This window comes from Trichomycterus rosablanca, chromosome 9, assembly GCF_030014385.1.
Source record: "Trichomycterus rosablanca isolate fTriRos1 chromosome 9, fTriRos1.hap1, whole genome shotgun sequence".
Taxonomy (NCBI): Eukaryota; Metazoa; Chordata; class Actinopteri; order Siluriformes; family Trichomycteridae; genus Trichomycterus; species Trichomycterus rosablanca.
Window position 1 is genome coordinate 21,215,608 of NC_085996.1, and position 72,089 is coordinate 21,287,696.

At 40.4% G+C, this 72,089-nt stretch overlaps 2 protein-coding genes across 4 annotated transcripts; one reads left to right on the forward strand and one right to left on the reverse strand.

Annotated features, from left to right (window-relative positions):
* Positions 1-6,018: 6,018 nt before the first annotated feature.
* Positions 6,019-22,493, forward strand: znf395b (zinc finger protein 395b). 3 transcript variants are annotated; one of them, XM_063002054.1, is made up of 9 exons: positions 6,019-6,135; positions 6,307-6,476; positions 7,988-8,100; positions 10,335-10,543; positions 10,643-10,743; positions 14,833-15,055; positions 18,539-18,625; positions 19,826-19,944; positions 21,402-22,493. In XM_063002054.1, the coding sequence occupies exons 1-9, from the start codon at positions 6,064-6,066 to the stop codon at positions 21,511-21,513; spliced, it is 1,206 nt and encodes a 401-aa protein (XP_062858124.1). In that variant the 5' UTR covers positions 6,019-6,063; the 3' UTR covers positions 21,514-22,493. The 3 variants fall into 3 exon arrangements, with proteins under 3 accessions (XP_062858124.1, XP_062858125.1, XP_062858126.1); XM_063002055.1 differs by having other exon boundaries at positions 14,836-15,055; XM_063002056.1 differs by having other exon boundaries at positions 7,994-8,100.
* Positions 22,494-25,843: 3,350 nt separating this feature from the next.
* pnocb (prepronociceptin b) lies at positions 25,844-52,645 on the reverse strand. Its single transcript, XM_063001250.1, has 3 exons — positions 52,562-52,645; positions 30,299-30,489; positions 25,844-26,696 (listed from the first exon to the last, which is right to left on the reverse strand). Exons 2-3 carry the CDS (start codon positions 30,419-30,421, stop codon positions 26,082-26,084), a joined length of 738 nt encoding a protein of 245 aa, XP_062857320.1. The 5' UTR covers positions 30,422-30,489; positions 52,562-52,645; the 3' UTR covers positions 25,844-26,081.
* Positions 52,646-72,089: the final 19,444 nt, after the last annotated feature.

Consider the following 72,089-nt stretch of genomic DNA (forward strand, 5'->3'; position numbering starts at 1 on the left):
TTGCATAACAGACCATTGAGCCACACAAGTGCCATCCAGATTGTTTATAATTGCACTTTTACAAAATGTCCCAACTTTTGTAACGTATGTCCCAAAATGGGTTTGTAAAAATATTATTTTGTACCTCAGGTGGCACAACGGTAAAACACATGCTAGCACACCAGAGCTGACATCTTGAACTCGTCGGTGCTATCCGGCAGGCTGGATGCCTACACAAACAACGACTGGCTGTTGTGCCAAAAGGTGATTTCTCATAACTGATGCAATTACGACCTCTGCTGGCTGATTGATGTTTGTTTGTTTATTGGGATTTTAACGTCATGTTTTACACTTTGGTTACATTCATGACAGAAACGGTAGTTACTCATTACACAAGGATCTTCAGTTCTTCAGGACATGAAGAGAACATGCAAACTCCACACAGAAAGGACCCAGACCGCCCCACCTGGGGATCGAACCCAGGACCTTCTTGCTGTGAGGTGACAGTGCTACCTACCGAGCCACCGTGCCGCCCGGCTAATAATGGATAATGAGAATCAGGGTGTGTCTCTCCGTACACAAAGCTGACATGCTTTGTTCTGTATTTTTATCAATGGGAGAGAAATGCTGCAGATTAGATTGAGACAGGGTGATATGTATGAAACAGAAGGAAACTGCTGCTACCGTGGGAATTAGAAAGCGTTTGGTTATTATTTTAAGTAGTGTTCACTTTTAGTCTCAGTAATGCCGTGTGTGCGCAGGCTTATTAGCGTAACAACCTGTTTATTACTCCACTGTTTGAGTAGCACAGTGGGCGGAGCGCATCGCGCATATTTTTCCGCCCTAGGCTAGAATCCGGCTTAGGGCTAAACTAAAGTAACACAAGTGGGGCCGGTGCTATGGGGGCACTGGGGTGGGCATTGCCCCCCTCCAGATTTTCTCACTGCCCCCCTAAGCAACGCAGTCCAGAACCGGGGCTGCATGTCAGTGTAAAAATGGATTATGTAAAAATGTTGTTTGCACTGTTGAAAAAAAATGTTACATGATTCTTTATGCATGTTGTTTTGCTTAAAATATGGTTCTGATTTATTATTATAAATGATTAAAATAATATATATTAAACAGCCTAAATAAAACATTCTGATAATGTTCCTATGACGGTGTAAGACCCGTTATATTTTTTATAGGTGCAACCCTAGCATGTGTCAGTCTCGGCTCTCCTCAGTCAGGGTGGAGATCAACATCAGTAAAAGAGGAAGCGCAATGAAATCGGGTAATTGGATACGACTAGATTGGGAGGAAAACTGGGGGGAAATAAAAAAAATTAGGCATTGACTATTATGAAATTCTTTGCTGCTTGAAACTATGATTTTAATCTCTGCTGAACAGCTGATATTATAAAATGCCTGTATTTGTGCTGTAGTGCAATAACTTATTTATATAAGGCACTGGGAGCTCCAAAAATGAACTATTAACAAGTTTAGGAATTGTATTAGCACAATTTACTTTATGGCCCTTTTATGAGGGTCACCAAATTAGGTTTGGGTTTGACACCACTGACGCAGTACTTTTATTGCTTGACTTAAAAGAAGTTCCAAAAACATAAAAATGAAGTTATTTAACCCTTTAAGTAGCTAAAAGTGATCCAGACATTTGGTATAAACGATAAAGACAAGGCTTCTTTTGTGTTAGCATCACATACAGGACCAGGAGCGGCTCGTTCCTTAGGGCGATCGGGCGACGCACCACCAAAGGACGAAAGGGATACAGCTGTGACTGTTCTGGACAGTCTGTCTTGCCTTTAAATATCGTAGTCCAATCAGCATCGAGTTGTGTTGTGTTGTGTTCCGTACAGTACCGCCCCTTTTGGGGTGATTTCAGTCTGACTGAAAATCGCCCCGGATTACTCTCATAGACTCTCATGTTAAGGCTCTTTTTGTCGAACTGCAGGCGCTGCAATACATTCTTAATGAGTTCCAGGAGGGCTCGCACTTACGTGCTTGCGTCAGACGTAACCTGGTGTCGCGATCTCGTCACCATTCCCTTAATGACTCCATCGTGTCATTAAGGGAAATGCCATTCAGTCGTTGTAGTAATCAGGATAAATTAGCAACTTAAGAATTAGGGCCACCCAGACCAAATTTAAACATCAAGCATCTACAAAGGGGGGAAATCATATAAGTTACAAGTAAATTACAAGTAAGTAATGTCATTTTTAAATAGTGAATTGTGATTGCACTTATTGTATCTCCCCAATTGTTTAATTGTACTTCTTTATTCATTGCACATCAGCCCCAATGCCAATCTTTATTCTGGATCTGCTGCACCTAAAATAAAATGCTATCTGATGAAGACTGGATTAAATTGTTAGTGTGAAGGCATTACTTAATTTTATGATTAATGGTAAAGCTGGTCTCTCTCCATGTTTAAAGTTATTTGTGAGGGCAAACTGACAGATGACTTGTTAATTATTTAAGCTTTAATTTACCCATTGAATGGGTCACCTTAGCCATCATCGCAACAATTGCCCCCCCCCCCCCCTCCCCTCCTGTGAGATTTGGCATGGGCCGTCACTGTACACGACCCTCACTCCCAGCTGTCATAGTGGAGATGCATGCGCGCGCAACCTCCTCCGCTCCGAGCTCAGACCACTATCACTGGGTCCTGCACTGACTGGGAAGCGCATTCCAGGTAAATCCGCTGTTTTGTTTGCATATTTTATATATATTTTACATTGTGTTGAAGCTATTATTTTTATTACATTGCGACGTTTTTGTTGAGTTTATCTAGTCGTCAATATGCAGTGTCCTCGAGTTGTTGTGTTTGTGTAAATTGGTCAGATTTAATCCCACAGCGATTCTGAAATGGGTGCAAATATTCGCTCCTGAAATATTAATACTTAATAATTTAAACACATTTTATAGTGATTAATAATGCTCAGTGCTGGTACGCGTGTTTATTTTACTTCACAGCACACGTTTTGTCGTAGCTGATTTTTGCCGGTCATACACATAACAACACAGCGGGGTCAAAAACTCGTGTCCGTACACGTTGATCAGCGGAGGCGTGTCCGCGCGGAGAGCAGATAAGCCAATCAGCGCTCGGGATCCGCCCATAATGGGCGTGATGTTTAGAGCTCAGCGTAAACTCCCGTTAAAAAGCTGCTCGCTTTAAGAGGTACGGAGGCGGGTCCTCCAATGCTGGGCATTTTGGAGTCATATTAATTGAATCAGCTTACAAAAAGAATCGACTCCTTGGCTGTCAAACGGTTTGGTCGACATAGCATTGTTTTATGTGTACATGTGAAAATTAGTTTTTGTCAGTTAAGTGATTGAAATGTATGTTTATTACATCATGTGCTTAATTTAAATGAGTGCATTACTGATCATGGGTGGCACGGTGGCCTCACAGCAAGAAGGTCCTGGGTTCGATTCCCAGACGGGGCAGTCCGGGTCCTTTCTGTCCGGAGTTTGCATGTTGTCTGCATGGGTTTCCTCCGGGAGCTCCGGTTTCCTCCCACAGTCCAAAAACATACATTCAGGTTCATTGGAGACACTGAATTGCCCTATAGGTGAATGAGTGTGTGTGTGTGTATGTATGTGTGTCTGCCCTGCGATGAACTGGTGCCCCGTTCAGGGTAGGGTGGCCAGCCGTCCGGCTTTAGGTCGGACAGTCCGGTTTTTCAGCTGCCAGTCCTCCGCCCATGCAACGCTAGGACGGACACTTAAAAATCCTCCTTTTGGAGTGAACTGGTTACATTTTTGATCAATATTATCTGTCATTGGCTCAGGTACATGTCAAAACAAATGCTCGCCCACCACTGGCCAATCGCAGAAGGTCCGCCCTCTAAATGCTAGTCTGTGATTGGGTGGTTGAATTTCGCCCGCTCTCTCTCTTCTGCACACACCTCTACTTGAGTCAATTAGTAAACTTTTGGAGGCAGCGAGGAACAGACTTAAATATCAAAAGTAGACACAACATGGTGAGTAAAACAGTAATTTGTTGTAGAATTCTTGCTTAAATTGGTCAAAAACTCTCCTGTCCCCCTGTTCCTGGTATGACGTCCTCTTTTTGGGGTGTAATGTCCTCCTTTTTGTGACTATGAATGTGGCCACCCTAGTCCAGGGTGTTACTGTGTGCCTTGCGCCCATTGAAAAGCTGGGATAAGCTCCAGCACCCCCCTGCGACCCTAATTAAATAAGCGGTTAAGAAAGTGAGTGATTACTAATCATTTGGTTTGTTTGTGAAAGGTTTTACATGTTTTCACCATATACATGTTGGTTACCATTGGTATTTCAGTTACCAGTGGTTAAACTGACCCCTAGGTATGAGTAATAAGTGTGAGGCAGTTGTAGCCTAGTGGTTAAGGTACTGGACTAGTAATCAGAAGGTTGCCAGCTCAAGCCTCACCTCTGCCAGGTTGCAGCTGTTGGGCCCTTGAGCAAGGCCCTTAACCCTCAATTGCTCAGGTTGTATACTGTCACAACTGTAAGTCGCTTAAAGGCGTCTGCTAAATGCCGAAAATGTAAATGTTGTCTTTCGATGGACAAGCACACTGTTTATAAAGTGTATTCTCACTTTGCACCCAGTGATTTCGCTCTGGCCACCGCAACCCTAATCAGCGTGATGTAGAAGATCAATACATTCTTAAACAAATAATGCAAACATTAATCCACAGACTCATTTTGTCTTAAATATAAATATATATTTGTCTGTGAGAAGTTTTGCATGTGTTCCTCATGTCCTTGCAAATTTTATTTGCATACATTGATCTTCTCTCAACTCTCAATATGCTGAAGATGGATTGGCTGCTCAAATTTACCCCAGATGTGAGGCCATAGAAAATAAATGAATTAATACATTTGATTTGTAGAAGGGCACTCAGGTAGCGCAGCAGTATATGACACTAGACCATTATTATTGTGATCCAGGGTTTGAATCCCCAGCGGTGTGGTATTTGACAGTCAGGCATATGATTGACTTTGTCCAGGCGCCCAGGATGTGTTAATGCATTGTGCCAGTTGTTCTGAGGACACCGGCCTCACTGCGACCCTGACCAGGATAAGGCGTTGGTAACAAAACATGAAATTGAATATAAACAAAAATGATTTACATGCTGCTCATCTCTCTTTGTAAATGTCAATGTGTGAACCATGGTGGCAAAGGAGGTAGTGTAAGTGGTGCACCTCCAGGGTTTTGGGCCCTGGGTTTGGTCCTGGCTTCTGGTCACGGTCAGTTAGAAGTTTTGCATGTTCTCCTCATGTCTGTGTGACTTTTCCTCTCAGGATTTTGATTTCTGGTAGGTGGACTGGCTATATAAATTCCCCCTATGTGTGAGTGACTAAATGGTTGAGTGTGTGATGTTCTTCAGTAGACAGTAGAATTCTGTCAAAGGTGTATTCTCGTCTTGCATCTAGTGAGTCTGGACCCACCACAACCCTGAGCAGAATGAAGCACGTACAAAGGATAAATGAAGTAATTATGTATACACAAATCCACAGACTGACTCATTCAGCTGTTTATTAAACAATAGGTTTATTAAGGGGTGCAGCTGTTAAAGGAGGTCCTAAGAACCTGGGTTCAATCCTTGCCTCTGGTCACTCACTGTAAGAGGTTCTTTATAGGTTCCCTCAGGTTAATCTTACATTTCCCAGACTTATGTGAGTAGTTTATGTTTAGATTAATTGTTTTTTAAGTAAATGGATGAATAGATTATGCTCTTTAATAGACGTACCCAGCTCACTATGACCATTACTTTACGAGTTTTCGGGGGTTGCCCATTGGGCATGTTTGAGACTATTTACTTCTTTATTATAAGCAGGTTTGGACATATTTTATATTAGTTCATCTGCATCATAGCCCACTATCAGTACTATGTTAAACTATCAGTATATGTACAACATATTTCAGTAGTGTCTCTTAAGGTGGGGGGTGGATATATTTTTGGATAGATTTTTTTCTGTAGTTCTGCTTGCGATTAATCATTTAAAAATCAGCCAGTTTGTTAATGGGACTCTTTTTTTGTTTGTTTCAGTTTATTGGAGAGCCTGAGCCAACTGTTTGGGCTGCATCACTGGTCACACCATGGCAGCTGTAAAGTCACTGGCAGGACCAGGGACATCACAGTCAGCTAGAGAGCGAGATAAAGGACGCCTGGTATGTTTTAGAATTCCAACATAATACCAACAGCATTGTATGCTTAATGGCATGGTATGCTCCTGAACTGGATTAAAAAACGGCACTGAGAAAAAAGGGTTGGGCAATAGCCCACCAATGCCGAGACACAGCTGAGGTCCAAGTGTAACTATTTTGTTTCATTTTCTTTAGATATCCATGCAGCATAATGTTCCCGGTGATGTGAAAATACAGAAGCAGTACCTGAACTCTGAAGTGAGGTCAACGGAAGGTTGTGAGGAGGTGTGGACTAATAGTTTGCCCAGAGATCGTTCAAACACCATTCCCTTTTCACAGTCATTCAGCATAGACCAATCTGTTAGGTGAGTAATGCTTCCACACAGCCATGTTCATTCTATTATTCATTGTGCGCCAGTCTGTCACAGGGCAGACACACATACACTATATTGCCAAAAGTATTCGCTCGTCTGCCTTCACACACATATGAACTTGAGTGACATCCCATTCTTAATCCATAGGGTTTAATATGATGTCGGCCCACCCTTTGTAGCTATAACAGCTTCAACTCTTCTAAGAAGGCTTTCCACAAGGTTTAGGAGTGTGTTTATGGGAATTTTTGACCATTCAAGGGTTGAGGTCAGGACTCTGTGCAGGCCAGTCAAGTTCTTCCACACCAAACTCGATCATCCATGCCTTTATGGACCTTGCTTTGTGCACTGGTGCGCAGTCATGTTGGAACAGGAAGGGGCCATCCCCAAACTGTTCCCACAAAGTTGGGAGCATGAAATTGTCCAAAATCTCTTGGTATGCTGAAGCATTAAGAGTTCCTTTCACTGGAACTAACTCCTGAAAAACAACCCCACACCATAATCCCCCCCTCCACCAAACTTTACACTTGGCACAATGCAGTCAGATAAGTACCGTTCTCCTGGCAACAGCCAAACCCAGACTCGTCCATCAGATTGCCAGACGGAGAAGCGTGATTCGTTACTCCAGAAAACACGTCTCCACTGCTCTAGAGTCCAGCATGGCATGGCAGTGGAAAGCGTATAAACGCAGACCCCTCGAGCGTGTAGCACTAACCCAGGCAATGGATGAGGCATGTGATGACATCAATGCAGATGAATGCCAGGGATGAATCCGCCATGCCAAGTGTATTTTCCCCTGCTGCTTGACCAGGAAGAACATCACAGCCAATGTGAAAATAGCACACATATTGTTTTTTTTTAATGATATAGTGATTTATTCAAGTGGCAATAAGGAATTAAAAGCAAGTTCAACACTAGTATGAAATATGACTCAGAGGGCAGTATGGGGTGCAAACTAATTCATAATTTAAAATGAGCTGAGCATGGTCCTCTAGAATAGAATGAACAAACTAAATCCCCCAAATGTTTTGGCAAAACTTATTTTGGATTTGGGAATGAGAATGTTATTAATGCTTTGAGTCATTTAGAGTCTCAGTGCGTTTGAGTGGGAAATGGGTGTTTAGTTTGGGCTGTCCGGGCAACAAAAGCTCATACAACTACCATATCTGTGTGTTTATTGCCCTGAAGTAAAAAAAACTGCAAAACTATTGCTCATGTATTGGTTGTTGTCCACCCTCCAAAACATAGCCATTCATGTCTGTATAGGTGCTGGACTGGCTGACAGCACCACTGATATTTGAACCCTGAACCCTTTATTTAGCAGTAGGGGGCTGCCAATTGCAAGACAGTCACTTTAGTTGTCCTGTTGCCTTTATGCAATCTCGTTAATGATTACTCGATATGATGTTTATGTTATTAATGTTTGTTTATGTTTAAGCAAGAAACTCCAGCTTTAGCTTGAAAAAATTTGATTTAATTGATATTATATTTGTGCTTTTTCTCAGTTACAGAAGTCCCGAATCAGTGGAAATGGATGAAATCATGGCTGCAATGGTCCTTACCAACCTGTCCTGCAGCTCAGTGATTCAGAGTCCTCCACAGAGAGATCCCCTGCCATGTAAGCCATCCTTTCAGGAAGTCTGAGCCAATCAGACAGACATTTGTTCATGCAATATTGAGACAAAGTCACTTGTACAAAGTCCAAAGTCACTGTTTGTGTGATGAATTAATTTGTTAGCTTATTTGTTAGCTTAACTGCTCCGAATTCTAACAAATGAAAGAAAAAAGTTTCAAGTGCTGTCTGGAAGCTTAGCTTGGCAGATATACCTACATTTGAAATATGCACTATATTGCCGAAAGTATTTGCTCGTCTGCCTTCACACGCATATGAACTTGAGTGATATCCCATTCTTAATCCACAGGGTTTAATATGATGTCGGCCCACTTTTTGCAGCTATAACAGCTTCAACTCTTCTGGGAAGGCTTTCCACAAGGTTTAGGAGTGTGTTTATGGGAATTTTTGACCATTCTTCCAGAAGCGCATTTGTGAGGTCAGACACTGATGTTGGACGAGAAGGCCTGGCTCACAGTCTCCGCTCTAATTCATCCCAAAGGTGTTCTATCGGGTTGAGGTCAGGACTCTTTATAGACCTTGCTTTGTGCACTGGTGCGCAGTCATGTTGGAACAGGAAGGGGCCATCCCCAAACTGTTCCCACAAAGTCCCCAAAAATCTCTTGGTATGCTGAAGCATTAAGAGTTCCTTTCACTGGAACTAAGGGGCCGAGCCCAACTCCTGAAAAACAACCCCACACCATAATCCCCCCTCCACCAAACTTTACACCTGGCACAATGCAGTCAGACAAGTACCGTTCTCCTGGCAACCACCAAACCCAGACTCGTCCATCGGATTGCCAGACAGAGAAGCGTGATTCGTCACTCCAGAGAACACGTCTCCACTGCTCTAGAGTCCAGTGGCAGCGTGCTTTACACCACTGCATACGACACTTTGTATTGCACTTTTTTTTTTTACATTTTCATCATTTAGCAGACGCTTTTATCCAAAGCGACTTACACAGTGAGCGGAATACGATGAGCAATTGAGGGTTAAGGGCCTTGCTCAGGGACCCAACAGTGGCAACTTGGTGGTGGCAGGGCTTGAACCGGCAACCTTCTGTTTACTAGTCCAGTTCCTTAACCACCGAGCTTTGTATTGCACTTGGTGATGTAAGGCCTGTATGCAGCTGCTCGGCCATGGAAACCCATTTCTCTACACACTGTTCTTGAGCTGATCTGAAGGCCACATGAAGTTTGGAGGTCTGTAGCAATTGACTCTGCAGAAAGTTGGAGACCTCTGCACACTATGCGCCTCAGCATCCGCTGTCCCCACTCTGTCATTTTACGTGGCCTACCACTTAGTGGCTGAGTTGCTGTCGTTCCCAATCGCTTCCACTTTGTTATAATACCACTGACAGTCGACTGTGGAATATTTAGTAGCAAGGAAATTTCACGACTGGACTTGTTGCGCAGGTGGCATCCTATGACGGTACCTGAGAGCGACCCATTCTTTCACAAATGTTTGTAGAAGCAGTCTGCATGCCTAGGTGCTTGGTTTCATACACCTGTGACCATGGAAGTGATTGGAACACCTGAATCCAATGATTTGGATGGGTGAGTGTATACTTTTGGCAATATAGTGTATTTATATCAAACGATAATGATTAAAATCAGAATGGTATGACTGAAAATTTGCATTCTATTGTTTTATTTACATTTTCATTTTAGCAGACGCTTTTATCCAAATTGACTTACAATACTGTGACAGTATACAGTCTAGGCAATTGAAGTTTAAGGACCTTGCTCTAGGGCACAACAGTGACAAGCTGGCAATGGTGGGGCTTAAACCAGTGACCTTTTAATTACTAGCCCAGTACCTTAACCACTAGGCTACAACTGTGTTATGTTTTGCTGGGATTGCTGGAGGATATTGTATTGTAAAACCTTTGTTGAACCCTTGAGTTTCTGATTTTAAAAAGTATCCTCCATCCAAGCGCTCAGGTGACTCAGCAGTTTTATGCGTCAACCCACCGCTGCGATCATGAGCTTCTGACCTGACAGGGTGTTGAGGTGCCTGCACTAGTCATAGCAGGTCTCCATATGTGGTGCGGTTCTCCGCCAGTCGCAGGTAAAAAAAAAAAAAAAGGCTGATGACAAAGCTTGATAGTTTCAGCTCTCCTTGGGCCAAATGCCAGAGTAATAAGGGAATTTGCATTGATTAGATTATGAGCAATATAGGAAAAAAAACTACCCACATTCATCCACCTTCTCTCACTTTGTTTGCATGTAATGTCCAGCTGGCTTTGTTGATATGGAATGTGGTGGGGGCGAGCTGTCGGATAGTGGCAGCAGCGGCTACTGGAGCTGGGAGCATGGCAGTGTGAGTCCTGCCCCCTCACTATCCGTCACTGAGACAGACAGCAGTGTGGACCAAATGGTGGATAAGGGGCTGCATATGGAGTTGGAGCCTGGGGCATATGATGAGCTGGACACCAGGAGGTGTAAGGTGAGAGTGATGATGGGTGACTGGGTGAATTATGTTGCAGCAGATTCTCAGAAAAAGAATAGCATCTGACTCAACGTTCCTCCTCTGTTGCTCTCACAGATTTTGAGCAGGGGAGCGTATAGGTGTTTGTGGCCCGCCTGTGGCAAAGTGCTAACATCACGGGTTGGGATGAAACATCACATTCGCATCCTTCATCTAGGGTGAGTCATGTATATATTGGCGAATTACACGAAATGTTATGTTGCAGTGGATGTGTTATTTCATGTCAATGGTTTATGTCACAGTATAAAAAAGCTTCCATAGTCTTTATTGGAAAGTGATATAAAATGTTGCTGTTGCTTATATTTTTTCTGCTGGTCTCTGATTTTAATAACAGATAACCATATTTATACAGCAGATCTGGTTTGGCTATTAATAAAACCCTAATCATCTTTAGTTAATGTTCTATTCCTTCCTCATCTGAACTCTTTCATCACTTCTGTACAGATGATTTAATCTTGTGATGTAAGTGCTAGGGCCAAATAACTATTAATACACCATCTGTTGGATGGTGTACATCCTCATAATAAAAGCCCCGGGAGCATGTGTGCTTCTTTTAAATTTTAAATCAGTGGTGCGTACAGTCTATGCCCATGGTTTCTAATTGGTAGATGTTATTGTTGCTAAATTTACCCCAGGTTTTCTTTTTTTAGATTATCCACATACACGCATGCAAAATCCAAACTGACTAAATGAAATAATATTGTACAACGATCACATAATTAACCTACAAGGATTTAAACCCCTTTTCCTAAAAAAGTTGGGATGTTTTGTAAAATGTCAAATGCAATAAAAATTCAATAAAAGATATATATATATATATATATATATATATATATATATATATATATATATAGATAGATAGATAGATAGATAGATAGATAGATAGACAGACAGACAGACAGACAGACAGACAGACAGACAGATAGTCAATTATTACAGCAGCTCAAGGTACATTGAAGTAAATAGTATTAAAATACACAAGTTTTATTGTATATCACTATGTAGGTAAACAAATAGAATAAAGAAACGTATGTAAGATAATAAACTATTAAAAAGTGTAATTTGCAGTAAATATTAACAGGAGTGTCAGATCACGCTCCATAAATCTATCCTGATAGTGGCTTAGTGTTCTATGATGTCCCAACACAGTGAAGTGTTGCACAGTGTGATCGCTGTTGGTACAAACAATCTCCTGTACCGTTCCTTGTTACGGCAGAGTTGTATGAGTCTGTTGCTGAAAGTGATCCGCTGTCTGACCAGCAGGTCATGGAGGGGGTGTGATGAGTTGTTAAGTATGGTTATGAGTTTGTTTAGGGACCTCCTTCCAACTCAAAATTGTGTGCAGCGAACATATAAAAATAAAAATGCATCAAATTCTAAATGTGTTTGCACTAGACAATAGGGTGGACACTTTTATAACCCCAAAAAGGAGGACATCAGATCCCAAAATAGAGGGCATGACAGTGGGTAGTCAGGACAGTGTCTACAGCACACAAAATGAAAGTCTTAATTAATATTATTAGAAAATTGCTATATTAATGATTGTTTTTATAACCACATTCAGAGTCTGCTTGGGATACTTTAGTGCAAAAAAGCATGTAATTCATCTTTCCTAGTCTTCGAAATAAATGGGTGGTGAGCCGACCACTCCGAGCTGTTTTTTGTTTTTCATTTTGGCATATTGACAGCATGAACAGTTATTAAAACTTAAAAAATTAACTAGCATTTCAGGGCTGGATATTCCACAATAAAGTGGTGAATGTCCTGAAGGACAGTGGTGGCTTTAAACCAATGACATACAAGTCATTTCTTTTGACATGGGAGACATGGGAGGGCAATGGGAGTCAAATTAGTTGTGACCGTTACAAGCATCTGGTTAGTTTCCAAAGGAGGACAAACGTGTGTCCATCCAGGCATTGTGCCTAACTGCTGGCAGGCAGATGAAAAGCTGGTCCTGTTCGCCTTGTCCACTGTCCCTGTACCACTGTCCACATGGGAGAGTGGTGGCCTAGTGGGTAGAGCTTTGGGCTATCAACTGAAAGGTTGAGAATTCGAATCCCGGCTCTGCCATGCAGTCCCCTAACCCTCTGTTCTCCAGGGGTGCTGTACAGTGGCTGACCCTGCATTTTTTTCCCTTTTTTTTCTCAGTTAAATAAAGATTCAAAAGAATGACAGATTCTTCTTTTTAACTGCACGTCCTAACTTTTCTTGAAATGGGGTTTAAAAACAAGGGCTTACCTTCAGTGTAATGGGTTTACACTGTTGATTTAATCTGTCACTTTGACCTGTACTGTTCTCTTGGTGTATGCCACACATTCACACATTTTGGGCCAGTTTGCCACTCATCGGGTCCTATTACATCCTTCTATCTTATTACATCTCTGTAGACTAGTTCTATGGCTTTTCTGGTATTGTTTTAAGCATTTATACATGCCAAAGAGCTTTGCAGTACGCCTTTCCAGAAGCTTCTGCACTAGGTTTTTTTTCAACCTGTGCTGCATATACAGTGTCTTGCAAAAGTATTCAGCCCCCTTGAACTTTTCAACCTTTTGCCACATTTCAGGCTTTAAACATAAAGATATGAAATTGTAATTTTTTGTGAAGAATCAATAACAAGTGCGACACAATTGTGAAGTGGAACGAAATTTATTGGATATTTTAAACTTTTTTTAGAAATAAAAACCTGAAAAGTGGGGCGTGCAATATTATTCAGCCCCTTTACTTTCAGTGCAGCAAACTCACTCCAGAAGTTCAGTGAGGATCTCTGAATGATCCAATGTTGACCTAAATGACTGATGGTGATAAATAGAATCCACCTGTGTGTAATCAAGTCTCCGTATAAATGCACCTGCTCTGTGATAGTCTCAGAGTTCTGTTTAAAGCGCAGAGAGCATCATGAAGACCAAGAAACACACCAGGCAGGTCCGAGATACTGTTGTGGAGAAGTTTAAAGCCGAATTTGGATACAAAAAGATTTCCCAAGCTTTAAACATCTCAAGGAGCACTGTGCAAGCGATCATATTGAAATGGAAGGAGTATCAGACCACTGCAAATCTACCAAGACCCGGCCGTCCCTCTAAACTTTCAGCTCAAACAAGGAGAAGACTGATCAGAGATGCAGCCAAGAGGCCCATGATCACTCTGAATGAACTGCAGAGATCTACAGCTGAAGTGGGAGACTCTGTCCATAGGACAACAATCAGTCGTACACTGCACAAATCTGGCCTTTATGGAAGAGTGGCAAGAAGAAAGCCATTTCTCAAAGATATCTATAAAAAGTCACCTGGGAGACACACCAAGCATGTGGAAGAAGGTGCTCTGGTCAGATGAAACCAAAATCGAACTTTTTGGCCACAACGCAAAACGTTATGTTTGGCATAAAAGCAACACAGCTCATCACCCTGAACACACCATCCCCACTGTCAAACATGGTGGTGGCAGCATCATGGTTTGGGCCTGCTTTTCTTCAGCAGGGACAGGGAAGATGGTTAAAATTGATGGGAAGATGGATGGAGCCAAATACAGGACCATTCTGGAAGAAAACCTGTTGCAGTCTGCAAAAGACCTGAGACTGGGACGGAGATTTATCTTCCAACAAGACAATGAACCAAAACATAAAGCAAAATCTACAATGGAATGGTTCACAAATAAACTTATCCAGGTGTTAAAATGGCCAAGTCAAAGTCCAGACCTGAATCCCATCGAGAATCTGTGGAAAGAGCTGAAAACTGCTGTTCACAAACGCTCTCCATCCAACCTCACTGAGCTCGAACTGTTTTGCAAGGAAGAATGGGCAAAAATTTCTGTCTCTCGATGTGCAAAACTAATAGAGACATACCCCAAGCGACTTGCAGCTGTAATCGCAGCAAAAGGTGGCGCTAGAAAGTATTAACGCAAGGGGGCTGAATAATATTGCACGCCCCACTTTTCAGTTTTTTATTTCTAAAAAAAGTTTAAAATATCCAATAAATTTCGTTCCACTTCACGATTGTGTCCCACTTGTTGTTGATTCTTCACAAAAAATTACAATTTCATATCTTTATGTTTAAAGCCTGAAATGTGGCAAAAGGTTGAAAAGTTCAAGGGGGCTGAATACTTTTGCAAGGCACTGTATAAAGGCATGTTGTGTATGGGCATAATATTTCAAATACCCTTAAAATACTGCATGAGCATAGAAGATAGAAGAGCAAGGAATTTATTCCAAATCATTTATGTCTACTTTTTAAATGCTATCTTGCTCTTCCTAGCAGCAGCAGCCTGGAGCAGTTTCAACAAGAGGAGGATTTCTATTACACCGAGGTCTCATCAGAGGAGGAAGAGTCAATGCTTCCATCATTATCTCCAGTGTTCACCAGTGGGTCCTGGTCCGTATGCAGCTCCACCCACAGCCAACCAAACTCCACATCCAGCGCTCTCAGCCAATCGGCTCCAAGCTGCGTGTGGCAGATCCACACGGAACATCTCTACCAGGTGACTTAACAAGTGCCGCTCTTCCTCCCAAGTGTGGTTTGTTACTGTCTAGAGCACACTGTTTGGATTTTTCTCCAATCACCTTTCCCCAGATCATCATGACTAGGCATGTTACATTTACAACATACAGTCAAGCCGGAAAATCTGCACACCCCTTTCACCTTCTCCATGTTTTATTACAATACATTACAGACTCATTCTATAGTAGATTTAGTTCATTTTTGTCTCAAAATTCTACACAAAATAACCCACAATGACAAAGTGAAAGCAGGTTTTTTAGACATCTGTGCTGATTTATTAAAATCTAAATGTAAAATATCATATGTACACAAGTGTGCACACCCTATGATATTACACCCAAAAGTGAGATGAGGTGCATTTTGTTTTCACTGATGCTGCTTGAGATGTTTCTACAATGTAATTGGAGTCCACCTGTGTTAAATCTAATTGATTGGACATGATTGGGGATTGCCAACACCTGCCTATATAAGGTCATATCAGTGCATATCAGAGCAAACTCCAAGCCATGGGGTCAAAGGAATTATCTGCAGACCTCTGAAACAGGATTGTGTCAAGGCATAGATCTGGAGAAGGGTACAGAAGGTCCCAAAGAGCACAGTGGCCACCATCATTTGTAAATGGAAGAAGATTGGAACCACCAAAAATCTTCCTAGAGCTGGTTTTCAGCAGCGGAACCGGGGCGACTAGTCCTAATAGAGGGAAAGATGAACCTTCTCCAGAGCGCTCTGGACCTCAGACTGGGGCAAAGGTTTACCTTCCAGAATGAAAACGACCCGAAGCACACAGCCAAGGAACAAAGGAGTGGCGTCAGAGAAAGTCTTTGAGTGGCCCAGCCAGAGCCCAGACCTGAATCCAATCGAATATCTGTGGAAGGAGCTGAAAATGACTGTGTACCGACGCTCCTCATCCAACCTGATGGAGCTTGCAAGGATATGCCAAGAGGAATGGGCAAAAATGTCCAGAAACAAGTGTGCTAAGCTTGTAGCTTCCTTCCCAAGATGACTTGAAGCTGTAATTGCTGCCAAAGGTGCATCAACCAAGTATTAGGCTAAGGGTGTGTACAGATATGTAACCTCTAAATAAACCATTTTTGTCAGTAAATTAAAATTGCATATTTTCTAAACCCTGTTTTCACTTCGTAATTATTGGTGATTGTGTGTAGATGTTTGAGGCAAAAAAAGAACCCAATCTAATATTGAATAAGTCTGTAATGTAATAAAATGTGGAGAAGGTGAAAGGGGTGTGCAGACTTTCCGGCTTGACTGTTTTGTTATCACCTAATCACAATAATTTTAGTAAACAGTGTTCATTTAAAAGCATTGCAATGAGAAGCTCGGGTACTGCAGCGGTGTAACACGCTAACACACCACTGTAGATTGTTAAGTCGCGAGTTCAGATCTCAGCAGAGCAACCTAAAAAACCTTTTCAAAAAGACTCAACACTGGTTGAGGGTTTCTAAGCCAATTAAGACCCCCCTGCTTTCAAAAATATTCTCGGACCCCCTACGCACAGGTTATTATATTATTCTTACGCATTCAGCAACAATTAAAAAAGGTTTTGCTTTCAAACAAACATTTAGTAGCCTCCTGCTAAATAGTTTGGAAAAGCCTTCAATAGCCAAAAATTGCAAATTACAAAAATGCAGCATTTAAACAGCCTTGTACAAAACAGGAAGCTCCTTGAAAACTTGGCTATGATTCAGTTGTTTGTTAATTTGCTCAATTGTGAGGCTCAATCAGTGCGATGAATGCTGCTGGAGACGACTGATTATTCACTGATAAGCACTTGTGCACAGATGACGCACTGTGGCTGAGGTGCCTCTTTGCTCACTGGAAATTCAATAAATCCAAAGTAAAGGAATATATATTTTGGTATTTTCTAAATTTGGTATCAGCTAGTGCCTGCAGAGCTTGTGAAACTGTTGATAGGAGCTTTTTCACCTGGGTATACTTCATCGGGCTCTGCATTAGCAACTGAATTAGAATAAATTGTAGTGCCTATCTGTTGACCTTTGCTTTTTTTTTTTTTTTTTTTTTAATAATTTTTCCCACTCCCCCCCCCCCCCCCCCCCCCCCCCCCCCCCCCCCCCCCCCCACAATTTTCTCCCCTAATCGAGTCGTGTCCAATTACCCTGAACGCGTCCTCTATAGTGATTCGACCCCTCGCCGCTGACTGAGGACGCCTCTTAACTGACATACGCCCCCTCCGACTGCATTACACGAGTCGAGTTCATACACAGACGGGCACTGTGTACGGAGGGCCACACCCCCATCAGCATTATTCCTCAGCCCTGTGCAGGTGCCATCAGTCAGCCAGCAGGGACTGCAGTTGCACCAGTTATGAGGACCTATGATCCAACTTTTTACCCCTAACCCTGACCAACAGCCAGTCGTTGTTCATGCAGCCGCCCAGCCCAGTCCCTTAAACTCAACATGTGTGCGACTGACGTTTTTTTCAGCGCTTGACTTAATGTATTAAAAGAACAACATAGAAACACTAAACCTCTGTTAATTATTACTGTTCTTAAGTTCTCTCCACTAATGATATTCCTCGCTCGTTTTTTTTATATAATAAGTCACATTAAGCTTTGTTCACCTTCACGCTTCATAGGAAATAACGACGCAGCCAGCACAAAAGCGATATTGCCGCTTCTCATGTGAATGCGCCTCTCAATAAACTCGCTAGGGAGTAGGGGCTTGAACCTATTATTATTTTAGATATTTCATGTTTTGTCTGCTCAACTTCATTGTATTTGATAATATACCTCCACTTCAGGCCTGCAACACATTCCAAAAAACGTTGGGACGGGGGCAATTTAGGGCTAGTGATGAGGTGAAAAAACTAAATAATTATGTGATTCCAAACAGGTGATGTCAACAGGTGATTTTATGGTTTGGTTCAAAAGCAGCATCCAGGAGTCTTTTATGAGCAAAGATGATCAGAGGATTTTCAGTTTGTCAACAAATGTGTGAGAAAATTATTGAAATGTTTAAGAACAATGTACCTGAAAGAAAGATTAGAAGGGATTTGTATATTTCTCCCTCATACAGCGCATAATATCATTAATCTTAAGACGTGTTTGCAGGAAGAATGGGACAAAATAAAAGCTGAAACACTAAATCACTTGGTATCCTTGTTGCCAAAGCGTCTTTTAAATGTGGTGAAAAGGAATGGCAACATTACAAAGTGGTAAATGCTTTTTTGGAATGTGTTGCAGACCTGAAATGCAGGAATGGATGTTTATTAATAAATGAAATAAAGTTGACCACACAAAACATGAAATATCTCAGGTTCATCCTGTCTGTAATCAAATAAAAGTCAAAGTAAATGTAAGAAACTCTGTGTTTTTTTATTATTTGCATTTTCCATGCTGTCCCAACTTCTTCTGATTTGGGGTTGTATTTCAAAATGAACTATTTTATTGTCAATACCTAGTTTTTAGTAGTTGTTTTATTCCTTCAGGCCTGGGCACCAGCTGAGGTGACAATATCTCCTGGCTCGCCTTCTTCCTGTGTTGGGCCTTCAGCTGGACCTCACTCAAGACCTCAGGTAGATCTTAAGTGTATTTACAAAATACAATCAGTTGGTGCGCTTGCGTGGGTGCAGTGGTAAATTACGCTAGCCAATTACCGCTGGGATCCAGGGTTCAAATCCCCAGCAGTGCTGTTGTCTGGTCAGGGTGGTGATCGAGGCCCCATGATGGATTGGGATCCTGTCTGGGGTGTGTTACTATATTGTATTCAGTGATTATGAAAATCTGTTCTTTGCACTTTTGTCAGTTAAACAAAGGTGCATAAGAATAATAATATAATAATATCATTCAGGGCGCACAGGTGGTCCGGTGGTGAAATACGTTACCCCGTTCTTCTGATTGCAGGGTTTGAATCTTAATGGTGCTATTGGCCGGTCAGGTGTCTACACAGACGTGATTTTCTGAGGGTAGAAGTGGGGGCAACTGAACAGCCTAGCCATTTTGAGGTGCTCTTGTCAGTGCACTTTCAGGGCCGGTCTCAAGGCCAGAGACAATAAGGAGGGTTTTGTGAGAAAGGGCATCAGGCATAAAAACTGTGCCAGATCAGATATATGAACGAGAATGATTACTGTTTGCTGATATTTCCACCTGTTTGTTCTTGCATCATCATTGTTAATTTTTTATTGCAGTTTTTTCAATGTGGTCACTATGAATGACCAATCATCTTAAACATGTCTAGCATATGGGTGGTGCAGTGACCTAATGCACTTGCCCACTACTGCTGAGACCTTGAGCTTACAAGCTGTGCTATCGACCTAGCCAGGCATCCAGCTGTGCCTAGTGGAGGGAGGTTGAATGAGTTCAACATTGCAGCCTCTGCTAGCTGGTTCAGGCGCCTGCACCAGAGATGAATGATGCACAGATAGCAGTTTGTGACACTTTCTGGTGGGTGAAAAGAAGCAGCTGGCGACTGCATGTGTGCATCACGGGGGTGTGTGAAGTCTGCGTCTCTCCCCGGTCAGGGCAGTGGTGCTGCAGTCAGTGGAGGAAGTTACATCCAAGGAATAGGACATGATTAGCTTGAGAGGAAAAGGGGGAAATCTAAAAAAAAATGTATTGCACCATGTAAGTCAAATGTTGCCTTAGTATTCTGGGAAGAACCTAAAAAGACACAATGTCAAACAGTACCAGCATTGGAGTTTAGATGAGGAATGTGAATTGCTGCATAATTTGCTTTGGATATGGTGTGTCATTATATTACTTGATCTGATTTTTAGATCACGACATCACGCAGCCGTTCCATCAGCGTGGGCGAGCAGTGGCTACAGCGCAACAGTGTTCCCACCAGATCACACACAATAAGTGCATCACCTTCCAGAGGCCACTGCTCTATCCGGTATGTAATTATTATTTTGATATCTACTGTTGAATGGCTTATTCTGTTATATAGATAGGCTTTTGAGTTTGTGCTAGTGCTACCTACATCAAATTTATAGTTATTTTGAAACAATTTGATAAGCTCGGCTCCTATTCATCAAATCACCATTTACAAAGATTCAAATCCATACTACAGTTAATCTAGTTGTGTACTAATGTAACCTATATAAAATTGTGGTTATGCAATATTTAAGATGTTTGACTGTGTAAATACATGTGCTAAGTATTTCCCTCCTTTTTTCTTCAATTTTTGCACATTTGTCACACCAAATGGTTTTACACCGATCAGCCATAACATTAAAACCACCTCCTTGTTTCTACACTCACTGTCCATTTTATCAGCTCCACTTACCATATAGAAGCACTTTGTAGTTCTACAATTACTGACTGTAGTCCATCTGTTTCTCTGCATGCTTTGTTAGCCCCCTTTCATGCTGTTCTTCAATGGTCAGGACTCTCCCAGGACCACCACAGAGTAGGTATTATTTGGGTGGTGGATCATTCTAAGCACTGCAGTGACACTGACATGGTGGTGGTGTGTTAGTGTGTGTTGTGCTGGTATTGGTGGATAAGACACAGCAATGCTGATGGAGTTTTTAAACACCTCACTGTCACTGCTGGAATGAGAATAGTCCACCAATCAAAAATATCCAGCCAACAGCGCCCCATGGGCAGCGTCCTGTGACCACTGATGAAGGTCTAGAAGATGACCAACTCAAACAGCAGCAATAGATGAGCGATCGTCTCTGACTTTACATCTACAAGATGGACCAACTAGGTAGGAGTGTCTAATAGAGTGGACAGTGAGTGGACACGGTCCTTTTTTTAAGCAGCACTGCTGTGTCTGATCCACTCATACCAGCACAGCACACACTAACACACCACCACCATGTCAGTGTCACTGCAGTGCTGAGAATGATCCACCATCTGTGGTGGTCCTGTGGGAGTAAAAGGAGGTTAAAAAAGAGAAATGTATGAAATATGTAGAGAAATAGATGGACTACAGTCAGTAATTGTAGAACTACAAAGTGCTTCTATATGGTAAGTGGAGCTGATAAAATGGACAATGTGTGTAGAAACAAGGAGGTGGTTTTAATGTTATGGCTGATTGTTGTATAAGTCCCTTTCTCTAACTTCTATGCCACATCAATGACATTCTTTTCTAAAACTTTCTACACTACCAAATAGAAAAACCCAGAATAAACCCATAATAAAATTATGAAACAATCAAATTTGTACAATCATTTCTGGACAGAGAGGTAAAGGTATTTACTCTCAGAAAAAGAACAATTGCGCAATAGCTGAAATCTAAAGATGTCGCACATTAACTGTTGGATGTTTTTAAGTGGTGTTTCAGACATCGCAGCATGCTAAACTTGTGTATGTAAAGGATATGTTTTATGTGTGCATCTTCAGGAAAGGCCGAGGGGAGGCGAAAAAATGCCGTAAAGTGTATGGTGTTGAACACAGAGATCAGTGGTGCACCGCTTGTCGCTGGAAGAAAGCCTGTCAGCGCTTTCCTGACTAAAAATTAAAAAGAAAAGAAAATAATAAGAAAAAGACTTTAGAGGACAAAGAAGAATTGAATTATTTCTGTTTTTTTCTTTGTCAAATTCAGGCACTGTAATGGGAGTTAAGATTTCTGTTTCACTTTTTACCTTTTTCCCTCCAATAGAAAGTGTTTTTTGTTTTTGTTTTTTCCCTAAGTGAGCACTGGTGCTAGCTATTAATACTGTGTTATGTTGTAGGGTCAGGACTCGTCTGACTTTTTTCCTTTTATTAGACAGAAAGTGTCAGTATGTAAATCTTGATTTTCTTTTTAGTTTCACATCCTGCACTTTAACCTTTCCTGCGATTATTTAATAAGTCATTGTTAAATCTGATATATCGTTAGCATCTGAACATTTGTGTTGTTTATCTGTGGCTGTTCTATTAGCCTGAAACATGTACTAGCTAAATATTGGGTATCGTGTTGTACATATCACACAGATTCCAACAGTATGTTCAGGTGGATTTTTACTTTCCAAGTTCTACCTAACGCCCATGTGACAGCGCTTCCCAATCAGGTGCAACTACTAGAGAAAAAGCTAGTGAAGGCGAGTGGTTTATGTGACTGAGTTGGTGAGTAAGAAAGTGATTAAGTGCAGCTATAACCTGTGATTAAATACCAAAGTGCTTTTACAGTGGTGATTCCGAGGACAATTGCTTAGGTGCTGCCCTTAAACCAAGTCGGGCTTGTTCCTTTTGTATGTCCCTTGTTATCCTCTATAAAACGGTACGTATTAAGATTTTATTTGTACATGGATCAAAGTCTTGTTGGAACTGTTGGATTTGATAATTTGACATTCTGTTAAAACACACCTTATACAATATGCAAACATGAGAACTGGATTGTTGCATTACAAATCACAAGAGAAGTAGTAAACTATTTTATTCATGTTTGTGTGCATTTTCTGTACAATTTGAACGTCTAAAAGAAAAGACCATTTATGAAAAAAATACCTTCAAGATGTGTCTGAAGTGTTTTCATTTCACAAAGCCATAATGTAATGTGTTGAAATATACATCATTCACAATGCCAGAATTACATATACATGACAAATACTGTAATAGACATACTATTACAACTGTATGCCCATTCCTTGCTTGTCTGTTTATAGATCACTCACCAATGTGAAAATCTGATTATTTATACAAAGAAATACTAAAGGAAATGTAAAACACAAATAGAATTCCACTCCACTTGCATATATGTTCGAGTTCAAATCAATGTGGGAAAAGTCATGCTGAATTCATTTTGTAACAGGTACCCTAAGCCTAGTTTTCAGTCTGATCTTCTGTTGTTCACATACTGAAACGAATCAAAGTGCTTACATGTGTGATCTCTAGAGGGCAGCATCATTCCATGGACGTTATCAAGGCTTTACTAAGTCCATATTTTTGTTTTGCTTTTTACTTTAAACCACACCGTAACCCTGGCTAAGACAGGTGCTCATATGTGCTGGGTATTACTTATCAAATGCAATATATGACCTAAACCTGAACCCCATTAGTTCATGTTTTTGTAGCTCACCATAAGGAAAAGGTTGCTGTGTTTCTACAACGATGTTCAATCCTTTTCACCCTTTCGATCCTGGAACAATACAGTGTTCTTAAGTCAAAATGTTTGTTAGATAAACCTATTTTTCCCATAAGAAATAATGTAAATAGAATTAATCCATGCCAGACCTTCCAAACCACCCCCTTACCTAACCTTTCTAATGTCTTTAATTGTCTTTTTGGTTATGAATACAAGTATATTTTCTTAAATCTTAAATTATAGAATACATTTCTGTAATAAACAATAATAAACAACAATACACAGTAGTACTGTACATAAAAAAACGCCACATTTCAGTACAGTACGTGTGCTGTACAATACACCATAATATATTTCCTTTTTTTTAATAAAATGTATCCACCCGAAACAACAACTCTCACATTTTTCTATTATTTCTTTTTTATTTCAATAGTGTTGTATTTTGTAGGTGTAATTGCACGAAAGAAAGAATACTTTACGATTTCCTTCTCTCTCACTCACTGTCCCCTCTGTCTGATACACAGTGACAGCTACTGGCAGGAGTATTTATACAACAACAAATAGTAATAGATTTATTTTCTCAACACTGCGCTTTCTCTGCACCTTCTTTGGGGCCATGTTAATATTGAATTTTACAAAATATAAAGAAAACACTGAAAAAACACTGTCCGCTGTACGAATGTTTGCTCACTGTATATATACTGTATGTATATATATATATATATATATATATATATATATATATATATATATATATATATATATATAAAGAGAGAGAGAGAGAGACGGTTGGACTCAACTTGTTCGTGACGTCACATTTCGTAATCCGAAATTTGTTCGTACGTTAAGTTGAAAAAGATCGTTCATTACCCAAAATGTTCGTATGGTAAATGGTTCGTAACTCAAGGGTCCACTGTACTTCGATTGGGTTGCAGCATTTATTCAGTAATTTACTGGGTTGCAGCTTTTACACAGTAATTTACTGGGTTGCACACTTCTACGTTTGCTATGTAGGTCCCACGTCTCGGGACTGAATGTGTACTACTTTTTATACATTATTTTTTTAAGTAATTTGCAGTTTTGTTTTTTACCTTTAAACAAACGTGGATAAAGCTGATTTGTGTATCCAGCTTGTTACTGTTTGAAAGTGATACTGTGAATAACGTGGGGGTTGAGAATGAGCCATTTTCTACATTATGTATTAACTACATAAAACACAATTTTAGGGACCAATTTAAAAATGTATTGATTGTTTATGTATTTTCCTACATTTACATGAAGTAATAGACCCTTTGGCAAACAAAATATAGTAAATAATAATATAATAAATAAGAAACTAAAAATACTAGGTATTAAAATTACAACATTTGCAATCCAACCTTGGTTTATCATGTCAAGTCTCTACCTTTTACTATTACTGAAAATATTATTATTATGAGTACAATCAAGTCAATAAGGACTCCTTACAACCATACAGGACTTTATAATTTATTTAACAAATACTATCACAAATGGCCAAAGGGTCTTGTATGTTGAATCACTCCAATATAAAGACATTTTTCCAGCTCTTCGTGTTAGTTAACTTTCTCTTGTTGTCAATAACTGACCTAACTTTGCTGCTCAATGGTTAAGGTGGTGGTCTAACATCTATAAGGTTTGTTGGCTCTAGCAAAGTGCCTTTGTTGGGCACTTAAGCAACATCTTTGAATTTTAATTACTAAAATATCTGTTTAATATGATTTAAATCACTTACATAAAAAGCTGCCAGCATGTCTTACCAATAATCTGCATTAAAACATGACCACCCCCTAATAATATGTCACATACAGTTTGGTCTCGCATGGACTCCTCAAGACCTCTGAAGGTGTCTATTGATATCTGGTACCAGGACATTACCAACAGGTTCTTCAACTTCAGTGCATCCTGGTGCTATCACTTTCTTAAATGATCTAGGAGACCATGGACCATTTACTGGACCTTATTCCATTGCTTTAATGACCAATTTCAATGCTTGTGTGTTCTTTGTAGACACTTTCAGTGGTGGATAGGGGTAAGCATTGGAACTTCGACCAACATGCAACTATACAGTCCTATATGCAGAAGGGTTTGATTCACTATGTTGCACATTCACTTGATCACTATTATTAAAATTCGAGTAACAGTAACCCATCTGTTTGTCAGTACTAGACACAATAATTAATCACAATAGTCTTGGCTGCCCAACACCATGACAGCAGTTTGTGGGTTGTCCCTCCCAGAACCACTATCGGCAGGTACTCACCTTGTATGTGTTGCTGTTTCTGAAATACTTGGACCGATCATCTGGCCATAACAATTTGGCCCCTATCAAATTCACTCAGGTCTTTCAGCATGTGTAATATGAGTAATTATTATTAACCAACGATCAATATATCCCTTACTGTAACATGTATGATAGTTGAAATAGGCATTGTCATGCACATTTTTTGCCTTATTTAGATTGCTTTGGTTTATCTGTGTATGGTTGCCTGGTAATTACATAGAAATTGTTTTAGGGTTCAACCCAGTAAATGACTCTGGTTACTCTGGTGTTTTAACCCACCTGGTTAAATTACAATCAAAAGTGCATGTATGAATACGGCTGTAGATATCAAATCTAGAGGGGAAAATAGGTTTGCTTAACAATGTTTAAGGTAGGATAATAAGATAAAGTGCTTTTAAAAAAAAAAAAAAACATTTACAGTGCTCTGCCATTCCTCTTACATCCAGAGCCGATACTGATAGACATGCTCAATGTAACTTTTAGTGCATTGCTTTTATTTTTGCCATGATAAAAAAACCTGTTGATTTCCTAATCAAGTACAATGAGCTTAAGTGTGTTTTGATCTGAGGAGTTTACAGATTTTTTTAAATATCATAATGAATACAAACAGACAAAAACACTCCTCATTGAATATCAATTTCAATGTCTTTTATCTCTTCTTGAATGTGGTACGTGATGGAGGTAAGAGGAGAGATCAACACCTACTGTAGGATGCTTAGACCTCATTTTTTTGCCGGACTGCGGCCGAGAGGTTGGCAAAACGGCCCGAGCGACCCGTGCGTGCCGTGAGACTCAGGTACTGCCTCAACAGCTGGCTGACCCGCTTCTGGTTGTTCCACTTACGGGCCGACTTGCGAATCCCTATGAAGCCGCCATAGCGCTTCTGCAGGGGCCTGCCAGAGCTCACCAGCTTTCGAAAGCCGTGGCGGCCTTTGATGAAGCCGCCAAAGCGTTTGGACAGACTAAGAGACGCGTTGCTTTCCTGGTTCTGCTCTTCTTCTGTATCCACTGCATTCTGCCCCTGCTCATCCTCCATGCTTAAGTCAACCCCCTGGTCAGAGGTGTCCTCCAATCGATCAGATCTTAACCCCTCCTCAGAAGATCGATGGCTACTGAGTGCCTGGGCTGCGTGACGGAATCGCTCCAGTGCTTCTGAATACTCCACTCCATTGTTCTTAATGTTCAATAAGGCCACAGGCTTCTCTTCATCATCTGTACGCTTTGATAACTCTTGTGATGGCAATGCAGCTACGTTGACACTCAACGCTCGATTGCACAGATCCAGGGAATGACCTGGCGATGCTAGGGCTTCACATTCCATTAGACAGACCTGCCAAGACATTAAGATCGTGGATGGGTTAGACAAATGAGTCAATACAAGAACAGAATATCACTAATAGCTCTGACAGTTGAAATGGTGAAATGATGCTGGCGACACACAAACGCTTATTGTAGACATGATCATTAAGGCCCGCCATACAAGGATTCTCAGTCACATCACATAGTGGTTGAAACACTGTATGTGGGTGGATGTAAGAATTCTAATTTGCCAATCAAAAACATTCTATTACAAAAGAAATAGAAATTGCCACTTGTGGGAAGAAACGGCTATAAAAATTCCATCACCATATACCAAACTGTTCTAACCAGGAGCGATGTGTGTATATCGGCAAATTAATCACCCGTTGCAAATGAAAGCGAGATGCCAAGGATACTCAGAGCGAGATAGCCCTGTAGGGGATGTCGATGTAATGGGTCCTGCATGTGTTTGAGTATGCGACAGGTGTAAATCTCTAAATAAATTAGTTTGCACAGTTGCACAAAAGCCTTTGTGTGTGTGTTTGCTTATTTAAAGTATAAACTAAGCTTACCTGCAGCAATTTGATGAACGTGCCACACAGCTCTAGATTTTCTGTTAGCCAAAAGCTCTACTGTATGCTTGATTGCAGACAGGATGAACCTGAGATATTTCATGTTTTATCTGCTCAACTTCATGTCATTTGTTAATATACCTCCATTCCTGCATTTCAGGTCTGCAACACATTCCAAAAAAAGTTGAGATGGGGCCAATTTAGGGCTAGTAATGAGGTGAAAAAACTCAATAATGATGTGATTCTAGACAGGTGATGTTAACAGGTGATTGTAATCATGGTTTGGTACAAAATCAGCATCCAGGAAAGGCTGAGTCTTTGATGAACAAAGATGATCAGAGGATCTCCAGTTTGTCAACAAATGCATGAGAAAATTATTAAATTGTTAAAAACAATGTACCTCAAAGAAAGATTGGAAGGGATTTGCATATTTCTCCCTCTACAATGCATAATATCATTAAACCATTCAAGGAATCGGGAGGAATTTCAGTGCGTAAAGGCCAAGGACGCAAGCTTAAGCTGAACCCCCGTGATCTTCGATCTGTCAGACGGCACTGCATCAAGAACCGCCACTTAACAATAGCTGATATAACCATATGGGTGAGGGATTACTTTGGCAAATCTTTGTCCAGCACTACAATACAGAGTTACATGCACAAATGCCATTTAAAACTTTACTGTGCAAAAAAGAAGCCTTATGTTAACCATGTCCAGAAGCGGCGTTGACTTCTCTGGGTTCTGAGGCATCTAGGATGGACCATCACACAGTGGAAACGTGTATTGTGTTCAGATGAATCAGAATTTAAGGTCTTTTTTAGAAAAACAATGGACGCCATGTGCTCCAGACCAAAGACAAAAAGGATCATCCAGACAAGTCCAACAACAAGTCCAAAAGCCAGGGTCTGTCATGGTATGGGGCTGTGTCAGTGCCCTTGACAATGGTCATTTACACTTCTGTGATGGCAGCATTAATGCAGAAAAGTACATTGAGATCTTAGAGCAACACATGCTGCCTTCAAGATGTCATCTTTTCCAGGGACGTCCATGCATAAGTGTGGTGAAAAGGAACGGCAACATTACAAAGTGGTAAATTCTTTACTGTCTCAACTTTTTTTTGGAATGTGTTGCAGGCCTGAAATGCAGGAATGGATGTTTATTAATAAATGAAATGAAGTTGAGCAGATAAAACATGAAATATCTCAGGTTCATCCTGTCTGCAATCAAATAAAAGTCAAAGTAAATGTAAGAAACTCTGTGTTTTTTTATTATTTGCATTTTCCATGCTGTCCCAACTTTCTGATTTGGGGTTGTAGATTGTGTCACCTGCATACTAATGAATGTTAACACCTATTGTGTCTATGTTTTGCCTGAAGTTACAGTTCAGCTAACTAACGACTTTCCCAAACTGTTGTTTTTACCTCTTTTGGGGGGAAAGCGGGGTGGGTCCAGGTATTAATTAGAAGGGTCAGACACCCCCCTCCCCCACACACACACACACACACACCAACCCCGCCAATCCCAGTCCTCCCTGTAAACCAAACCATGCATGAAATTACATTTTCACTTCAGCCAAAACAGGAATAATTATAACGAGAGAAACTAAGTATCCGAATAAAGACTTTGTGTAAGAGTAGAGTGGAATCACTGTAGACACAATATATGGCCAATAGTATATGGACACCTGACTATGAGCTTGCTGGAAAACTATTTCTATTCTTCTCTAGAAATGCTTTGCACAAAATTTGAAAGTGTTTGTGGGAATTTATGCCTATTCAGTCAAAAGAGCAATATCAGCGCCCAGGTGGCGCAGCAGGATATTCCGCTAGCACATCAGCACAGAGTTTCTGCACTCCTCGGTTCGAAACTCAGTGTTGCCACCGGTCGGCTGGGCGCCATCTGGCGGGCATAATTGGCAGTGCCTGCAGCAGATATTAATTGGCCACTGTATCTGCAGGGACTGTGGGTGGGTGGGTCTTCATACACTGTGTAAGGACCCTGATTGGTGGAAGAGACACCTGTGCAGAATGCAGGGATCAAATTCCTGCAATCAAATTCCAATTCATCCTAAATTCTGTCAGTAGGGCTTAAGTCTTTGTGAGGTCATTTGTTCCTTTACAACAAACTAGTCATACTATGACTTTATGGAAATGGATTTCTAAGTAGCGGAATGATTAAAGGGCCTTTTCCAAACTGTTGCCACAAAGTTAGCAGCATATAATTTACTATATAATTTGTATTATTTTATATACCTTAACCAGTGGATAAGGCTAAAACATTAGGATGGGTTTCCAGGTATTTGTAAAAACTGTTTTAAAATTGTAATTGAGTAACTTTTAACTATTTAATATGTAATTCTGAAGGATTTAAAAATGTAAAATTTTAAACAAATAAAAATTCTAATAGTGCACATGCACATGTATTGTAAAGAATCAGTAATATTAAGGACTATATCAATGTACAGTATATGTGAATACAAGGTTTTAAAGGCCTAAAAATGTTTACCCAGTTCATTTTAGCAACAGCTGCTAGATTCTCCAAACTCACTCACTCAATCACTCACTCACTTTCTTAACCGCTTATCCAATTATGGTCGTTTGGGGTGCTGGAGCGCCTATCCCAGCCTATTCAATGGGCGCAAGGCACACAGTAACACCCTGGACGGGGCGCCAGTCCATCGCAGGGCAGACACACCTACACACACCCATTCACCTATAGGGCAATTTAATGTCTCCAAGTAACCTGACTGCATGTTTTTCGATTGTGGGAGGAAACCGGAGCTTCTGGAGGAAACCCACGCAGACACGGGGAGAACATGCAAACTCCGCACAGAAAGGACCCGGACCGCTCCGCCTGGAAATCAAACACAGGACCTTCTTGCTGTGAGGCGACAGTGCTACCCACCAAGCCTGCTTAGCAAATTTATTATACAGTATATCAAATGCTCTGCCATAAACAGCTGTATATTATTTAAATAACATAGGATTGAACCTATGATTTTAGACATAAGAGAATGTAAAAGAGTTGAAGAACAGACATGAAGAGAGAATAAGCAATCACTCACCAGTGTGTCAAAAGATTGTAGTGAAGGCAGGAGAAGTCCACAGGTTAGACAGTCCTCTTGGCAGTCACTGCGACCTGGGACACACAAACTCAGGAACAAAAGGGCCCAAAAGGGTGTCTTCATGGCTTCTTCACACAAAGCACCAGAATAAAGGCTTGATTGGGGCTCGGAGGAACTGGTCACACGAAGCACTGTATGAAAAGATCAAATGCGATAGTTTAAATCAAGGGCCAATAACGTGGTATACACAACATACTGTTCTGTATGATTGTATCAAATCGTTCTACAATAACTTAATGTGACCACATATTATTTTCAATGCATTATATAAAACAGACCTTTATATTTTAAAGTTAGAATTTCTAAATAGAATAATTTAGCTTAATGCAATGTCTAAAACTATTAAAATTACAAATCAGATAATGCTTGTTTATTGAATCTTATTTCCTTATACCACATTCAGTACAATCAAAAACCTTACTTCTGGTATGATTTTAAGAAAGGACTGGTCATGGTATTGCATCATAACGAATACCTTTTGATGCAGTGACAAGGCTAGTAATTTTCCCAATTTTCCTCCCAATCTAGTTGTATCCAATTACCCGATTGCATGATGCTTCCTTTCTACTGATGCTGATCTCCACTCCTGATTGAGAAGAGCGAGACTGTCACACACACCCTCCGACACGTGTGTAGTAGCTGACTACTTTTCACCTGCACTCACTCTGATCAACACACTCTGATCAACGCATTATTCCTCGGCTCTGTGCAGGCGCCATCAATCAGCCAGCAGAGGTCGTAATTGCATCAGTTATGAGGAATTCCTATCCGGCTTCCACCCTGTATGAACAACAAGCCAATCATTGTTCATGTAGCCGCCCAGTCTAGCCGGATGGCAGAGCTGAGTTTCTCCAAAAAAAACAATAACATTTTTTGTAACTATAAACACATTTAGAATTTATTGCCTGCAACACACCCCAAAAAAGCTGCCAAAGAAACATGTTCACAACTTTTACATCACTTTCCTATTAATTACACTTTTAATTGTTTGGGATTAGACAATAATAATAGTTGCAGTTTTGCAAGTGAACACTTTTGTCTGATTCTTCAGAATCAGCTTTATCCTTGTATGTTTGCACGTACAAGGAATTTGTTTCCGGCTGTTGGTAGCTCACTAAAATATACAGACAGTATTCAAAACGCTAAGCAGACAATGTACAAATTAGCTAGTAATATATATATATATATCTGTATGACCACCTTCCTAATATTGTGTTGGTCTCCCTTTTGCTGCCCCATACGCAACAAACTGCGATGCACTGTGTATTCTGACACCTTTCTATCAGAACCAGCATTAACTTCTTCAGCAATTTGAGCTACAGTAGCTCATCTCATGGATCGGACCACACGGACCAGCCTTCGCTCCCCACGTGCATCAATAAGCCTTGGCCGCCCATGACCCTGTCACTGGTTTACCACTGTTACTTTCTTGTACCACTTTTGATAGATACTGACCACTGCAGACCGGGAACACCCCACAAGAGCTGCAGTTTTGGAGATGCTCTGAACCAGTCGTCTAGCCATCACAATTTGGCCCTTGTCAAACTCGCTCAAATCCTTACGCTCATTATGCCCATTTTTCCTGCTTCTAGCACATTAACTTTGAGGATAAAATGTTCACTTGCTGCATAACTGGTTGGTGTACATTTTCAATTGGAGACAGATCTGGGCTAAAGGCAGGAAAGTCAAGCACATGCACTCTGTGGATATGTTTGAAATCTCCTACTATATACTTTATATTCCATACTGGCCCTCGTAGTAGCATGCTGTATAATATAGACAAAAATATGCAACAAAAGCAAACCATTCTATGGGGCACACAAACATATGATGGTCCTGCCCACTTTCCACCCCCAGAGTTTAACGCTTCTGTTAAAGTCCCAAAATTTATTTAGTGGGTTTGAAAAGAAACATAGAGAAGGCAGAAAAAGGCTGGAAAGCTTTTAAGCACAGCTACCATTATAGCTTTCATTCTGGAACAGGACTTTGGAACTGGCTACCTAACGCCTACTTATATTTATTATTACTTGTACTCAGACAGCTATGAACAGCCTATCACAAATTTATAACTACCGGTATCCATAGGACTGAATACTAATAGCAGCCTTCACCTTTCCTGATTTTTCAAACATCTTGAGTAATCAGTTTGTTTGCTTTTTTCCCTTTGAGTGTTGTCTTACTGATTGCATGCAAAATTATAAGTCTATCAAATTCTGTGATTTTTGGCTTTTTGAATGGAATGATGTGATTAAAATTTGGTCTTATTCATATTAGCAAGCTTCTAACAAATTAAACTAATACAATATGTGTATGTAATACTCAAGCATGGCATTGTCCTGCTGAAACAACCATGGATTTCCTGGGAAAATATAGTACCTTGATAGCAGCATATGTCTTTCTAAAATCCCAATATATGTCTCTGCATCACTGGATTGACACATATGCAAGAAACCCATGACTTGGACACGAATGCACCCCCAAACCATGATGGATGTTAGCTTTAGGACCTTTTTGTTTATACCAGTCTGGATGACTTTTGTTTTTGGCACATTGAATGTAGATTTTGACCACACCACATGTTTTCAGGTGTCTACACACAGCCGGGTGTTTGCAGGGACACAACTAAGTATGTCTGAGAGACAAGTTGAATGGCTGAAGCCCTGTGATGGATTGGTGCATTGTCTATTATTGCCTTGTGCCCATTGTTGCCCAGCTGACCTTGCCTCAACCGGATTAATTATATTTATGTCTAATAATCCAACATTAGCATTGTGTCTCTATTATCCTATTGTAAATGATATTGACAGTATAAAGCAGTGGCAAACAGACAATAAATGAATGAATGTACACCAATCAGCCATAACATTAAAACCACCAGATTGTTTCTACACACATTGTCCATTATATCAGCTCCACTTACAATGTAGAAGCACTTTGTAGTTCAACAATTACTGACTGTAGTCCATCTGTATCTCTGCATGCTTTTTTAGCCTGCTTTCACCCTGTTCGTCAATGGTCAGGACTCTCCCAGGACCACTACAGAGTAGGTATTATTTGGGTGGTGGGTCAAATGATAAGACACAGCCGCGCTGCTGGAGTCCATTTTATCAGCTCCACTTACCATATAAAAGCACTTTGTAGTTCTGCAATTACTGACTGTAGTCCATCTGTTTCTCTGCATGCTTGGTTAGCCCCCTTTCATGCTGTTCTTCAATGGTCAGGACTCTCCCAGGGCCACTACAGAGCAGGTATTATTTGGGTGGTGGGTCAATTTCAGCACTGCAGTGACACTGACATGGTGGTGGTGTGTTAGTGTGTGTTGTGCTGGTATGAGTGGATATGACACAGCAGCGCTGCTGGAGTTTTTAAACACCTCACTGTCACTGCTAGACTGAGAATAGTCCACCAACCAAAAATATCCAGCCAACAGCGCCCCATGAGCAGCATCCTGTGACCACTGATGAAGGTCTAGAAGATGACCAACTCAAACAGCAGCAATAGATGAGCGATCGTCTCTGACTTTACATCTTCAAGGTGGACCAACTAGGTAGGAGTGTCTAATAGAGTGGACAGTGAGTGGACACAGTGGACATTGTGTCTGATCCACTCATACCAGCACAACACACACTAACACACCACCACCATGTCACCGTGTCACTGCAGTGCTGAGAATGATCCACCACCTAAATAATACCTGCTCTGTGGGGGTCCTGACCATTGAAGAACAGGGTGAAAGCAGGCTAAAAAAGTATGTAGAGAAATAGATGGACTACAGTCAGTAATTGTAGAACTACAAAGTGCATCTATATGGTAAGTGGAGCTGATAAAATGGACAGTGAGTGTAAAAACAAGGAGATTATTATACAACAAACAGTGAGCCATTTACTTATTTTATTTTTACCTTCCCACAACAACAGAATAGCCAGTGACGTCAAACATGGCCTAATGATGCATGTAAAGGGGTTTTTGTGCCATGTGCTGTTTAATTGTGCATATCCCAGCAGTGCCAGATAAGTGATCAAGGACAAAATGTTAGATCAGAGGAGTGAGACGTTTATCAATGGTGTTTGAACTGGTGCTTGATCTACACACTCTCCGGCCACTGGTCCAAATCAACATGATGGAAAAATGAGTCTTGCCCAGTGGGACTCCTTTTTATGAGCAATACAATATGGTGAAATTACTCTTTCTTAACACATGTTATGAAGGGCTAGATTAAATATTCACCATCTGTTTTTCCCCCTTTTTAAGAGTTCATTAACAAAACTCATCATATGTTTTAATTGATGCCTAAATTAGCATAGATGGCATATTGAGGAGGAAATGAGGGAGCAGGAGAGAGAGCAAGTCTGACTGACTCACTCATTCTGTCATTACACATTAGTCACCATCAAATTAGTGTCTGAACACGCATCCAGTTATGTGAAAAGTTTGCAGATCCTCAGTCAAAAATTTTTAAGACCTTTAATTCACTCTTTTCATCTTGAGTAACTGCTTTATCATGTTCTAGCTGGTGTGGAGTCTATTTTGGGAGTGCAAGGCAGGGAATACACTCACTCACTGCTTACTCATTGACAAACTTGTATCAAAAGAGAAGACGTCAGTCCACCAACTGTAAGAACAGTTAGGAATTAAAAAGTGGGCTGTTAAAATGTGCAGCATCAACTGTACCTGCTATGTCACCCATTAAAAAGACCAGGAAATGTATTTTATATCGACTAAAATAGTGAGGCAGGGTTTATTGTTGTTCTGTTGTTATCACAAATGACCAGTAAGATTAAATATCAAGTTCAGCTTTCCATTTAATATTAAAAAATAAATAATTTTCATACATCATGTCTGGTTGTAGACACCTGACTGGCTAATAGCACTAATAGGGGATTCAAACCCTGCATCCCAGTGGTAGTGGACTTGTGTAATTTACCCCTGCACCACCTGAGTACCACTTCAATTTGATTCTGTAATTTTATTTACTTGAATAAATATATTTATTGTCTTGAAACATGGGAACAAATACATGGGAAAAAATAGAGACTGCAAAGAGCAACAACTCATCACAAAGCAGGAATATACACTGGGTTGAGTGCCAATCTATCTCAAGGCAGCAGTGCAAACTGGACAAGGTACTATTGCTTTCCAAGGCATCACATATTGATTATAAAAACTTACTTGTATAGTTATTATTATAGTATCATCAATAGTCAATTTATTAATTTAGAGCAGCCAATCCACCAACATGCAAGTTTTGAGAGGAGCAAGGAAAGCAGAGTACCCTGACATGGAGTCAACATGATAAACTTAGTTGTAACCACACAGGTTACAAAGGTCATTACCACACTTCATGATTCATTGTTTCATTTTTTCTAATATGGTATTATAATAAAGTGCTTTATTATGATCAGGGTCACATTGGATCCAGAGCCTACCAAGAATATAAGTTCGACAGGCCGCTTATTCTTTCCAAAGTCTATTTACAGTACTTACTAACCCATTGTCATACCCACTAACTCACTCACTCACTCACTCACTCACTCACTCACTCACTCACTCCTAAGGGCAAGAGTAGCCAAAATCAACTGGCATATATTTTAGAATTGGAAAAAACCCTGAGAAGACCCACACATATAAATAACTCAAATCCAGTTTCCAGGGCCTTGGAGCTGTTCAGCACCAACGCTACCTGCTGCACCATTTTTCCACCACAAGTAGTCAGCACAGTACATATTTATACATATTTTACATTATTTGTTGTCGTTTTCAGTGTGTATTCACTTCAGGACAGTGGTGATTTAAAGACAGTGGTTTTTACTATTTATATAAGTATTTAAATATGTAATTCCATGGTTTAAACTTTATTTGAAATATTATTATATTGTTGTTGTTACATACAGTTTTAAACACAATAAGGACGGACAGTTGTCACTAATTTGACTTTTATTAATTAGCACTTTATATGCTCAGTGCTATGAAACAGTTTCTCAGACACTGAACCGGGAACAACTAATAGGCCACAAAGCCCTAACTAAACATTAAATATAGATAAATCAGATGTGGTGATGACTTAACCAACAGCCCAAAGTATGAATTCTGAGTTCTGCTAAATAAGAGACAAATCAAACCTGAAAGAAGGATCTAGAATTTTGTACCACTGAATAGTCTATGGGTGGCACGGTGGCTCGGTGGGTAGCACTGTCACCTCAAAGCAAGAAGGTCCTGGGTTCAATCCCCAGGCAGGGTGGTCCGGGTCCTTTCTGTGTGGAGTTGGCATGTTCTCCCCCTGTCCTCGTGTGTTTCCTCCGGGAGCTCCGGTTTCCTCCCACAGTCCAAAAACATGCAGTCAGGTTATTTGGAGACACTGAATTGCCCTATAGGTGAATGGGTGTGTGTATGTGTATGTGTGTCTGCCCTGCGATGGACTGGCGCCCCATCCAGGGTGTTACTGTGTGCCTTGCGCCCATTGAAAAGCTGGGATAGGCTCCAGCATCCCCCGCGGCCCTAATTGGATAAGCGGTTAAGACAGTGAGTGAGTGAATAGTCTAGCATATTCCACATACTTTCTCACTTATTTACAGTTTTCACTCTCACTCACTCACTTTCTTAACCGCTTATCCTATTAGGGTCGCAGGGGGGTGCTGGAGCCTATCCCAGCTTTTTAATGGGTGCGACGCACACAGTAACACCCTGGGTGTGGCGCCAGTCCATCACAAGGCAGACACAAATACACACACACATACACACACCCATTCACCTATAGGGCAATTAGTGTCTCCAATTAACCTGACTGCATGTTTTTGGAGGAAACCGGAGCTCCTGGAGGAAACCCACGCAGACACGGGGAGAACAGGCAAACTCTGCACAGAAAGGACCCGGACCGCCCTGCCTGGGCATTGAACAAAGGACCTTCTTGCTGTGAGGCGACAGTGCTACCCACTGAGCCACCATGAGAGTTTTCAGTACTATAAAAAGGAAAGGTGTTATATATACAGGCAGTTCTTGAATATACTCACATTTCTAAATGTCATTACCTACTTGTAAATAACCTTACTTGTAAATTATCTCTATTGCACAAATTTTTATCGCTGCTATATTGTTTATTTTATTCTATGTTTATATATAATATACCTTTTCTATTTTTTACTTAGTCTGTCAGTGTACCATACTGTACATCCTCATTGCACACTTTGCCTGATGTTGTACTGTTCATCCTGCTGCTATATTGTTTATTGTTTATTATACGTTTCGATATAGTGTACCTTTTTATTATTTAACTTGTATGTATGTTGACACCTGCACCAAAAGAAATTCCTTGTACATCTGGTACTTGGCAAATAATAAAGATTCTGATTCTGATTCTGATGTTCATGCTTAAAAAGTACATTGAAAATAATTATATTTGTTTAAAAAAAGTGTTGTGTCCCATATGTTTCTTTGGTGAGTTTATGATAATAAGTGAATAGCAGTTCAATTGTTAAGGTACTGGACTAGTAATCAGAAGGTCATTGGTTCTAGCCTCAGCACCGCCAGGTAGGCACAAATGTTCAAAATGGAAATGATTTACACGGAAGGGACATAAGGCCATGCAAAGTTTTGCACTAAGCTATACATTCACAGCTGACTGAAAAATGCTGTCTGTTCTCTTAAACTTTTTCTTCAGTGAACAAAAATGTAAATGTCCAATAATATGAGAATTGCAGTGAGGTCAGTTTTATGGGAGCATTATCAAAAAGTGTTTTACACCTAATTAAATCTCACACACCATTAATGTAGCTCAATTAATTGTCTAAAACGTGACTTGATGGAAATTCTTTTTTCCCGCACTATAATCTCTGAATGATGTTCTTGGAGATAATAAGGAAATTAAAAGCACACAGTATAAGTTCACTGTGAGAGAAAAATACTATTAAAATACAAACACTATTTCTGGGAAAGTTGAAACATTTAGTAAAATGCAGTAAAAATAAGAATCTGTGATTTGTTTTTTTCTCTTGAATCTTTATTTAACTGACAAGCTGAAAGAAAAGATTTCCAATGTTTTCAATGATCAGCTTCATTGTACTTTGTAAATATAAACACCTTTAGTTATAGTGTTTTGAGACATTCCACAATAAGCAGGTGAATTGGAAAGAGGTGAGGGAATCATGATTGGGTATATACACTGATCAACCATAGCAAACAACTGTCCATTTTATCAGCTCCTCTTACCATATAGAAGCACTTTGTAGTTCTACAATTACTGACTGTAGTCCATGTGTTTCTCTGCATGCTTTGTTAGCTCCCTTTAATGCTGTTCTTTAATGGTCGGGACCCCCACAGGACCACCACAGAGCAGGTATTATTTAGGTGGTGGATAATTCTCAGCACTGCAGTGACACTGACATGGTGGTGGTGTGTTAGTGTGTGTTGTGCTGGTATGAGTGGATCAGACACAGCAGTGCTGCTGGAGATTTTAAATACCGTGTTCACTCACTGTCCACTCTATTAGACACTCCTACCTAGTTGGTCCACCTTGTAGATGTAAAGTCAGAGACGATCGCTCAGCTATTGCTGCTTTTTGAGTTGGTCTTCTAGACCTTCATCAGTGGTCATAGGATGCTGCCCATGGGGCACTATTAGCTAGGTATTTTTGGTTGGTGGACAAATCACCAGCAGTGACAGTGAGGTGTTTAAAAGCTCCATCAGCATTGCTGTGTATTATCTACTCATACTAGCACAACACACACTAACACACCACCACCATGTCAGTGTCACTGCAGTGCTGAGAATGATCCATCACTCAGATAATACCCCCTCTGTGGTGGTCCTTGGAGAGTCCTGGCCATTGAAGAACAGGGTGAAAGGGGGCTAACAAAGCATGCAGAGAAACAAATGTAGAACTTCAAAGTGCTTCTATATGGTAAGTGGAGCTGATAAAATGGACAGTGAGTGTAGAAACAAGGAGGTGGTTTTAATGTTGTGGCTGATCAGTGTATAAGGATTCAGCCTTTACAAGCAATGACGGGTTTAGGCTCACCACTTTGTGCCATACTTCATGAGAGAATTGTCAGTCAGTTAAAAAAGAACATTTCTCAACACAAGATTGCAAATAATGAAGGTTTTTCACCATCTACTGTATAAAATATTGTGAAAGCATTCTGGGAATCCAGAACAAATCTTGGTTGTGTAGGGAAGCCGGAAACCACTGTTTAAAATACGTGATCTTTGGCGCACAGGTGGCACAGCGGTAAGACACAGTAGCACATCAGAACTGACATTTCGAACTAGAACTAGCTCTGCCATCCGGCTGGGCTGGGTGCCTACATGAACAATTAGCTGTTGTTCATACAGGGTGGGAGCCGGACAGGGAACTCCTCATAACTGATGCAATTATGACCTCTGCTGGCTGACTGATGGCGTCTGCACAGAGAAGAGGAATAATGCGTTGATCAGGGTGTGGCTCTCCAGACACAAAGCTGATCCGCATATGAACTAGCCTCGTGCAGGTGAAAAGATGCAGTCGGCTACTGCACACGCATCGGAGGGGGCGTGTGTCAGTCACGCTCTCCTCAATTGGTGCGGGGATCTGCATCAGTAGAGAGGAAGCGTAATGTAGTTGGGTAATTGGATGTGCAAAAATCTGGAGAAAAAGGGAAGAAAATGCATAAACAAAAATATGTATATATAAAAAAAGAAAATGTGTGACCTTCGAAAACTCAGATGACGTTGCATGAGGAGCTGCCATGCTACTATGCTAAATATAACCACATGGACTCGGGAGTACTGTAGAAAGCCATTGTTACCCAACACAGTCCTACATTGCATCAAGAAATGCAACCTGAAACTCAAAGAGAAAACCATACATCAGTTCTATGCAGAAACGCCTCAGAGTTCTCCAATAGACTAAAAGACAGTGGAAATGTGTGCTGTGGTCAGTTCTCAGTTCTCCATGCCAAAGATGAAAAGGACCTTCCAGTGAAAGATGCAAAAGTCACCATCTGTCATGTTATGGTGGTGCATCAATGCCCATGGCATGAGTGACTTGCATACATGTGAAGGTACTATTGACATACAGGGGTTGGACAAAATAACTGAAACACCTGTCATTTTAGTGTGGGAGGTTTCATGGCTAAATTGGACCAGTCTGGTGGCCAATCTTCATTAATTGCACATTACACCAGTAAGAGCAGAGTGTGAAGGTTCAATTAGCAGGGTAAGAGCACAGTTTTGCTCAAAATATTGCAATGCACACAACATTATGGGTGACATACCAGAGTTCAAAAGAGGACAAATTGTTGGTGCACGTCTTGCTGGCGCATCTGTGACCAAGACAGCAAGTCTTTGTGATGTATCAAGAGCCACGGTATCCAGGGTAATGTCAGCATACCACCAAGAAGGACAAACCACATCCAACAGGATTAACTGTGGACACAAGAGGAAGCTGTCTGAAAGGGATGTTCGGGTGCTAACCCGGATTGTATCCAAAAAACATAAAACCACGGCTGCCCAAATCACGGCAGAATTAAATGTGCACCTCGACTCTCCTGTTTCCACCAGAACTGTCCGTCGGGAGCTCCACAGGGTCAATATACACGGCCGGGCTGCTATAGCCAAACCTTTGGTCACTCGTGCCAATGCCAAACGTCGGTTTCAATGGTGCAAGGAGCGCAAATCTTGGGCTGTGGACAATGTGAAACATGTATTGTTCTCTGATGAGTCCACCTTTACTGTTTTCCCCACATCCGGGAGAGTTACGGTGTGGAGAAGCCCCAAAGAAGCGTACCACCCAGACTGTTGCATGCCCAGAGTGAAGCATGGGGTGAATCAGTGATGGTTTGGGCTGCCATATCATGGCATTCCCTTGGCCCAATACTTGTGCTAGATGGGCGCGTCACTGCCAAGGACTACCGAACCATTCTGGAGGACCATGTGCATCCAATGGCGGTGCCGTGTATCAGGATGACAATGCACCAATACACACAGCAAGACTGGTGAAAGATTGGTTTGATGAACATGAAAGTGAAGTTGAACATCTCCCATGGCCTGCACAGTCACCAGATCTAAATATTATTGAGCCACTTTGGGGTGTTTTGGAGAAGCGAGTCAGGAAACGTTTTCCTCCACCAGCATCACGTAGTGACCTGGCCACTATCCTGCAAGAAGAATGGCTTAAAATCCCTCTGACCACTGTGCAGGACTTGTATATGTCATTTCCAAGACGAATTGACGCTGTATTGGCCGCAAAAGGAGGCCCTACACCATACTAATAAATTATTGTGGTCTAAAACCAGGTGTTTCAGTTATTTTGTCCAACCCCTGTATATTAAGGCATATATTAAGATTTTAGAGAGACATATGCTGCCATTAAAGTGACTTCTTTCCCCAAGAAGTTTATGATTATTTCAGCAAGACAATGCCAGGCTTCATAATGCATGTGCTACAGTGGGGCTTTGTTGACACAGAGTGTGTGTTCCTGACTGGCCTGCCTGCAGTCCAGATCTGTCTTCTATTAAAAATGTATTAAAATAATAAAACGGAGAATCAAACAATGAAAGTCTCGTATCAAGCAAGGATTCAGAAAAGAATTCCACATTGAAATATGCAACAATTAGTGTCCTGAATTCCCAAACCAGTAAAAATAGGAAAGCAGATGGAACTCACTGGTAAACATGTCTTTACTCTAACTTTTTGGAGTGTGTTGCAGGCATCAAATTTTAATTATGCTAATATATACAAAATACAATGTGTCACCAATCAAGCCTCCTTGTGCTCCAGGAGCACATGTTGGAGAAGGTTTGTTTAGGCTGTCAAGCCTACTAGTTTTCTCTTCCGATTGGACTGAAGCCAATGAACCACAGCTGCTCCTCGTTTTAGGTGAAATGCTGAAGGTATTTAAGGAAGCAGCTGCGGGTCGTTCGGTGGAGGCTATTTTGACTTCTCATGATTTTGGGTTGATGCTCATGTTGGTTTGTCATATTCAGAAGTCTTGTTCATGTTCCTTGTTAGTAAGTGTTAGCTTAGCAAAGGGTTTAGGATTGTTTAGGTTCAAGTTTCTGGTGTTTAGATTAGCTTTAGCATTAGTGTTAGCATTTAGGTTAGCTTTAGCGTTGTTCATGGTTAGATTAGTGTTGGCATTTAGCATTTGGATTAGTATTTAGTTTAGGGCATTTGTTAGTGTGTCTGGTCTTGTGCAACCTGTCTTGTGTCTTGTTGTTATTAAATATGTTTTTGTTAAGCATCTCTGTGTGTGTGTGTGTGTCCGCCAACTCGTCTAGCCCAATTAGTTACACAGTGAAGTTAATCAGTGAAACATTGGAAATCCTTTCTTTTAAGGTTTCTTAGTAAAATAAATATTCTAATATTTTTATTGCATTTTACAAATTGTCCCAACTTCTTTGGAAAGATGAGTTATTCTCCCAGCTTTCAAATACTCCAGTGTTGTGTTGGAGTTAATTGCCTAAACGTACACACTGCACTAATGTACTGGGTGTACTGATGGTGGAAAATGAATTACATGGTGAACAGTGAAGGTCAGTAACGCGTTACTTAGTAACGCGTTACTTAGTAACGCGTTACTCTGACCGCATTTTTCAGTAACGAGTAATCTAACGCGTTACTATTTCCAATCCAGTAATCAGATTAAAGTTACTTATCCAAGTTACTGTGCGTTACTATTTTTGTCATTTTCCTTAGTAAAAAGATATACAGTACAGGCCAAAAGTTTGGACACACCAGCCAAAAGTTTGGACACACCTTCTCTTCAATGTTTTTTCTTGATTATTTTTATTTTCTACATTGTAGATTAATACTGAAGACATCCAAACTATGAAGAATTATGTAGTGAACCAAAAAGTGTTAAACAAACCAGAATATGTTTTATATTTTACCAACTCTACCTCTGCACAACCCAACTGATGGTCTCAAACACATTAAAAAAGCAACAAATTCCAAAAATTCACTCTAGACAAGGCACAAACATTCATTGAAAACCATTCCAGGTGGAAACCTAATAAAGCTGGTTGAGAAAATTTCAAAGAGTGTGCAAATCTGTCATTAAAGCAAAAGATGGCTACTTTGAAGAATCTAAAATATAAAACATATTCTGGTTTGTTTAACGCTTTTTTGTTTACTACATAATTCCATATGTGTTCCTTCATAGTTTGGATGTCTTTAGTATTAATCTACAATGTAGAAAATTTTAAAAAATTAAGAGAAACCACAGGAATGAGAAGGTGTGTCCAAACTTTTGGCCTGTACTGTATATTTGCTTTCTTCTTGTGTGACGTCTGGCCTATGCGACAGTTAAGTCATGGGCTGCGTCCGGAATCGGTTACTTACAGAGTGTGCACTAGATTGGAGGAAGTGTGCACTACTCGGCCAACGCCGAGTGATGACGTGGGGACGTGATGACGTAATATCACCATGGTTACAGACTCATTACAAATCCCACTCACCAAAATGTAGGATATTTATCGTCTTTTTGTTATTTATTTGTCTTTAAAAATGTTATTTTATTTATCTTACTTACACTTTAGTACTGTACTGCTTAAGGAGTATCATAGCCCTTCCCCATGGTAATTTATTGACTGTGTTGGTGCCACTGTGGCTGCCTGACTGGGTCAAGTTACCATGGCAATTTGTTGTTGACCCTCCCCCTTGACCCATTAATATACCCATCTGATTAGTAGGTGAGTGTACCCCCTTCTCCCCCCTCCCTGTCCCTATCCCCCATGATCAAGATTCCAAATGTCACTGACAGGAGAAGTGTGAGGTGCCAAGAGAATTAAGAGAGAAGGATTTATTTACAGAAGATGAGTGCATGGAAGACAAGTGATATTTGGATGCATTTTCATGCAGTCAAGATGTCAGTACAAGTGACTCAAGTGAACCGGATCACATTACTGAGTGACTCAGAATAACCAGAGTCCATAAAATGAACCGAATTTACCACCACTACTTTCCTCTGTGCACATGGGGTTACTGCACATGGGGTTACTGAGGATACCTCCCAAAACATTCAACAACAAAAAATTAAACTGATCATAAGTTTGAATGAGTATAAATGAGTTACTGTGTTGCTATGTGATGAATTAACTTCCTGTCTAGGGTGTAAGCACAACTTGTCTTACAGGTCCTGGAATCTAAGTTCCTTTATGGTGTGCTTGATGAAATGTAAGGTTTTACAGAAAGCTGCTAATAAATTATTTGTGTATTACATTTACTTGTAATGCAAAAGCCCAGCAGATTAGCTACCTTAAAAACATGGAATACCTTGAAATACAGTTGTGGCCCAGTGGTTAAGGTACTGGACTTGTAATTTAAAGGTTGCTAGTTAAAGCCCCACCACTGCCAGGTTGCCACTGTTAGACCCTTGAGCAAAGTCCTTAACCCTCAATTGCTTAGACAATATACTGTCACAGTACTGTAATTGTGTACTGTAAGTTTTAGAAAAACTTGCCAACCTGATTTAGTAATGCCGATTTCCTATAAACAAGGATGATTTAGGAATTTCTCAATGAAGGCCTAATGTTTGTTCTCTTCTTTGATCCTAAGGTTGGGCAGCTTCATATTTGGACCTGCGTGGTCATTCCATGCAATAGAACCTGCAACTGATTCAAAATCAGTTGGGTCAACTCTTTACAAGTTGTTTTACATTCTCACCTAAATGTAGTATCTGTTTTGGCTTGCTGTCTCTGTAGATACATGCATACAAAAGTCCCTGACTACATAAAGATAAACCCCCTTCATACTCTTTGAGTGTCAAGTATGACTTGACTTGACTTGTTTAGTCCTTGTGATTCAAGGAAAACAAGCATTGTAATTCCTTTCTGTACTGGCCTTCTCTCTCTCTCTCTCTGTCTTATGCTGTCATTAAATGAATATGGCCTAAGTGCTTGTTCTCTCCTTGATCTTAAGATGGGGTTTTGCATTTCATGCAATAGATCCTGCAACTGATTCAAAATCAGTTGAATTAAATCTACACAAGTTCTCTCAAATGCAGTATCTGTTTTGGCTTGCTGTCTCTGTAGAAGCATGCATACAAAGCCAAAAATAGGCAAGTCCCAGACTCCATAAAGGTAAACACCCTTCATACTCTTTGAGCCTCAAGCATGACTTGACAGACAGCCTTTGTGATTCAAGGAAAACAAGCATTATAATTCGTTTCTATACTGGCCTTCTCTCTCTTTGTCTTATTCTGTTGTTAAATAAATATGGCCCAAGTGCTTGTTCTCTCCTTGATCTTAAGATAGGGCAACTTCAACTTTATACCTGCAGGATCATTTCATGCAATAAATCCTGCAACTAATTCAAAGTCAGTTGGGTTCATTCTTTACAAGTTGTTTCACATTCTCTCCCAAATGCAGTATCTGTTTTGACTTGCTGTCTCTGTAGATGCCTGCATACAAAGCCAAAGATTGTCAAGTCCCTGACTACATAAAGATAAACACCCTTCATACTCTTTGAGCGTCAAGCATGACTTGACTTGACTTGTGTAGCCCTTGTGATTCAAGGAAAACAAGCATCGTAATTATTTTCTGTACTGACCTTCTCTCTCTCTTTGTCTTATGCTGTTGTTAAATGAATATGGCCCAAGTGCTTGTCCTCTCCTTGATCTTAAGATTGGACAATTTCAGTTTTGGACCTGCGGGGTCATTCCATGCAATAGATCCTGCAACTAATTCAAAATCAGTTTAATTAATTCTACACAAGTTCTCTTTCTGATGCAATACCCTTTTGGCTTGCTGTCTCTGTAGATACCTGCATACAAAGCCAAAAATGGACAAGTCCCCGACTACATAAAGGTAAACCCCCTTTATACTCTTTAAGCCTCAAGCATGACTTGATTTGATTCAGCCAGCCTTTGTGATTCAAGGAAAACAAGCATTGTGGCTCTTTTATATACTCGCACACTCTCTTCCTCTTTGTCTCATGCTGTTGTTAAATGAACAAGGTTTCAGTTTAATTTAAAATTACTTCGGAAAGACATCTAGTAAATTCTGTAAATGTAAATGTTTGGAGCACTCACTATTACTACACCTCAATAAATAGCCGTAAGTTCCGCAGTACCAGTGACATAAAAATTAACAGTGTTTGTATGCTGCATTCTATAGGTTTCTTCTAGAGCTCCACAAAAACTATAAGCCCCCACCACGTTCCTGAGGGGAGGAGCTGTGAAATGATGAATCTAAGGCAATCTTAATCCAATTAAAGTAGTCTGTTCACCTTTTCCCACTGGGAAACCAACTGATCCTATCACCTCCAGGGTAAACAGACTGTTCCATTTTTGTTCTAAGCCTGCAATAAGACCTGCAATCAGACGCTAGATCGCACTTCGTCCCAGGCAAGCAAATATGTCCACCATATGACATACGTCCAGCTTATACTGTTTGTGTGTGTGAAGCAATGGCTTTCTTATTCCTCAAATCTGTTTCTCCCTCTGATCATTTGAAATGAAATGCACTTAATTTTATGTTTATTACATAGTAAATGATGGCCCACCTGTTTTCCCACTTTCGTTTTGCCTTTCGCGACGGCATCACATTCTAATCATCAAACCTATCACTATCATAACCATTTTCATTTTAAAATGGGTGCATGCACTCAGTTACCTTAATTGAGTATGCAATAACAGCTTAAGGGCAGCAATGATTTTACTCTCCACTGGCAAATCAGCGATTATTCTATTATACCACAAGAAAAGTAGGGATTCTATCAAAAATAGAAGGAATATGGGGCTGTTTGATAGGCCATTTGCAAAGACATTTAAAAAGTGAAAACTTAGTTTTCTGCAATAGGAAACAAGGAAAATTGCTTTGTTTTTAAAAAATACATCTTAAAATGACAGATTTTGAGCTGCAGCGAGCTACAGTGAAGGCCAAAAGTTTGGGACCAGTAGTGAAAATGTTTCTATATTTCCTGTTTTTGTATTTTTACAGTCTTTCATTACAATTCATGTAATTAAAATCATGAAAATAAATGACTTTCAGAATTTCCTATTATTTTGCACAACTGAAAAGCAAGTAAGCGCATTTGTGAAATGTATCATGTCTATTACTTTATACAAAAGATCAAATCGTCTTATAATTTCAGTTAAAGCACATGCTTAGACAGCTTAAACTTGGATTTAATCTAGGCACCTAGGTTGCGCAGCGGGATATTCCACTAGCACACCAGTGCCGAGATTCTGAACTTGGCGTTGCAGCAGACACTTGGCGATGCAGCTAGTGCGGGATGCCGGAATATGTGGGTGTGTAAGGACCTTGATTGGCAGATAGAGACACGCCTGTGCTGAGTGCATGGGTGAAAAAGGGTTCCGCTAAGGGCTGTGCACGGGTCGGAGGAGGCATGAGCAGCAATATACCTACCTCGACTGCAATCAGGGATCCCCCAACAGCGGAAGACAAATTGACTACTCTAAAAATTGGGAGACAAGGCATAAACAAAATAGAAAAAAAAAAAATAAGGACATCCGCAATACTCTGAAGATTCTGAACACCCCGGTAACCTGCTACCGGTTGTCTGGGCGCCATCTGGTGGGCACAATTGGCCACCATGTCTGCTGGGTGGGAAAATAACCGGACTAAGTGGGCGGGGTCTTCAAACGATGTGCAAGGACCCTGGTTAGCAGACTGAGGCACCTGTGCTTTAGTGAATGAGCCTCATGTGCAAATCCACTAAATCACAGACGTAAAAAAAGGGGTCCACAAGGACACAAGGCAAATATACCCTCCTCGAACGCAATCGGGATACCCAGCGGCGGAAGACAGACTGACTATGCTAAATCAGGAGAAAAAGGGAGAAAATGCATAAATAAATAGAAAAAAAAAATTCTTCTTTTACTTAAAAAGTTGTACAGATTATAAAAAAGCTTGTAAAAACATTGCATTATACTAAAGAGAAATGCTAAATTAAAGCATTTTTACTAGTGACTTTTGGCCCCAACTATATACAGTATATAGAACATATTTTATAGTGGATGAGCAAAGCTGATTTTTTAAACAAAAAGATGTTTCCCTTTTCTTCAAATATGACCCATGTTCAATTGGCCAACCCACAGTATATTCAAATAAATATAGTATTTCCATGATTTTAGATAAAAGTTGTATACTTTAATCTAAGAGACATATGTCATGAAAATCTTGGGATTCCAAAGATGTCTACAAGTAATCTTTTTCTGTGTCTAAATAATTAATCATTTGGTGTTCATCATTTGGTGGTGTACAACCTTTTTTTGCACCACGGACCAGTTTCATATAAGATATAATTTCACGGACCGCAGGGGGGCAGGAGAATTTAAAATAGAATAACTATGAAATGGAAAATCAGTGTGAATCCTGAGCTTTTTTTGCTGCAACATGACGCTGCTCCCACCTAGTGGTGATTGGAGACAATAACACCCAAAGAGTATTGAAAATGTCATTGCTCTTGTAGCAACCTCTAATTATTTATTTTTTCTGTGTGGCCTGATTATAAATGACCCACAGACCGGTACCGGTCCACAGCCCGGTGGTTGGGGACCACTAATGTACAACATTCTAAAACTTCAGTGCCCATACACATCTGCAGAGAGGAAATCTGTCCACGTGGTTAAATGTAATCTAAGAACCACAAAAATCCTCCTAGAATGTAAAAGATATGTCTTTAGTCATGAGCTTTACATTTGCTCTGGGTTTTAGGCTCCCATGCCAAAAAAGCCCTGTCCTTCTGATTTTTTAGTCAGTGTGATCAGAAGCAAACTTCATTCAAGCTTCTATGTGCCATTTTTGAACCAGTAGCCTATAAGCCCATGGTGATAAAGCCTGTTGACTGTGTACAGTGTAATCCATCTACATTATCCTACTTTTTAAGGATGTGCAGACATTCTGTAAACTGAGTGACTCATACAGTACAGTATCTTTAGTTCTGACTTGAACATTTAAGTATTCATAATATAGTATTGTACAGGGTGAGTCCAATTTAAATGGTACTGTTGCTCACTGGTTTTTGTGTGTTGAACATGATGGTAAACAGGTTGAGACTGTCCTGTATATCGTCTTACACATATGAAGTATGCTTTGTAAATAAATGGTTTCTGTCATTCAAGTGTTAACATAATTTTGACTCACCTTGTATATGACTGATTCTTTAAATATTTTAGATTATTCAGCCATTTACATAAGGGAGCAAATTTTAACCTCCTGATATTTCTGTATGGGTAATTCTTATTAAGCTGGATCTGCTATTCTTAAACAAAGCATGTTAAAAATACTACTAACAGATATTTAATTCTTAATGTGATGAAACCAAAAAAACTTCCAATCACTGCAAGCTGTGTGTGTATAACATTCATTTTGTACAAAGGGGCATTTTATCTTTTTTTTAATGTGCTGATGTAATTATCACCTTTTCCAGTTATTCTCGTGAGAATATATTAATTCTTGAATGTGTAAGCATAACACCAGCCTCCCGAGGGACTTTTTTATTAAATGCTCATCACAGACCGGACACTAAATTTAGGACCAAGGAGATAGGAACAAATGCTGCAGTGCTAATATGCTCTTGACAGTCAGAGCCTGAAATGCATGATTAGCTTCCTGATGGGAAAAAAATTACAGCTTTCATTCCTGTCAGTTTGGCTGCGTGGAGAAGAAATATCCCTTTTGAATAACCAAGCAAATTCCAGGACGTGCTCTGCTTTAAATTTTAATTTAAAGCTTTTAAAATTATGTTTAATTGACTTAGGGTATCTGTCTTATGAGTGAGTAATGTGGATGAGAATATTTAAGGCTCTGCTGCATGTTGCACATTCTTTATAAATCTAACCTGTTTCAATAAATATGTTCATTTTTTAATAAATGAATGAATTGTTAATCATTCCCAATTTTAATGGTAAGACATTGTGACATCATAAAACAATGTCGTATTAAATATTAATAATAATAATAAACATCCAGAGCCTATGCTCCAGAAACACAGGATACAGCACGAAGCATAGAGTTGATCCAGCACACCCCTTTTAACAAAATTCTTAAACAAAAACACTTAGGGCCAATTTAGAGTAACTACCTACTGGCATGTTTTTTTTTTAAATGTTATTTGAGAACAGGCCAAACTTACTTTCATACAGAATGTAACTGAAGCCAAAAATCGAATCCCTGACCTTTGAGCTGCACATCACCAACACGACCTCCTGTGCCTGAACGCTGCACACCATAAATAAAGAGGCTTTGGAATGATTTCAGATATTGAATGAATGTCAATCATTGATTTTAAGTTTGAATTCTCTGTTAATGTGATGTAAATGGAAAAATGGCACACTTCATGCCATCATAAAAAAAACTGAAATGAGTGCCAAAGCAGAAAATGTTCAGCCATTCTTATTATTGCTACACTGTTAATGAAGAGGTTCCCGGCAGTGCATTTGCATTATGTTTCATTTAGAGGCAGCAAAGTGCTCGAATGTGGAATTAGGCACAATCTGAGGAATTATTATGTGCATTATTTTTTGCTGTTCATCATTTGTTGTACTAGATATTCAAGGGAAAATAGTCATAACAGATTATTTAAGATAACTTTTCACAGCATTAATATGAGGTTGCAATTCCCCAATAAATAAAAAATGATAATTTAACAATTACATGGGCATATCAATGCGATTTGATTCAACAAGTGTATGTCACAGAAAAGATCAGGGTAATACATAATAAAACATCATATATTCTCATGGTTTATTTATTTATATTTTTTTTTAAAAAGTGTTAAAACAGCCTGTCATTATACAACCTTTACAAGAATTAAATTCAATCCAAAATTTCCTTCTGGCCAAAGATTTGTATGACAACTTGATGGATTAGAAATGATTGAGCATGGTACCTGAACTGACTTAAAATCATAACTCATATTATACACTGTTCTTTCATTCTCATTCAGTATTTAAGGTTTTTTTTAGATATATATTTTTCTAATATTTAGTCCTTATAATGTAATGTTTGTACAGTCTGTTTAACACCAGGCCAAAATAAAGTGTTTTAATAAGTAAGCCTTTTTAAACATCCATTTAAACCATCCTAAAATACTCATGAAGGAGTTTTAATTTGCAACACTACTATTTAAATGGTTTTGATGTTAAATTACTTTATTTACTTTTTTTTACATTTTAAATGTATTTGATATTAAACAGGTGCAATATCTGACATTTTCGGGGTCTGAATAGTAAAAAAAAAGTATTTGTACATTTTGGACTTATAAATAAAGAACTAATGACCTAGTCACTATATGGCACTGTAAGGTCACCTGCTGCTCAAAAACATTGTATAAATACTTTTACATAAAAAGGCATGTAAACAATATTTTAAGATGAAAGATGAAATAAAAGCTTCCAGATTTTGTCAAAATTTAAGGTTTACTGCAGATCTGTTTAATTTCTGTATATATGTAACAATTGTTTTAGGTGCCATTGACAAACCATAATTTTCCAGTTTCATTTATTATTATGTATAATAAATATTTAAATAATAACACTGGAAATATTACCTAAATCACTTGTTACTGAGACATCCTTAGTGTAAATGTCAACCAAGTTAGAGGTAAAAAAGAAAACATATGACTAATTAAAAAAAGTCTTATTTAAAGAACTGTCCTGTCTTTTAAAATGATCATCAGTAAAACCACTGCACTGATGTTAGTTAACACTTCTGTTGGGTAAAAAAATATAACCGGAACAAAATGTAACTGTAAATATTAACTACACAGATAATTGTGTTGATGAGTAAACGTGATGAACATTCTGATGTGTAATGTTAAGATAAGATAAGACTTTATTGATCCCCTTGGGGAAATTAACTTGTTACAGCAGTATGAAAGAAAGGAGGTAAATACAGAATACAGAAAAAATACAACTAAGTGAAAAACCTTGAAAAAAGAAGCTGCTAGGCAAAAAATGCCTATTTACACTAAAAGGATTCCCTTTAAAAACAAGGGATGTACTTATATTATCGTGAATATAATATATATCAAAAAATGAATAATAAATTGCATATTGAACTTTTTGTATTGCCAGTAGATATGAGTGATATATTACATGTTGTAGTAAGCCCTGATGGCTGTTGAAACTCCAACAAAAAAAGAACAGCACTATCCCTCCATAAGTAGATATTTATGCACATTAGTATATATCCAGAGTACATCCTAGATTTGAACCCTATTGTAATCTTACACAAACAACAAGTAGGAGAAGGTGCCCAGCCTTACCTGTGCAGGAGAAGGTGTTTCGAACGTTCCACTTACTCACACTGACTGTCAAAGTCAAGCAGCAGTGTCCAATCGCAGCCTCTGGGCTTCTTCAACTGCTTGCCTCCACTCTCTCTCTCCCTTTATATCAACCCGCCCCTTCATCTGGTTCACCCCCTGCTGCCTCCCCCTTACCCTTTTCCACATCACTTTCCATAGACAGAGACACACTAAGGTGTAGAATCAAGCATAACATGAACTAGCAACCCTTAGTCAACGCTGACGTATGTACCATCACCAGTAACGTCACTTCTGCTCATAATCCCCCAAAGAAATGACATTTGCTAAAAATAAATAAATAAATACAAATACTTTACATCTAATAAAACCAGCATTTATTTTAAATATATAATCTACAATTTTTTTTGTCATAGTGTTCACCTTCCACATGTTTTAATTTTACATAAAGCTAATAAAAAAACAAAGAAATGAGAGATAATTTGCCTCTTAGTAGTGCATGCAGAAAAACAAAAGGTCCCGAAGGCAAAGACGAGTCTCTGTGGACAGCAGAGTCAGTACTGGTTATGCACTGCGCATCTAGGATCTGTGGGAGAAAAGGGTTAAATAGGATCTGTCACTGAAATAAGGAATAATACGCTGAAACAATGCATCATTCACTGATACAGGATAATATTGTGTATTAAAATGTTCTTTGTTTGTATTTTACCTGTTACCTTATCTATTGTTAATTATACACGGTTCTGAGCATGCTAAATCATCCAAAAATTGGCTAGGCGGTCATTTAGGGAAATGCATACTGCAGTGAAAATGTACCTGTAATCCAATCCGATACTGTTGCTTAATGTAAATAACACGTAATGTAAATAACACTTAATGTAAATAAGGCCATTCAGAAATTAAAACACACTGATCTACTTAAACTTTTAGCATTAAAAAAAATCATCTACTACTGCCACATCTAAAAACACTGTTTTACGGCACGTCATCCAAAGTGTCTACAATTGGAAGATGTGGATGTCAATCAAACATGATGGCCCAATTAGAATTGATGCAGAGTTTGGTTGAGATTTTCCGTTAAAGATCCGTCACGTTTTTAGATTATTAAAAACCAAAGCATGCTTATTACAAAACCCTGCTGGATTTTGAAGAGGACATCTGTGGCTAAACGGGAAACGGTGTCGTTTGTTTTATTTCATAACACTAATGGATTAATCGTTGAGGATGTGAGATATCTCTAAGCTGGGACAAGATAGATACATTTGTTTATTTTAATTAATAATAAATAACATTTATTTAATTGTTTCATTTTTATTGTTTATAAATAATATTTTTTATTATTTATTTTATAATTTTTTCGCTGCCTCTTCAAGGTGTAGACTTGAGAGTTGACATCTAGAATTTTATAAATACAGATAAAGTTGCACTTTAAATTTTATTTTAAATGTTTGTACGGTGCTGTTAAACAAGCCAAAAATGCTGCTAAATGTTCTGTGTGTAAAAGTAAAAATAAAAACAGCAGTTCTGCATAAGTGTGATGTTGTAGGTGCTGTTTTTATTCCTTTAGAATATTTGTTTCACAGTCTGAGGATTGTTATTTAGATAGCTAGTTTAACCGTGGTGCATTGAGACATGTATTATTACTGCTTAGTTGTTTGAGAGGAGAAATGACGGTATCGGATTGGTATCGGTATCGGCAGATACTCAATTTGCAGTATCGGTATTGGTATCGGACATAAAAAAGTGGTATCAAGCCAGCCCTACTAATATTGATGATGAATGGACCCAAACCCAAATTCCATCCTTTTCATCACTGTCATAATTGTCATTATTAAAAAAAGGAAATGGAGTGCACAAAATTAAGTCAAGGTTATAGAGTTTACAAATTTAAAACACTGTAAGTAAAGCATATTATCATTATTATTCTTTTTTAAAGGAAGTTGTAAAATCTGTAAAATCTAATATTATTTATTTCAGATGCAAAGTCATCCATCACATATCAACCCTGTCGAAATTGCCCCTTAATAACTGATTGCACAACCTTTAGCAACAGGGACCAACTAAACACTTTCTATGATTTATTATTTTTCTTTTACATCACAAGCCATTTAAGTCCACTTTTCCTTGCAGAACATAATTAAAACTGAATCACTGCAGGTTTTTATACAAGGCCACTAGAAAACAGTGATTTTATTTTTTATCCATTCAGATTTTGCTTTTATATTTTGGATTACTGCCCTGCTGTGTAACTCAATTATGCCTCAGATTCAGCTCGGAGATCTTTGAAAACTGTTTTGATTAAGAATTAAATTAGTTGCTTCCTCAGTAACAGCAAGATGTTTCAATCTTAATAAAGAAACACATCACACTTTAACTGAGTTTTTACTCTACACTTCATGCCATAAATAATAAGTTCTGTTGTTAATTTGTCTGTCTGTTGAGCATTATATAAAAACGCACTGACAAGCACTGATGATTCTCCTGGTTAGCAGTTTCGTCTTTGCTACCCCCTATAAAAAAAGTGTTTTTAGTATTGTTGAGTCATAACAACTGAGCTAAGATGAGACTAGAAGAATATAAAGTTTTTTATATGTTTTCCTGGTATCTTGTGTGACGTCCTGGTTGAGTTTTAACTCAGCCCTTGAACAGATTTGAGCACTCCTTGGTAGTTTTATCTCTGTTTCAATGTTGTTCTATGATGAACTGCTCAGGTGGCGCAGTGGTAAAACACGCTAGCACACCAGAGCCCAGCTTGTTGGCTTGTTGTTCATACAGGGTGGGAAGCCGGACGGGACCTCATAACTGATGCAATTACGACCTCTGCTGGCTGATTGATGTCGCCTGCACAGAGTTGAGGGATAATGCGTTGATCAGGGTGTGGCTCTCCCTACACAAAAAGCTGATCCACATATGAACTCGCCTCGTGCGGGTGAAAAGATGCAGTCGGAGGGGACATGTCTCGCACTCCTAAATCAGCAGTGAAGATTAGCATAGAGAGGAAGCGTAATGCAATCGGGTAATTGGATACGACTAGATTGGGAGGAAAATTGGGAAAAATGCAAAAAAAAATGTTCTATGGTGAGTACAAATAATTTCTACAGAGCTGGATGAAATTTGCTATTCCACCACTTTGCCATTTAGCAACACAAAACTAAAAGAATTCAGCCCAGTAAATAATACCCTCTCATACAAAGTGGCCACTTTCACTGCTGCTGCTCCTCTTACTAAATGCAGTCCAGATACCAGACATTTACTTGTCCATCTACTGTCTCCTCACAGCAAGAAGGTCCTGGGTTCGATCCCCAGGTGGAACGGTCCGGGTCCTTTCTGCGTGGAGTTTAAATGTTCTCCCCGCGTCTGTGTGTTTTTTCTTCCGGGAGCTCCGATTTCCTCCCACAGTCCAAAGACATGCAAGTGAGGTGAATTGGAGATACAAAAATTGTCCATGATTGTGTTTGACATTAAACTTGTGAACTGATGAATCTTGTGTAACCAGTAATTACCTGTCCTGTCATGAATGTAACCAAAGTGTGTAAAACATGATGTTAAAATCCTAATAAATAAATGCACACTTTACCAGGTTTCAATTTTAGGACTACTCACGTAATGTAAATCCCCATCCACGTCAGTACTACAGAAAATGTCATGCAAATAGGCAGTGAGATATGAACTGTGCACAAACATGGCCTGTGCCCCTAACAATCAAAATAGAATATACACCGATCAAGCATAACATTATGACCACCTCATTGTTTCTACACTCACTGTCCATTTTATTAGCTCCACTTACCATATAGAAGCCCTGTGTAGTTCTACAATTACTGAATCTAGTCCATCATGCTTTTCTAGCCTGTGTTCTTCATTGGTCAGGACCCCCACAGGACCCACTATAGTGTGTGTTGTGCTGATATGAGTGGATAAGACACAGCAATGCTGATGGAGTTTTTAAACACCTCTCTGTCACTGCTGGACTGAGACTAGTTCACCAACCAAAAATATCCAGTCAACAGCGCCTCATGGGCAGCATCCTGTGACCACTGATGAAGGTCTAGAAGATGACCAACTCAAACAGCAGCAATAGATGAGTGATCATCTCTGACTTTACATCTACAAGGTGGACCAACTAGGATGGATTGTCTAATAGAGTGGACAGTGAGTGGACACGGTATTTAAAAACTTCAGCAGTGCTGCTGTGTCTGATCCACTCATACCAGCACAACACACACTAACACACCACCACCATGTCAGTGTCACTGCAGTGCTGAGAATAATCCACCACCTAAATAATACCGGCTCTGTGGTGGTCCTTTGGGGGTCCTGACCATTGAAGAACAGGGGGAAAGCAGGCTTAAAAAAGTATGTAGAGAAATAGATGGACTACAGTCAGTAATTGTAGAACTACAAAGTGCTTCTATATGGTAAGTGGAGCTGATAAAATGGACAGTGAGTGTAGAAACAAGGTGGTCATGATGTTATGCTTAATTGGTGTATACCATTATAATGTTTAGACTGTGATAACTATGAAAAAAAAAAAAAAAAAACCTTGGTTAAATCCAGCATAAAATAATACTAAACAGGCTTCTTCTGATTCAGGAGTTCATCAAAGCAAAGCAGCATATGCATGGTTGTTGTTGCTTCTTCAGGGCGTAAAGCCTAGTGTGTGTATTTTTGCTTTCAGATCCAGGATGCACCTGTACCCTTGTTCTGACCAGTCTAATAGCCCAATGAGATACATTAGAATGCATTTTAACAAACTCAGGTTTTACATATATATGTTCCAAGGATCCAGTACTTGCACCTGGCAATCAAGCGATCATTGCGATTTTGCTTTTCCACTCTCAACAAAGGGTTTGAGTTCCTTCTGACAAAGAATAGGCATTGGTGGAAGGGTGTGCAGCTCCACTAATTCCTGGACTGTTAGGTGTCTGTGTTAAGTGGCTGGTTGATGACCATTAACCCACTCCACCAGGCACAGGGAGGGCAGGCAATAAACTGTTCCAGAGCCACCTGCTACATCGCTTTCTTCAGTTTCTCCATCACGTTTATAGAATAGTGATTAGCACTTATTTTACAGGTGTTGTTGACTCTCATGGGTCTGGAACATATCCAAATCTGGATTATTTGGCTTAAGCAGTTGTACCTCAGATAGCACTTTTCCACCAAAAGAACCCTGGTTCTTGAACCGGTTCTGTTCAGGTTTCTTCGAACCTTGGTGTTCTGTAGAGAACTGATTCGCGTTTCCACCAGTTTTTGGGAACCAAGCCTGCGTTTTTTTGCTCAACGGTGGGCGTTACACAACGAAAGTAAAGATCAGTAACATGATGGCGGAGCGTGTAGATTACCTGCGAGCATTTGTGCTGTTGTTACAGATGTTCATTTTTAGCAAAAAGCTTCTATCAACTATTGGTGATAATGAGATGTAGACGTGTTTGTCGCAGTTGTTGTTTTCTTTAGTTCATTGACATGAGAAGCGTTTTGCGTTTCACTTTCACCACGACCCTCTGTGCAAATAGTCGATTTGCTCAGCGCTCGGCTTGAGCAATAAAACATCACTAAAGTGTGAAGTAACCATCAAATCTAGTCTAAAAGCTCCACATGTATCTGTGTTTAGCCGTATTTACTTCACGTGTGGTGTTTATGCAGCTCGGGGTTCTGAGAATCTGCTTCGAAAAAGCTTCACCTAAAATAGCATGACGTGGATTAATGTAATAAAAGTACGACACAGAAACACTCAATTTCTCTTCATCATTACTGGTTATTAGTGCTCTGTACTGCCCAAATTAATCGCTTGTTGTTTTAGTACAACAAGCCACGTTACGCTTTATTTTTCATGTTAAGCATTTTTCGTACTGTCATGTTACTAGCCCTTGTTTAGTCATGTTACTAGCCCTTGTTTAGTCATGTTCCTAGCTCTTGTATAGTCATATTCCTAGCCCATGTTTAGTCATGTTCCTAGCTCTTGTTCATAGTTATGTTATGTTTCGGTTTGTTTAGTCTTAGTTATCTTGTTTAGCCTAAGTTAGTGTATTTAGCCTTAGTTAGCCATTTTGCTTTAGTTAGCTGTGTTTAGTTTTGTTTAGTATTGTATGTTCTGGTTTTGTCTTGTTATTAATAAATATCCTTTGTTTTCTTAAACATCTCTGCGTGTGTGTCCGCCCTTTTGTCTCGTCCTAGACCCCCCGTTACATAATAGTTCACCTCTTTGTGTAAGGTTTCCTGCGGCGTTGGGGTTAACCTACCTTGGTCCCCGGCGTTGCAGGAATTACAGATCCCCTGGAACAAAGGCCTTAAATTAGAGGTCTCCTAATTAAGGCTGACGACCTGCAGCTGCACCTGCTTATTTAAGCAGGCACCATGCAGCCACAGGTTGTCATGCCTTTGTCCCTGTTTCGTTTGGTTTGGTTTCTTTTAGTTTAAGTCGACGTTTTTTGTTTTATTCCCAGCCACGGCAAGGATTGGCTGGTGACTTAGCACACGGGTTCCCCGAATTTCGCGACGGCGATTTCGGGGTGTCCCGTGTGCTAAACAGGTGTGCGGCTTCCCGATCGTGCTGAGGCGCGGTCGGTGACATGGCCACCTGTCCCCGAACTTTGCGACGGTGAGTTCGGCGTGTTCCTTGCACAATACGGGTTGGTTTCATTCCAGCTTCGGCTTGCTGACAAACCACCCGATTCCCGAACTTCGCGACGGTGAGTTCGGTGTATCCCCGAACATCGCGACGGCGAGTTCGGCGTGTTCCTTGCACTATACGGGTTGGCGGTTTTCCCCCGCCGCTTATGCGGTCTTTGGGAATTCAGCCCACGAGCCCGTTATGCAAGCGCTCCGGGTGTGTTCCTTGCACTATACGGGTTGGCTGTTCTCCCCCACCGCTTATGCGGTCTTTGGGAATTCAGCCCATGAACCCGTTATGCAAGCGCTCCTGGGTGGCTGTTTTTCCCCCGCCGCTTAAGCGGTCTTTGGGAATACAGCCATCGCTCCGAACGACGCGACGGCGAGTTCGGTGTGTTCCTTGCGTTAAACGGATTGGTTGCATTCCAGCTGCGGCTGACGTTCAAGCCATCCGTTTCCCCGAACATCGCGACGGCGAGTGTTTCTTGTTTTCTATAGGTGAGCTTCTGCCTGGTGACAGCATGGTGCGACTAGTGACAGAGCCACCGGTTTCCTCGGACTGCGCGGACGCGGGTCCGGATTATTCTCTTGTTTCCTATAGGTGAGCTTCTGCCTGGTGACAGCATGGTGCGACTAGTGACAGAGCCACCGGTTTCCTCGGACTGCGCGGACGCGGGTCCGGATCATTCTCTTGTTTCCTATAGGTGAGCTTCTGCCTGGTGTCAGCATGGTGCGACTAGTGACAGAGCCACCTGTCCCCGGACATTGCGACGGCGAGTTCGGGCTATTCTCTAATTTCCTCTATGGAGAAGCTCCTGTCCTGCAATGCCGGTCGCGACAGCCTCGCAAGTTGCGATGGGGATTCGCGACTCGGTTTTATTTTCCTTTGTTAAAACGTTATATCCCTGATTATTATTTGTTTACTTTTATTAATAAACTTTTTGTTATTTAACTCTGCATCTTGGGTCCTCCTTTTTCCCCCCACGTAACACTTTGGACACAGCAAGATGTTTTTTGTTCAGGAATTCCCTGAATTTGACTCCTTGAGGTTTCCTCAAACCATCCCGATCTGTAGGCCAGATCCTTATGATGGAAAGGACTCTAGTGTTGAAAGCTTTCTTATGCAGTGCTATCTCTATCTGCAGCACCTTTTGGACCCTCAGCCCACTGAAACACAAAAGGTAATGTTTATGATGTCTCGGCTGAGTGGTGAGGCTCTAGAGTGGGCTAGAAAGCTTTGGTCTGAAAGGGGATCTGAGCTGAAAGCGGTTCAAGAGTTTGAGGGCCTCATGATGAGGGCCCATGTTCATCTGTCTCTGTCAGTTCCAAGTGTCAGTCAGCAGATCAGTATTTTAAAGAGAATTTGTTTGTAGTTTCGGGTCCTCCAGCCAATCAGTCAGAGTCTACCAAGTCTGAGTTATCTCTAAGTTGGGTTATTTACCCAAGAAACCTGTTGCTGACTCAAGACGCCCCTTCAGGTTCCAAGCAGCTGATTCAAGAAACCTCACCAGGTTCCAAGCAGCTGATTCAAGATGAATCTCCAGGTTCCAAGCAGCTGATTCAAGATGAATCTCCAGGTTCCAAGCAGCTGATTCAAGAAACCTCACCAGGTTCCAAGACGCTGATTCAAGATGAATCTTCAGGTCCCAAGCAACTGATTCAAGATGAATCTTCAGGTTTCCAGCAGCTGATTCAAGACGTCCCTCCAGGGTTCAAGCAGCTGATTCACGATGTCCCTCCAGGGTTCAAGCCGCTGATTCACGACGTCCCTCCAGGGTTCAAGCAGCTGATTCAGGACGCCAATCCAGGGTTCAAGCAGCTGACTTCTGACGCCTCTCCAGTGTTTTCGCAGCTAAGTCCAGTGTCTCCAGGGTCCCAACAGCTGACTTCTGATGCATATCCAGGGTCCAAGCAGCTGATCCCGGACGCCTCTCCAGTGTTCTCGCAGCTGATTCCAGTGTCTCAAGGGTCCTCGCAGCTGGTTCCGGACGCCTCTTCTCAAGGGTCCTCGCAGCTGACTCCGGATGCCTCTTCTCAAGGGTCTTCACAGCTGACTCCGGACGCCTCTTCTCAAGGGTCTTCGCAGCTGACTCCGGACGCCTCTTCTCAAGGGTCCTCGCAGGTGACTCCGGACGCCTCTTCTCAAGGGTCCTCGCAGCTGACTGAGGACGCCTCTTCTCAAGGGTCCTCGCAGCTGACTCCGGACGCCTCTTCACAAGGGTCCTCGCAGCTGACTTTGGATGCCTCTTCTCAAGGGTCCTCGCAGCTGACTCCCAAAGCCTCTTTGCTAGGTTCCACGCAGCTGGCTTCTGTTCCCGAGTTGGCGGCCCCCGATGGCGCTTCTGTTTCCGAGTTGGCGCCCCCCGATGGCGCTTCTGTTCCTGAGTTGGCGCCCCCTGATGGCGCTTCTGTTCCTGAGTTGGCGCCCTCCGATGGCGCTCTTGTTCTCGAGTTGGCGCCCCCCGATAGCGCTCCTGTCAAGTCAGCACCCCCAGAGGGTGCTTCTGAACCCTCGTTGGCTGGTTTTCTGTCAGCAGCCCGTGTTCTGCGTTCTCAAGATATACTAAATGTCTTTAAATTTGCCCCGCAGGGTCCAGGACCTCCTTGTGTTTTTTGTTTTCTAGGCACTCCAGGAGGAGTGCCTTTAAGGGGGGGTTATGTAACACTGAAAGCCTCTGTGTGCTCTGGTGTTCCTGATGTGCCATGCCCCCCTCTCCATGAGCACACTCTGTCTGTCTCCTGCCACGCCCTAGCTCATGATTGGTTCCCCTGAACTGATTAGCTCCAGCTGCCCTCCATAAAAGAGGAAAGCTGGAGGACTCCTTGTGAACTATTGTCTTTGACTCTGGCGTTTCATTGATCTTTGCTTGGGCTTTGTTGGACATCTTAACTGGACTCGTTTTGGCTCTGTAAGCTCTTGTTTAGTCATGTTACTAGCCCTTGTTTAGTCATGTTCCTAGCTCTTGTATAGTCATATTCCTAGCCCGTGTTTAGTCATGTTCCTAGCTCTTGTTCATAGTTGTTATGTTTCGGTTTGTTTAGTCTTAGTTATCTTGTTTAGCCTAAGTTAGTGTATTTAGCCTTAGTTAGCCATTTTGCTTTAGTTAGCTGTGTTTAGTTTTGTTTAGTATTGTATGTTCTGGTTTTGTCTTGTTATTAATAAATATCTTTTTGTTTTCTTAATTATCTCTGCGTGTGTGTCCGCCCTTTTGTCTCGTCCTAGACCCCCCGTTACAACCATAATAAATTTCCTTTTTTTTTTTTATTCATCTACCAGAAACAACAACTCTCATATTTCTCTATTATGTCCTTCTTTATTTCAATAGTGTTGTATTTTGTAGGTGTAATTGCATGAAAGAAAAAATACTTTACTCAGCCGACTTCCTTCTTCTTTCTCACTCACTGTCCCCTCTGTCTGATACACAGTGACAGCTACTGGCAGGACTAATTATACAACACACCAAATAGTGTGTAATTTTCTCACCACTGCACTTTCTCTGCACCTTATTTGTATATATTAATATTGAATTTTACAAAATATAAAGACAACACTGAAAAAACACTGTCCGCTGTCCAAATGTTCACTCACTGTATATATATATATACAGTATGTATATATACTGTATATATATATATATATATATATACAGTGTATCACAAAAGTGAGTACACCCCTCACATTTCTGCAGATATTTAAATATATCTTTTCATGGGACAACACTGACAAAATGACACTTTGACACAATGAAAAGTAGTCTGTGTGCAGCTTATATAACAGTGTAAATTTATTCTTCCTTCAAAATAACTCAATATACAGCCATTAATGTCTAAACCACCGGCAACAAAAGTGAGTACACCCCTTAGTGAAAGTTCCTGAAGTGTCAATATTTTGTGTGGCCACCATTATTTCCCAGAACTGCCTTAACTCTCCTGGGCATGGAGTTTACCAGAGCTTCACAGGTTGTCACTGGAATGCTTTTCCACTCCTCCATGACGACATCACGGAGCTGGCGGATATTCGAGACTTTGCGCTCCTCCACCTTCCGCTTGAGGATGCCCCAAAGATGTTCTATTGGGTTTAGGTCTGGAGACATGCTTGGCCAGTCCATCACCTTTACCCTCAGCCTCTTCAATAAAGCAGTGGTCGTCTTAGAGGTGTGTTTGGGGTCATTATCATGCTGGAACACTGCCCTGCGACCCAGTTTCCGGAGGGAGGGGATCATGCTCTGCTTCAGTATTTCACAGTACATATTGGAGTTCATGTGTCCCTCAATGAAATGTAACTCCCCAACACCTGCTGCACTCATGCAGCCCCAGACCATGGCATTCCCACCACCATGCTTGACTGTAGGCATGACACACTTATCTTTGTACTCCTCACCTGATTGCCGCCACACATGCTTGAGACCATCTGAACCAAACAAATTAATCTTGGTCTCATCAGACCATAGGACATGGTTCCAGTAATCCATGTCCTTTGTTGACATGTCTTCAGCAAACTGTTTGGGGGCTTTCTTGTGTAGAGACTTCAGAAGAGGCTTCCATTCTGGGGTGACAGCCATGCAGACCAATTTGATGTAGTGTGCGGCGTATGGTCTGAGCACTGACAGGCTGACCCCCCACTTTTTCAATCTCTGCAGCAATGCTGACAGCACTCCTGCGCCTATCTTTCAAAGACAGCAGTTGGATGTGACGCTGAGCACGTGCACTCAGCTTCTTTGGACGACCAACGCGAGGTCTTTTCTGAGTGGACCCTGCTCTTTTAAAACGCTGGATGATCTTGGCCAGTGTGCTGCAGCTCAGTTTCAGGGTGTTGGCAATCTTCTTGTAGCCTTGGCCATCTTCATGTAGCGCAACAATTTGTCTTTTAAGATCCTCAGAGAGTTCTTTGCCATGAGGTGCCATGTTGGAACTTTCAGTGACCAGTATGAGAGAGTGTGAGAGCTGTACTACTAAATTGAACACACCTGCTCCCTATGCACACCTGAGACCTAGTAACACTAACAAATCACATGACATTTTGGAGGGAAAATGACAAGCAGTGCTCAATTTGGACATTTAGGGGTGTAGTCTCTTAGGGGTGTACTCACTTTTGTTGCCGGTGGTTTAGACATTAATGGCTGTATATTGAGTTATTTTGAGGGAAGAATAAATTTACACTGTTATATAAGCTGCACACAGACTACTTTTCATTGTGTCAAAGTGTCATTTTGTCAGTGTTGTCCCATGAAAAGATATACTTAAATATCTGCAGAAACGTGAGGGGTGTACTCACTTTTGTCAGTGTTGTCCCATGAAAAGATATACTTAAATATCTGCAGAAATGTGAGGGGTGTACTCACTTTTGTGATACACTGTATATATATATATATACAGTATATATATAAAGAGAGAGAGAGAGAGAGAGAGAGAGAGAGAGAGAGAGAGAGAGAGAGAACTTGTTTGTGACGTCATGTGTTTCGCAAATTTCTGTTAAGTTGAAACAGATCGTTCGTAACCCAAAATGTTCGTATGGTAAACTGTTCGTAACTCAAGGGTCTACTGTATTCTGTGGTGCCAGATTAGAATGCAAGTTCGCTTTCTGGAACCTCTTTTTTCTGTGGAAACACACGGAACCGGTTCAAAATCGAGTTCGCGAACCGGAACGGAGACGGAGCTGGATCCGCGTCGGTGGAAAAGGGGTAAGAGAAGGTAATCTGTTGCAAAATTGATGTTAACAAAAATGGTTAAACAAGGTCGAACAACAAGTAAATTTTAATGTAAAAAAAAAAACAATAAAACAATAACACAGTAGTAATCACATCTGTATAATTTTCTGACAAGACAGAAGACATCTACCACTTATTTACTGTGAACAAAAAACTAATAATTACGCATTACTTATTCCAGTCCAGCGACCCTCAAAATAACAGAAACATCTTACTACTCAGGCTGATTATGCCACAATTTGCATACTGCATCTTGTCAAAGGTTGTATTTGATTTGGACGAAACAAAACATAAAATTGAAATCTTCCAGGTTAATTCTTCAAGCATTCTGCCATATCAAATTACCGGGTGTATGAATCTCCGTCCCAGCATCTAGGCCCAAATGCATGATGGAATAAAACTACTTTCTCCCCACTACCTAGCCACTCCAGTTCCACCAGAGTGAAATTGAAAAGTCAATTCCCCACAAAATATGCAATTAGGTGAGCAGGCATATTCACCTGTGTGACGCATTGTGCTCAGCCGGCTTTACTCGAAGCCATTTCGCTGCCTTTCATCATACCAAGCACAAAGTTTTATTGTCTTATGAAGCAATGAAATGCACTGATGCATGGCCGAGCCATTGGGTAAGACATGGCCTTGTTTTATGGGGAGCACAAAGCAAGCAGCTGCCATGATTTCATCAATGGCTATCACTGCTGGATCTTTAATTGATTTTATCAGCCTAACAACAACAACAATAAAATGCAGTATTTACTGACAGATCAGATTATATGCGAATAATGTTGGTTTCTACAGGAGTGACTTTTTCTAACAGATCAAATATTTTGTTTAAAGTGACTTGCTTGAGTAGAAGGAATTTCAATTCCAGTCACACTCGAAAGTCCCCAGTAAAGATGCACTGGAAGGTTTCAACAAACATTTGCCTATTCATTCTTTTTAATACCTAACTTGCCCCTATTTACTTAAAAGTTTTGTTGGAATAAACATTCATTTATTGTACATTTTACTACTACTATTCAGGGTCGCAGTGGGTACAATTCTCTGGGCGAAAGAAGGTTGCCAGTCCCCCACATAGCAAAAACACACACAATCACACACTGTTTTACCTGGACAATGTGATACATTATAATACTAAATAATCAGTAAACTAGCAAAAAAGAAAGACATTTTCTACTTGATTGATATTAACAAGACACCAGGCAGGGTAATTCTAAAAACCCCATGGCTCATAATTCTTAAAAAAAATTTCAAGCATAAATGGGCCATCAAAACTCATTGTTATTAAATAGACCCTCATCAGTTGGTCATTACTTTTTAATAATCATAGCCTTGTTTTAGTGAATCATCTTGTTTATTAAAGCTGCAATTCAGAACATAGTGGTACACAGATGTTAGTGGAATCTGTGCTTCACAGCAATACAGTTCCCAGGAACCTGGGTTTAATCCAAGCTCTGCCAGGGTTTCCTCTAAGTATTCTTGCTTCTTCTCTCCTCCCAAAAACAAACCCAAGGTAAACTGGTAAAGTGTATTTTAAGCTGCAATAGATTCACACCCTGTTCAGGGTGTGTATTTGCCGTGTGCCCAGTGTTTTCAGTTGTTGTCTGATGGAAATTAAGCAGTTTGTAAAATATTAGTAATATAAAAGCATACCTTTTTATTAGTATTAAATAAAGCATAATGGATCATGTGGGCCTAGGTTTAATTACCTCTAGTCATCGAATGAGAGGAGGTTTTATAGTACTTCCAAAAAACATAAAAAAATTACATACATACAGAAAAATACATGCATATTCTCATATTCATATTCTGCCTACAGTGGTACCTTGTAACTCAACATCCCCTAAACTCAAAATCTTTGAAACTCAACACCCTTTGTACCCCTAAACTCAATGTTTCCCTTAAACTCAATGTGTTCAGTTTGTTTTTTTAAAATGTATATATTTAATTTCAAATTAACAATAAACAGGCACTTTGTCCAGCGCTTGGCTTGAGCTGTGCGGTAATACGCCATCAAAGTGTGCATATGAGACGAATCTGCATTTGTGTGGAATAACCTTTAGATTTACTCTGAAAGCTCCACATGTATCACATGTGTTTAGCTGGATTTTCCTCCTGTTTCACTTTTAAACTTGTGTTACAGCTCGGGGTGCTGAGAAATTGTAAGAATCAGCTTTTTATTTAAGTGTTTTTATATTATATTTGTGTTATTTTTAGTGTATAACTCTAAAACTCGACGCCTTTTTAACTCGACGCCAGTCCCAGAACCAATTGACGTTGAGTTTCAAGGTACCACAGTAAATGGTCCTAGTGAGTTCAGAATGTGTAGATGTGTATGTTGCTCTGCACTGGATTGAACCCTGACCATGGTGAAGTGATTATTGAAAACTAATAAGTAAATGACTATTACAAATGACTGTTCCACCCACTCTAGGCCGCTAGAGTACAGAAATTTACAACATAATTGTCACATAGCAATGGCCTTTTCGCATGTGTAAGAGGTATAAAGCCACCTTCTTTTCCCCCAAAGTGAACAGACTCTGAGGTCCCAGCTGGCTAACCCAAATTGAAGTGGCCCATTTGAGCGTTGCATTTACAAATGCCACTTAAAACTTTGTTGTATAAAAAAGGAGCCTTATGTTAACCACATCCAGAAGTGGCATTGAGTTCTCTGGGCTCGGAGGCATCTAGGATGGAAATGTGTATTGTGGTCAGACGAATCAGTATCAGAGATCTTTTTTTGGAAGAAATGGACGCCATGTCCTCCAGACCAAATATGAAAAAGGCTATCCAGATTGTTATCAGCAACATGCCCAAACACCAGGGTCTGTCATGGTATGGGGTTGTGTCAGTGCCCCTGGAAAAGTAGTTTACACTTCTGTGATGGCAGCTTTAATACAGAAAAGTACATTGACATTTTAGAGCAACATGTGCTGCCTTCAAGACAATGTCGTTTCCAGGGACGTCCATGCATTTTTCAACAAGACAATGCAAACCACATTACAAAGGCATGACTGCAGAAGAAGAGAGTACAGGTTCTGGATTTGCCTGCCTGCATTACTGGCCTGTCACCAAAAGAGAATGTGACAACAACAACACTTTACTGTTGCACACCTTAATACATGTTGGCAGAAAGAATGGTACAAAACAACCCCTGAAACACTTCATTGATTGCTGTCATCAGTGAGAAAAATGTTATTACGTGTTGTGAGAAGGAATGGCAACATTACAAAGTGGTAAATGCTTTACCATCCCAACTTTTTTGGAATGTGTTGCAGGCCGGAAATGCAGGGATTGATGTATTATAACAAATCAAATGAGGTTGACCAAACAAAACATGAAATATCCTGGGTTCATACTGTCTGCAATTAAGTAAGAATAGATATACACTCAAATGATAACTTAAATCTGGCCGCTCAGGTGGTGCAGCGGTAAAAACACACACTGGAACGAATACATCGTATCAACGGCCACATGAACAACGATTGGCCTGTTGTTTAGATATGTGTGGGATTAAGCCAGATAGGGACTATCTCATAACTAATGCAATTATGACCTCTGCTGACTGATTGATGGCGCCTGCACAGAGATGAGAAAAGAGTGCTGTCAGGGTGTGTCTCTCCGTACACAGTGCTGAGCAGCACTGCACTCGTCAAAGTGTAGGTGATAAGATGCACACGACATGCTGCCCACGTGTCAGAGGGGGCGTGGGTTAGCTTCATTCTCCTCAATCAGATCAGGGATCGGCATAGTTGGAGAGGAAGCATGACGCAATCGGGCAATTGAAAGGGAGAAAATGTTTTCTGCTGGTAGAAGGGGTTACCACAGGTCAACCCGTTGGAGCAAATCACTGGGGTCAAATGATCCTAATATTGTGACCACCTTGACTGGCAATCCGCTATGTAAAATAAGCTCATTTAAGGCCATTTATAAACATTGTTTAGCGCATCTTTAAATTAGAAAAAAAATTAAAAAAGCACCCAAGTACATCTTGACTTGCAAGTCACAGTCACCTGAGTAACTGGGGGTCAGAATTCTGTTTTACAATACCCTAAACAATTACATGATCTCGCTTTAAAGAAGAATTTTAATGGTACCATTCCTTTTTTTTTTTTTTTACCTTTTTACCAGACTCCAATAAGGCCAGTTTAACAGCTGTTTTAGCAAGATCAGAGCAATCAAAGTATTTGTCACAGGTTTGTAAACAACACAAATTTAATTTCTGGCAATTAAACTGTCCTAAAAAGCATTGTTACACTGTCCTTCCCAAATTATGTGTATATACTCTTTACGTTTAACTCTACACTATCATTCAGACTACCAGGTGGTGAAGCGTGATTAATCACTACAGAGAACATGATCCATAATCCAGTGGCTGTGTGCTTTTCAGCATTCCAGTCCACGTTTGAAATTGCCAGTGGTTATCTTGGACTCGTGTGCAGCTGCCCAGCCATGGAAACCAGACGCTAACAAAAGCTTTTGACAAACAGCTCCTGTGCTGATGTTGCCTTCAGAAACATGGTTAGATAGTGTTTCGGCTGCAGCACATTTGCTCGTCTGAATTAGAGCACTTACAGCTGAACAGTACAGCTAGCACAGAGCAAAACATTGATTAAATGACTTGTTGGAAAAGTGCCATCATATGACAGTGTCACATAGAAAGTCATAGAGATTCTTCAGTATGACTCATTCTACTGTCAGTGTTTGTTTACAGAGACTGCATCGTTTTATGATAGATGATGGATCTGCTAATATTTGAAAAAGAAAATTGCATTAAACCATAATTCCTTCAGGGGAAGTTGTGTTTAGTTTGATCACTCCAAGAGCACATCTAACAAATTACTGAATTATACTAAAATGTTGTGGTTATTAGAAACCTGTTTGTATTCATTTATTTATTCATTCATTGTCTGTTTTACCACTGCTTTATCATGGTCTGGATTGCAGTGAGTCTGATTAATTGGCCAAAAAACAGGAACCACCACAGACAGATCACCAGTCCATCAAAGGGCAGACACACACACACACACACACACACACTCCGGGCAATTTTAAGCAACTCCAGTTAACCTGACTGCATGTCTTTGGACTTGTGGGAGAAAACCAGAGCACCAGGAGGAACCTACAAAGACACAGGGAGAACATGCAAACTAATAACAACCTGGCGAGTGCAGCCAATCAGGGGCAGTGCAGTGGGGGGTTGAGATCATGTCGTAAAGCCCCTCCCCGCCATGGGCCCCAGTGCACCTGCCCCCCGGTAGTTATGCCCCTGCTGGCCGCCCAGCCAGGGAATTGCACCCAGACCCCTCTTACTGTGAGGTGACAGTGCTACGTCCGGCACCACAGTGCCACCCTGTTTTGTACATGAAATGTTAATTATCTTTTTCTCAACACCACCATAACTAACAAGTTCAGTGCTGATGAACATTATTAGCATCCCTGAATGTTAAGTAGTACACCATGTAAGCATAGCTGAAGTGTTTGGTGAAACTGCCTGGATATACAGTATAAACTCATATATTTAAAACAAAAAGTAGAAAACACAAAATAACAAAATAAAAAAAGCTTGGCAGGAGAAAAGGGTATAGATTTAAAACAGTACCAAGCCACAATTGACTGCTCCCTTTGTACAGTTTAAAACAAAGAACAATTAACTGGATTAACTGAAAATTAATCTCACCTGTCCCCACCTGTCTGTGCTTACATGACTTTAATTTGCCTATGAATTGAGGCTTTCATGATTAAAAGGCAGTTTCACTTTCTGTCCCTTGCTCACAATGGCAAAGATAAGAGAGCTGTCTGAGCTGACCTAAAATGCTATTATCACCAAGCACAAGCAATCAAAATGGTACAAGACTATCTCTATGAACCTTGGCATTCCGGTTTCAACAGTTCGAAATGTTATCAAAATGTTAGCTACTCATGAAATAGTCAAGAACCTTCAAGGACAAGGTGGACAGTGGACAGTTTTTTATGCTTTTACCCTAATTTTGCTCCTTATCAAGTCATATCCAATTACTTGATTTGAATTTCCGCCTGTACTGCAGACCTCCACTCCAGCACTAGAAGTTCCTTGTGGTGCTTGTTGCTGATAATTTAACCTGGTCCCTGCATACCTCCTCTCTTGTTAAGAAAACCCACCAGTGCCTGCATTAGCTAATGGATGAGGAGAGCACATCTAAAAACATCATACCTCAACATTTCTATAGAGGCTCTAGAGAGTGTTTTAACCAGCTGCATTGCACTATGATTTGAAGGCTGTAATGCCTCAGACAGAAAAGCCCTGAAGAGAGAGATAAGAACAGCAGAAGGAATAATTGGGACCACACTCCTGTCTATTGAGTACTTGGTCAAAAAACACCACCTGTTAAGAGCCACTAGTACCATGAAAGACTCCACTCATCCCTGTCACAACCTGTTTTCCCTCTTACCCTCAGGAAAGAGATACAGCAGCATGTGGTGCAGTACTGCCAGGTTCCTTAAGACCTTCTACATAACTGCTGTTAGATTCTTGAGAACAGTGAAACATGCAATATCTGAAATAACTACAATATACACTTATCAGCCATAACATTAAAACCACCTCCTTGTTTCTACACTTACTGTCCATTTTATCAGCTTCACTTACCATATAGAAGCACTTATAGTTCTACAATTACTGACTGTAGTCCATCTGTTTCTCTGCATGCTTTTTTAGCCCCCTTTCATGCTGCTCTTCAATGGTCAGGACCCCCACAGGACCACCACAGAGCAGGTATTATTTAGGTGGCGGATCATTCTCAGCACTGCAGTGACACTGACATGGTGGTGGTGTGTTAGTGTGTGTTGTGCTGGTATGAGTGGATCAAACACAGCAGCGCTGCTGGAGTTTTTAAATACCGTGTCCACTCACTGTTCACTCTATTAGACACTCCTACCTAGTTGGTCCACCTTGTAGATGTAAAGTCAGAGACGATCGCTCATCTATTGCTGCTGTTTGAGTTGGTCATCTTCTAGACCTTCTTCTGGTCACAGAACTCTGCCCACGGGGTGCTGTTGGCTGGATATATTTTTGGTTGGTGGACTATTCTCAGTCCAGCAGGGACAGTGAGGTGTTTAAAAACTCCATCAGTGTTGCTGTGTCTGATCCACTCATACCAGCACAACACACACTAACACACCACCCCCATGTCAGTGTCACTGCAGTGCTGAGAATGATCCACCACCTAAATAAT

What these genes read in the sequence shown, in the direction of transcription:
- znf395b (XM_063002054.1), top strand. Translation starts at nt 6,064, where the DNA reads ATGGCAGCTGTAAAGTCACTGGCAGGACCAGGGACATCACAGTCAGCT. An exon ending in GACCTCACTCAAGACCTCAG is followed by an intron (nt 18,626 to 19,825) that starts GTAGATCTTAAG and finishes TCTGATTTTTAG; the next exon opens with ATCACGACATCACGCAGCCG. An exon ending in AGAGGCCACTGCTCTATCCG is followed by an intron (nt 19,945 to 21,401) that starts GTATGTAATTAT and finishes GTGCATCTTCAG; the next exon opens with GAAAGGCCGAGGGGAGGCGA.
- pnocb (XM_063001250.1), bottom strand. Translation starts at nt 30,421, where the DNA reads ATGAAGACACCCTTTTGGGCCCTTTTGTTCCTGAGTTTGTGTGTCCCA. An exon ending in TACAATCTTTTGACACACTG is followed by an intron (nt 26,697 to 30,298) that starts GTGAGTGATTGC and finishes ATGTCTTGGCAG; the next exon opens with GTCTGTCTAATGGAATGTGA.